Raw genomic sequence first — 52,562 nt, 5'->3', positions numbered from 1 at the left:
TTCCTTCCTTCCTTCCTTCCTTCCTTCCTTCCTTCCTTCCTTCCTTCCTCTTTTTCTAATAGGGTCTCATCTGTTTCAGGCTGACACTGAACTTGCTATGTAATCGAGGATGACCCTGAGATCTTCCTGCTTCCATTTTCCACGTAATGGGATTAAATCTGTGTACCACAATGCCTAGTTCATGTGGTGCTGGGAATCAAACCCAGGACTTTGTGCATATGAGGTAAACATTCTGCCAACTGAGCTACAGTCCCAGGCCCCAATGTATTTACTCCCTATTGGACTGGGGAATCTAGTCACTAGTAAAACACATGATTGGTGGAATATATAGCTTCATGTATCTTTACATACATTTAAATGACAGGAAGTTATGGTGTTATTAATACAGTCAGTCAGCACTTGGGATGTCTTGGTCATGGAGAACACTTTGTGGTGCTGAAGACTGGAGCTGACTTGCCCATGCCGGGAAAGTGCTGTATTACTGAGCCACACTGTCAGCCAGGATACTTAGGAGTTCATACCTCGGAAGACTACTGTCTTCAGAAGCAATTCACAGTCCATCCAGGTGACGATCGAAAAATATCAGACGTCAGCATTTAAGAAGATGGGCCATGATAGGACCTGAAACTTGTGTCCCTGGATGAAGCCTGGCACTCCATGACCCTTGAGACTCCTCTCTGGAGGTGTCCAGTGTCTACATCAGCAAGCTTGTTGGCCTCTGGGAATTCTGACCCTCGCAGTAACCAATCCTTTCTAAGCCATTCTCTATTCAGCCTGGTCTCAGCAACAAGCAGCAGGAAAGTTAATCATAGGCAGAGAGACTTCCCAGAGAACTTGGGCTGTCCATGGAGAAGGGATTCTCTCCCTTCTCTCGCTCTATCAGGATCCCAGAGCTGGGCTCAGTTTTGACCTGTGGTCAAGTAGCCTTGGCCTCCTGGGAAGAATTTGACTCCAGTCTTCCAAATAAGGCTATCTAGGAAGTCGAGGCTGTCATCAGTGGTGAATCTGCCATGTTCTTGAGACATATGTCTTTCCTTGTTCTCCTCACGTGGCTTCCTTGATATCTCAGGCCAGAGCTTTTGGACCTGTGCATCTGCCTGGCTAGGCTGCTTCTGTGGTCTCCAGCCCAAGTTCTTCGCTGATAAATTAGACTTCTTGAAACTTAATTAATTAATAATTGATAATAATATCCTTTGAATAAAAGGTGGGGCCTGGCCCCATGACTCTGCTCATGTCATTGCTCAAGCTGCCTGGTTTTTTACATAGTCCCCATCTCTACATCTCCTGCCCTTATAATGGCTGCCAACTCACTGGAGTGCTTCAACATCACACCCAAGGTGCTCCTCTTCTCCTAGTCAGTAGTCCACTACTTCCATTTGAATGTCTGTATCAGCTATTTTCTTGTTGTCTCCAAGGACCAGTATAGTTAGCTCACTAGAGCCTACGAGCATATGGTGACGCTACCTCAGCTTCTGTGTTTCTTGTTGCCATTCAGTGACTATGGCAATGTACTGCCTACTTTGTGCCTCTTTTTTGTCATCTGCAAAATGGACTTGATAATAATACCCCCAGGACCATTAGGAGGTTTTACAGTAAGTTTTGCAAAGTGCATATTAGTACCCTAATCACCGTGTAAAGGTATGATTGTTGTCTGTGTTTTCTCATTAGTGGTGGCAAACTGCTGTCCACTTGTCAGGATCTAGAGTCAGCTAAGGCCTGTCTAAGAAGAAGTTTCTATATTGGGTCAATTAAGGTGGGAAGACACACCCTCGCTGTGGGCCAAGTCCCAGACTGAAAAAGGGGGAAGTGGGTTTAAGCCCTAGCATTCATCTCTCTTAGCTTCCTGACTGTGGGTGTCATGTGACCAGGTGGTTTCCCCTCCTGCCACCATGCCTTTCCTGCCATAATGAATCGTGTCTCAAACTGGGAAGCCAGGATAACCATCCTTCCTTAAATTGCTTTGTCAGGTGTTTTGTCCTAGCCTCAAGGACAATAACTGAGGTACCCCGGGACGATTGTAATAGAGTATTATGGACTGTGGGGTCTAAGAAGCAGGGAGTTATTTCCTCACTATTTGGAGGCCGGAAGTCCAAACTTAACGTGCTAGCGGGGTGGGCTCCTTTTGAGACCCTGCTTCTTGGTCCATAGATGGCCACCTTCCAATGACTCTGTTTGTGTCCTTGCCTCCTCTTCATAAACATACCAGTCAGATTGGATTATGGCCTACCCATTTGATCTCATTAAAACTAATTACTTCTTTAACAGCCCTCATTTATTTATTTATTTGACAGGCTCTCGCTTTGTCTCTCAGGCTTACCTCAAACTTGACATCCTCCTGCCTCAGTGTCCACAGCACTAAGATTACAGCCGTGAGCCATCATGACCAGCTGCTCTACCTGCCCCCCTTGCCGCTCTCTCTCCTTCACTCCCTCTTTCCATCCCTCCCCCATATTTTTCTTATTTTCTTCTTCCTCCTTCCATTCCTTCTTTTCTATCTCCCCCTTTATTCCTTCCATTTGGAAGCTGAGAAAGAAACACAGGGCTTTATGTATGCTGACCCACAGCATGAGGTCCAAGGATGAGACCACCAACATGCAGGTTTGTGATGGGGCCACAATTTCACACACAACAATATCTAAATAAATAATCTGTGTCTAGACCGCATCAAGTTCCTGAAGCCACAGTTACGGAGTGGGAGGTCCCCAGTTTCACTTTGCGACCTCCCACTCACTGTGACAGCATTAACAGGGAAGATATCTGGGTGGCCCCTGGGATTAGATGGCTTTAGACGGGTCCTGAGAACATGTGCCCCTCTCTGGTCTTTACAGTGTGAAAAGATCGTGACAAGGACAGAGCCTCACTGTGCTATCTGCTCCCCAACTTCCAGCCTCCAGAATTGTGTGTGTGTGTGTGTGTGTGTGTGTGTGTGTGTGTTGTATGCGTGCGCGTATATAGAGCCCAAAGGATCATTCTTCAGGTGCCTAGCTGCTTCTTCTCTTCCTCCTCCTCCTCCTTCTCTTCCTCCTTCTTTCCCCCAGGTGTCTCAATGGCTTAGAGCTAGCTGCCCACCTAGATTCAGGATCCCCCGCCCCCAGATCCCCAGTGCTGGGATTACACGTGCCTGGGATTACAATGCCTGGCTCTGTTGTACATGATTTCTTCGAATTAAATTCAGGTCAACTGAGCTGTCTTCCCAGCCCCCTGTTACTTTTCTACAGCACCTGGAACTGGCTAGAGCAACTATACCAATGCCTCCCGACTGGCTGGACCCACAAATGATGTCTAAACTATCCTCACCTTTAATATTAGGCTGGTCCTGCAGCTGGACATCCCTAGCCTGGCCGGAAGCCCAGTGTGTGCCCCTCTGCCCTTTGCGGGCCCTGTATGATCTGGCACTGCAGAGAACAGTTTCCTCTGAACTCTTGTGTAGTGGTGCAAACTGTCGTGAACCCAGAAGGTACAAGGTAGAGAAGACAGCCTCACACAGCACTGCTGGTTGGTGGCTAGAAAGAGAGTAAAGTCCCAGTCCCTACAGAGACTTGCAGTGACTTGTCCCCAGAGGTGGACACTGGGGTCTCTTGATAGCCCTTGACCAACACTTTAATCCTTCCAATATCTTTGTCCATAGCACTTCTGCACTTAGCAATTGTGGATTCTGCAATCATAACCACAGGCTTGACTACCTCCTTCTCTGCTAATCATGGCAAAGTCTTGTCTTGCAGGTAGACGTGAGGTCAGTGCCTGCAGAATGGGCACTCTCATAGTCTGCCTAGTTTACGGTTTCCGTGTACCAAGGTGCTGAGTGAGATGGTGCCAGCTACTGTCTGACCTGTGTTGCCTTCTTTCTTTGGTACATCTTTACCAGTGGTGCAGTTTTGTTCCAAATCCTGAGCCTCCGTAGGGTTCTGTTTCCACAGTTATTGCTACAGAGGCAAATCTAATCACTAATCAATGCTTGCTTATTGAGCGAGTTACATCAGACAATCCTATCCACCTGTGTTATTTTCTGGACATTCAAGAGCTCTTTGTCCTTGAATGACCATGGTGGCAGTGGGGTGGTGGTGGCAGCCCAGATCCCTGCCTCTATTTTGTTGTTGTTTTTTTCAGTCTTCTAAATGGCCAAGGCATTACTTGCCTCCCACACAGATACTGCCTGTCCTTTTGTCTTATATTTGATGGCACAGCGGTTGAAACCAGGACCTCACCTTGCCAAGCAGGTGCCCTGCCACAGAGCCACGCCCCCAGTTCCTTCCTGTCCTTTGTCATTGCCTTGTTCCCCTGTAATCCAGAGGGAAGTGGGGTGTTCCCAGGTGCATCTGCCTACCCAACTGCCAGAGGCTGGCCAGGGCCAACACAAAGTCACAATTATTGCATCCAGAAGCAGGCATTGAGACAGTGGCCTCAAGGCATCCAGGACAAAGGGGTTGGATTATATTTAAAGCAGAACTGAACTGAGGCTAATTTAACGTAAAAGCCAAAAAACAAAACCAAATAAGACCAAAACCCAAACAGAATGTGCACGAGTGTGCATACACATACACACACACACACACACACACACACACACACACACACACACACACACACAAATACATCACGTTTCAAGTAAGTGGGGATTTTACCAAAAGATTTGGAAAGAAAAGTCAGAGAGTGAGCGCTCGCCAGCCCCCAGCTGTGGTAATGACAGGCCCGGTTCTTCGGTTCTTCGGTTCTTCGCAGAAACACTTCTAAGCCCAAATGCATGCTGCCCCGACCGATGCTGCTGCTTTTGTGGCTCACTGGGGGATGTTGCTTTCCTGCTCCAGCTATTCCTCCTTTTTTCACCCAGAGGCAGCCTTCCTCTAGCCTTAATTACCACCATTAGGCCAGCGTACACAGTGTGAAGTGGAGTTTGTAGCGAGCGAGTGATTTAAGACTTGTAAGTGGCAAAAAAGCATGACAAGGCCGGGAAGCCGGTAGTGGGCTCCCGTGGTTTCCTGGCAGCTTAGGAGATGAAGGGAAGCGTGCAGGTGTGAGGAAGCCTATAGGGGTAAGTGCGCATGCGTGTGGAGGCCAGAGAGCACCCTGGGGTGTTGGTCCTCAGAAGCCATGCACCTTATTTTTTGAGACAGAGTCTCTTGTTATCTTAGGGCTTGCCAGGACAGCCACCCCAGGGATCTGCCTGTCTCCACTTCCTCCGTGTCGGGTTTGTAAGTACAGCACAGCACCCGGCTTTCTTACATGCGTTTTGGGATCTAACTCAAGTCCTTGTGCCTATGTGGCAGGCGCTAAACAGATGGGCCCCATTGGTTCAGTCCTTAAACTCCCTGGTGTAACAACAGGCAGTGGTGTTGCATTTAAACACATTCAGTTAATAGCAAAAAACGGGACTATTTTTTTGCAAGTAGCCAATAGCCATCTGGTACCACTTAATGCCTGCTCAAGAGGAGGGGATTCGTGCCTAGTGCTGTAAACCTAGTTAACCTGTGTAAACCTGTGGCTAGAGAGGTCACTGACGCTAGAGGAGAACCTACTGCACCAATCTTCCAAACCAGTATAGTAACTAACAGGGTTCTAAACAGCTGCCCTTATATTCACGGTAAGTGCAGTTCTCACTGCTCATGAAGAAGCTTCTTTTCGCAGCAGACAGGAACCACCACAGAAAGCCACAAAATGCAGAGAACAACTGACCGTGGGGTGCGCAGCCCCAGTTGACACGTCTAGAACACAACCCTTCGACTACTGTTCAGGAAACATCGTCGAAATGGGGACGGGAGGATTGTAAGAGACAGAGGAACGGGGAAGCTGCCGTGAGGTAGAATCTTCTATAGATGGCGAGAAAGCTACATCCACGAAATCTCAAGAGTACGGTTGCATAACTAAGACCAGCACAATGGCAACAGCAGTTGATGTGCCAGTCAGGATGGGAGAACTCTGACAAGGCCCCAGGCCTAGATGAAGAGCTTCAGGCAATTAATGGCTGCACAGTGAGGGAGAATCAGTCTTCCCCAGGGATGAGACCCTGATAGGTTATCTTGTCCCAAGTGGTCAGCCCTAAACGCATAGACATGAGTAACAGTAAATGGACTTACAGGCTGAACTGCAACCATCCATCTATCTGCCTGCTTATCTATCTATCTATCTATCTATCTATCTATCTATCTATCTGAGATTTGAAAGGCAGTGTGGGAAGAGCTGGAGGAGGGAGAGGGAGGGGGAGACATGATGTGACTATATGACTCATTTATTCCCCATAAAATTTAAGTTATAAGAAGAAAACACTATTGGAAAAGGAAGAAAAAAAATTCAAAAAGATTAAAAAAAAAAAAAAAAAGGAAATAGGAACTTGAAGTCTGGCGCTGAGCCAGGAGTGACAGTCACACATTTCCTCCTTTTGGGGGTGGGGCAGTGCTACAGATCAGACCTATGATCTTGTTGTACATGCTAGGCCGGCACTGTCACCGATACTGCCCCATCCTGGTGACACTTACTGAGGGGTTCTTACCTGCCAGGTGACACACCCAGTGCTGGAGAAACCATGGTGAGTGAAACCTGAACCTCCAACCTCCTGGGATTTACAAAAGAGGGTGGGACAAATACTCCTTGGCAGTCTCGAGCTTAGATGAGATGTGAGCTGGTCGGAGAGGCCGTAGGATGGTGAGTAGTCCTTACTGATCTGTGAGCTGGCAGAGGGAGGCAGAGGACACACGCCACAGGTGCAAGGGCCCTGTGGCAGCGAGGAACACGGCCAGTGAGGTAGCCTTGAGTCATGGCAGTGTGGAGGAACACAGGGTTTAGAGGAGATTGGTGACAGGGCGATGGAGAGTAAGTCTAGGTCAGAGCAAGCAGGCTATTGGAGGTCGCACCACGGCTCGGAGAAATCTTTGAAGCCGTGGAGTTAGGACAGTAGCCTACGATTAATTACCACAAATGGGTCTGAAAACGTCACAAGTTAGCAAAACATAACTAAGGCAGAATCAAGGACAGGGATTTGATCACAGACCAAGTGGAGGGGCCGGAGGAGCTGGCTCAGTGAGTAAAATACTTGTTCACAAGCATAAGGAACGGTGTGTGGACCCTCAGCATCAACAGTATCGACTAACCCAGGCTCCCAGGGGCTCACAGAGACTGAGGCACCAACCAAAGACGCAGGTCCATGACACGTATCTAACTAACTGATGGGGAGCTTGGTCCTCAAGTGGGTCCCCTAGCAATGAGGGGAACCTGGGTCAACAGCGGCTTATCTGCTACCAATGCTGCACCAAAGAAACAGCAGGTGCTCAGGCCAGGAAATAGGACTGGAAGTTGGGGTGCCCATGGTCATGGGGCTGGCCCACCATGCGGAGACTGACCATTGCCACAGCCCTGTTCTCTGGCCACAGTGTCAGCTCTCATTATTTCAATTCAGGTCCCAGCAGTCACCACACAGAACCCCTTCTGGCTGTCAGTGTTCTCTCCTATGGCTCCTCAGGTGGGGGTAGGGGTACAGACAACTCCTGTCTTCCTCAGGCACAAACAGGAGCTCAGCATCAAAGACAAAATCTCCGGACTGCCCTGAGGGGAACGACTGGATGCAGCTCTCTGATCATCCTGGGACTCTAGTGACAGAGCTGTGACAGGGGACAAAAGGCCCTGTGGAGCTCAGAGAAAGGAGTGAACGCTGGGACAGGCATTCTGGGTTGGAGGCAGGGGAGCCCTCAGGTGGGAGCAGAGTTAAGGAGAAGCACACAGCACCCACTCTTCCTGTCTGTCTGTCAGCGCCTTGTCACCACAGAGCCTTATGGGACCTTGGTCCCTTGCTCCAGAGGCTGCCTCTAATTATGGGATTTCCTGGAAGGCCATCCTGTCCCTTTATTCCTGAGGGTGAGAAGGCAAGAAAGGCTGAGGTTGTTGCCTCAGCCACTCGGTGGAAGTCATGTGGTGTGCCTTGCTGTTTGCCCACAAACCCCAGAGCATAGTGTTCACGTGGGGAAGCACCTGTGCAGTGCCAGAAACCTGTTCTCCAGCTGGCGAGTGCAAGTACTTTGTTGTCAAACATACTCTTAGAGTGTCCCACTAAAGATGGGGATTATTAATACCACGCTGAGGACATCTAAGGAGGCGTCGAACACCGAACAAAGTGCAAAGAAGAAAAAATAGCAGAGCAATCCACAGTTGGTAGTCACCAAACCCAACTTTTTATTGGAGTATAACACATACAGAAAAGCACCCAAAAGTGGACACCTGGGAGAGCTTTCAGAAACTAAACATACCAGGGTGACCCGCAGCTAGATCCAGATCCAGAGCATTCCAGAAGCCTTTTGTATCCCCTCTCTGTTGCCCCTTTAAGAACAGCTACTGTTCCTTCTTGAATCAGCATGGGTTGGCCTGCCAGGCCTGCACTGTATGAAAATGGAACTGTAGGCCTGGACTTGCCTGCTCCCAGTCCTCAAGACCAGCAAGATTCACATCACGCTGTGGGTGGAGCTGAGACAGTCCCTTCTGCAATAGCCCTACAGGAGCCCACTATGCAAATGACCCTCATCTGTTTACCTTTTCAGCAAGGGCAGAAGGGGCTCCTTCTGGTTAGGGGTTACTCTCAACAGTGTTTCTGTGGACACTCCAATACATTCCTTCTGATGATATATATAGGTACACATTTCTGTATAGACTCAGGAGTGGAGTTGTCACCTCACATGATATTTACATCCAAATGAGGGAATTTTGTGGAATGATGAATTTACTGGATGGATCGAAAGACTCCAAGGATTAATAAAAATCTAGGGATAAGCAGAAAGATGCTGAGGGTCAGAAAGCTCAGTGGGTCCAGGGAGTGGAGTGGGAGTGTCTTCCCAGGACTGTTATAAGTGGGCACAGCATCCACAGGAGAACATAAGAAAGATGGCTGGGAACAGGAGATGGTAAAGTAGAGACGGTTTGGTAGGAGGTTAAAGCACGCTGTTTCCTTGACCTGGTTTTGCCACTGTACCACATCCTTGGCTTTTGTAAACTATGGTCTAATCTGCTGGGTTAATGATGCCAACGTGGGCCACAGAATAAAGAGATCTTGTTGCAAACAAGATTTGTGGGCAAACAGCAAGGCCCAACAAAAACACCGCACGGTGTCAGCCTCTCATCTCATGTCCAGTGGTGACACTGAGAGCAGTTTCTACAAACGCTGCAAGACAGGGTAGCATGGCACTGACCCACCTAAAAATGAAAGCTGCCTCCTTGGAGGCCATTTTACAGTCCTCATTTCAGAACCATTGGTCACATATGCTTCCCAACGTTATAGGTTGTCATCCAGCACATATTGGTTTTCAAGGATAATCAGGGCCTTACTTGGTGTCTGCCCTGGCAGAAGAGCAAAAGGGGTAATTAACGACGTCCGCAATTTGCTGGTTTGAACAGCTTAGCACACAATGGCTCGCCCAGCAGCACACATCAAGCCTCTCTGAGATCCAGGGGAGAGGCAATTTCCAAATATCCACAAAACAAATGTCCCCACTGAGCCCTCAGCAACTGTGGTTACCTCCTCTCTCATCAGGAGGGAATGGGGGTGCTCTAGAAGGGGCCCACAGCCTTGCCTTGGAAAATCTCAGGGCTTCCAGCTATCTGGTCTTGGGGCACCCATATGTCATCTGTCACAGACTGCCTGAATCTAGGCTTGTGACACTTCTCCCCAGCAAGGTAGGAGAGAAGCGGGCGGCCACTTGGCATGAGGAATGTATTTCCTTCCTTTCTACTGTGCAGTTAGGACTGTATGTGGATCTGCAGGCCTGTAACAGGCAGCCACAGTTCAGGGGTTCAGAGAGAGCTTTAGGGATGGGCTACCCACACATAGAAGCTCTGGTTTGCCTACTTTCTGTCTGTAGTCTCTGTGCCTGGGAGAGTCCCTCTCTGTAAGAGACCTACACTCAGAGTGCTCACTGTTAGGTTAAATATGGTAACGCCCATAAATTCTCCCATCAGTGAGTGGCGGTGACTCGCTCTGGTCCATCCTTCCAGGGAAGACTCTGCTGAGACTCCAGCGAGCCCAGTACTGTGCTCCTGGCCTTACTAGAAACTCCAAGTAGGAGAGAACAAGCAGGAAGAGTGGCGTCTGGACTGAGGACCTGGGGCTGTCTGGAAATACCAACAGACGAGGCTGCACCAACGTCTCCGTCACCAATACATATTCCGAAGCATCAGCTCTGGGACGGTCGGTGAGAACCAAGTGGAGACATTAGTCATCCACGCGGCCCCTGAGGACATCCAGGATACAGGTGCCAGAGGAGAAACAGACCTCACCCTCCCATCAAGTTCTCGTCTGCTACTGTGCATGGGGAACACCTGGGCATTTCAGTGAATAACCTGCTAAGATTTATTAACTGGATATATTTACAGTTGGGAATTAATGTTTAAAAATTGTAGATCGTTAAACCTACACTTTCATATGGCACATCTGCTATTTGGCTATAAAAATGTCTGTTTTCTTCACTAGGGATGGAACTAACAAAAACGAGACCAAAAAATAAAAATAAAAAAGGAAGAGGAAACAATGTCATGAAGAAAATATAATAAAACAAGATGAGCCCAGATCATGATTGGTTGGGAGAGCTATGGTGCACGCAGGAAGCATGCCTCTACACGGGAGCATGCGCGGTCTCTACTTGGGACGTTTACCACAGGAAAGGGCCCGTTTCATCACCACGGGTGTTAGAGAATGGTGCAGAAGAACTTCTTCTCCCGGAAGGGGTTTTCTGAGGCAGGCACCGGGATGATGAGAGGGTCCTCCCGCACGTGGGCTTCACAGTAGGCCAGGAGGTCCGAGGCGGCCTGGGAGACCTGCAGGGACACAGCACAGGAGCTTGGTTAAAGGCGTTCACAGAATGGGTCGAGGGAGGGCAAGGCCCACAAGAAGAGTGGACACAGCGAAAGTCAGGCTGAATGGAATGCACGATCAAACGAGGCCAGGACCAGGCAGGTTTGGGTAGAACTGAAGTGTTTGGCTTGGAAGGTGCTCCAAGGACCTGCTGCCCTAGAGCGCTAGATCAGGATCCAGAGAGCTGAGAATATGCTGAGGGTGTGGCTCATTAGTAGCTCTGCGCTTGCCTAGCATGGATTCAACCCTGGCACCTCCAATAAGTAAACAGGGAGAATGGAGCAGAGTAACCTCGCAGTGACTCCGCGAAGCCATTTCTATAAGAATAACACAGAAGCGTATTCCTGGCCAAGCCCAGTTGATTTCCACCTTTACATGGACTCCAGGGATCAAAATCAGGTCACCGGGTTTTCGGAGAATGCATCTTCACCTTCTGTGAGCTCAAGCTCACATCTTTTAATGACAGGTAGGTGCTTGCTATAGACAGGCGGCCGCTAGCCAGGAAGCCCTCTCTTCTGTTTTCCTTTTCTTAATTAACTTTTCTTAATTAACACGTGGAAACTGTGTAGCAAATTTCCCCAGCCTGAGTCCAGAGAAAGAGCTAGGTGTTCACAGAGAGGGAGATGGTGAGCCCCTTTCAGGTGGTCCGCCACCTCGCAGTGTGACGCAGATAATAGGTGGGGATTCTAACCTTAAGTGATCCAGATTTGGGGTAAGTCTTCCTGCCTCAGATGATCTATGCGAGAAAATCCCCCCCCCCCCCCCGCCGGGGTGTACCCAGCTGCCTGGTTTTTAGCTGCTTCCAGGTGAGGTCAAGTTGACAAAGGAAGACTAGCAGTCCTAACAGGTGAGGGGAGACTATTCCAGAGCCCCTGTCCCAGGAAGCCACAAACACTAGCTTTGCAGTTTCCCTGCCCTGAATTATAGATTCTTGCTTTCGATTTCCACCTCGGTCCTGTATTGGTGGTAGCTGGACTCCCAGAGATGATGCAAGTTGATAGTTGACACAGTTGAGAGTTTTTTTTTTTTTCTCAGATAAAATAACTATACATCGAGTGGATGAGTCAGGCCGAGTCCTGACAAATGCTACATTTGTTGGGAGTGTGGAATGAAGAAAGGATCCATTTGTACTACCTTTCTTCCTGGAAATAAACTCTTCCTTCATTAGTGTTTTGCAGTATGCTGTCATAGCATCAAGAAGAATAGTTAATACAGAAGGAGAAATGAAAACTGGACTGTTGTTGATGGCATGATGGCCAGGTGAAACAGGCCTACGTGGACTCCTACAGGGGCCTCCCTGTGGTGAAGGACAGAGGTATGGATCCTCAGATAAAAAAGGGTGCTTCTGATGGTCCGGGCTTGGAGCCTACTTCCAGGGGTTGCCAGAAGGCTGCTGCGTGGACTTACTGTCTCCCCACGTTGGTGGTTGTAGGGAGACAGAGGCAGCTCTTGCATCTTGGTGAAGGTGAGCTACCGACAGTCAGGAAGCTCTTAGCATTTACTTGGAAAGTTAGAGCAGGTATGGGCATGCAGGTCCTCTCTCCCTGTGCCCACATCCATGCCCCATGGCCCTCACTGTGTGACTCCTGATCTATGTGTCCATCAGGGTCCTCTCTGTGGCATCCCACTCCCATCTCTTGTCATGGCGAAACAGATGCCCTGTCATCTTAGTCTTCCCCTGGGAAAATCCCATCCTGATGTACTGTTAGGTTTTTAAAAGCTGACTATGCGATTAAAGGTAGACCACAGCCCAAATGAGCAAAACAAGCTTACGGACATATAAAAACACCAGAACGTCACTAATCCGGAAGGTAAAGGTCAGAGAAGGTGAGTTCCCTGCCAAAGATCACATGCAAGTTTAAGAGTGGAGGTAGGCGGCTGGAGAGATGGCTCAGTGGTTAAGAGCACTGTCTGCTCTTCCAAAGAACCCGGGTTCAATTCCCAGCACCCACATGGCAGCTCACAACTGTCTGTAACTCCAATTCCAAGGAATCTGACACCTTCACACTAACACACATAAAATAAAATTAAATAAATTAAAAAAAATTAAAAAAAAAAAAAAGAGTGGAGGTAGGACAAAAAAGCCAGAAATCCCAGGAGGAAAGAGTTCAAATCAGCCCTTTTAGTCAGTTCTACACTTCTCCAAAACGATCCTAGCTCATTTTTCTTGACCATGCTCTATAATTCTGAGTGAGTGGGACTTACCTTTTATCTCATCTGGGAAGGGTTTACTGGCCATCCTTCTGCCTTGCTGAGCTAATCGAGAAGATGCCAGGGTTTTAAACCAAGACCATAGAGCCAGCCAAGAAGACTCTGAAATAACAGAGCCACCGCAAACAGCAGCATGCCTTGAAGAGTCACAGATGTGAAGGCAGGGGACCAGCTATAGACTGCTGGGCTGGTTCGGGATCCAGAAGCTGGTTTGGGAATAATCCGAGCAGCTCTGCTTTCCCTTGACCAATGTGCCTTTATACACGGCCAGCAGAGTACACTGTGTGTGTGTGTCATACTAGCTTAACTCTGAAAACAACCCCAAATTCAATTTTATCACAACAGGCATTGGAGGAGGAGGTTTAGAAAATGCTGGGACTTTGGGGGGGGGCACCCAGTGGAAGATCTACAAGGTCCGAGCCCCTCTCTCACACCAGCGATTGCAGCACCTGGCAATTATGCTGGGCGTCTGGCTCGTCCAGTTCTGAGCAGGTTCTACATAGAAATTTTCTCTGCCACGTCACAAAGGTGAGACTGTATTTATGCCATCGTGCTCCTTATAAGAGGACAGGTTGTTCTTAGATCGCCTCTTTTTCAGCTCCATCTACATGGCCGTATCTACACTCCCGGGTAGAGTCCCGGCTGCACACCCAGATGGCCCAACGGAATCTGCACAAAGGCAGACTCAGTACCAGGTAGAGGCAGTTGGGGGAAGAGCAGGGGCAAGTGTGTGGACCGGGGTTGGGTCAGAACACATTCAGAAACACGCACACGTGATTGTCGTAGTTTGAAAGTCCCTTCAAAACTCAAACTGAACGTTAAGGGCAAGCACAAGTGGGTCATGTGACCCCCTCCCCCAATAGGTTCCAGAGTCACTGCAGGACGGGGCTGTGACAAGAAGAGTTTGTGAGTTTACCCCTGCCTTGCCTTCAATGGCTCGCCCTTGCACCGTGTCGTGACACAGCGTGGGGGTTCAGCCAGGTACAATACTTTCTCTGAGACTTCAGCTCCAGAAACACCTTCCTTCCCTCCCTTCCTCCCTGCTTCCCTTCTGATCTTTCCTTCCTCCCTTCCTTCCTTCTTCCAATCTTCCTTTCTTCCTTTTTAAATAAAATAATATTTTTAATAAAATGAGATGATTAAGCCACTGTGAGGTTAAATACTTTCTTGGGTCCCACAGACTCATACTTAATCAAGCTGATACAAGCTGAATCTAGTGACTGCCTCCTGACTGATCTTCCCAATTCTACAGTTATCAGGAGCTTTTTTTTTTTAATTTTCATTTTTATTAAAATTTTCATTTTTATTAATTACAATTTATCCACTTTGTATGCCCCCTGTAACTCCCTCCCTCCTCTTCTCCCAATCCCATCCTCCCTCCCTCTCTCCTCCCACGCCCCTCACCCTGTCTACTGATAGGGGAGGTCTTCCTCCCCTTCCCTCTGATCCTAGTCTATCAGGTCTCATCAGGAGTGTCTGCATTGTCTTCCTCTGTGGCCTGGTAAGGCTGCTTCCCCCTCAGGGAGAGGTGATCAAAGAGCAGGCCAATCTTCTTTTCTTTTCTCCTTCCTTCTCCCCCATCTTCTTTTCTATTTTCTAACCACAAAATTCTGTTACAGTTGCAGAAAATGGACTGAAACAAAAAAGCCTAAGGTCAGAGACAGAGATCTAACAATCCCAGGAGAAAAGAATATTTCAAACATGGTCCCTTCAGTCATTCTATACTTCCAACATATGATCTTTTCTCATTTTTCTATGTTCTGCCAATTCTGGATTCTTTATAGAATTTACTGTTTACTCAAACCATTACACAATAAAGAATGGCCTACTTCTGCCTAGCTGCAACTAATGGAGTGTAAATCATTTTACATCAAGGTAATCCAAGGGATCTCTGCCCCCAACCAGACCCCCTCTGTCCACATAATAGTGTCCAAAGTCCATTTACTTCAGTGTAAGCCAATCACCTTGAATATTTGCTGCTGTTCACCACACTGTGATCAGAGAGGATAAACACAGGCTAATGACTATTTTTAGGCACAGAACACTACAAGTGAGAGATGCCATCATAGCTGTGTGGCTATAATTTACAATCACAGGGGAGACACAGCTTTGGGTGTGTCTCTGAGGGTGTTTCCAGAGAGGTTTAATTAGGAGGACCCAGGCTGAATGTGGGAGCAATCCTTCCAGGAACTGGACTCCTGCACTGAAGGAGAAGAAGAACATGAGCTGAGACCAGAATTCACCTCTCTGCTTCCCGACTGTGATGTGACCAGCTGCCCCATGCTGCTGTCATGCCTTCTCATCACAATGGGCCGTGGCTTCACCCCACGAGCCCTTCCTTACGCTGCTTCATCGGGTATTTTTGTCGGAACAATGAGAAAAGTAACACTGGCTCTCAGTGTTCCATCCCTGCATTAATTAACCTAACTGCTGCCAGGGCTGAATGAGTTTTTTCTTAATCAGATTAGATTGATTTTTGTGGCTTGAGATTTCCTTCCAGCAAGATACGGGTGGCAAACAGTGCCAGATGCCAAAACATCTGCTGCTTCTCAAACGAAGTAGATAATCTCAAACACAAAAATTTATTATGGTGAAACGTGACAACTGCCTCCTTGCCGATGCTTTCTTATAAAGCACTGATAGCACTGTGATAATCTGTCCTGAGCATCCCTGCCTCCTTCCTCAGCACCCAGTTGTTACGGTTGGTTATAAGGCAGCAGATGCTGAGAGAAATGGGTAGCCTGGGAACAACTGTGGAATTTTCCCATTGCATTTCAGAGTAAAAGAGGTGATTAAAACAGCCCAAGTTAGCACATAATGCTGTTGGTTTCACTATAATTACCAGCTTCAATGATGGGAGAAAATGTTGCAATTACTATAGTCACATTCCATGACAAGACAGATGACATAATTACTACTCTCGCTGTGACACTCACTGCACTTATGCTGTGCATCTGAAGTTAAGAGGGCACCTACTTCTCAGCAGTCCTGGTCTATTGAACAATATAGGATCGATGAACAGTATCCTGGTTGGCTTTGCCTGTTCCTCTCTCCACCCCCAGAAAACAAAGCCATGACAGGGTCAAGAGTGCAGCCAGCATGCAGCAATGGTATCTCCTCTAAGGCCAGGCCTGGTGTACACCCCAACAGAGGTTACCATATGCTCGTAGCCCCACAGGGATCCTCAGGACATCACCAGTATATGTCTCGCCTCTGAATTCTGAGTGAGTTCCTGTGCGCTCTTCCTTCTAAATGTGAACACAGTCAAGCCCAACACAGGAGCTCCTAAGGCCAATCTCCAGGCACTGAGCAGAAAGCTCAGGCACTGGCCTTCAGTAGATTCCCAGAGCAGCGTAGGAAACTCCTCGCTGTTGGGGAACAGTCTGAATGGGGAGGCGGCTTCTGCTTCCTCCCAGAGTGCAGGGATCACAGGCACACATCACCAGGCCTGGCTTATGCTTAGATGTGTTAATTAGCTTCAGAAATGAAGTTGTATCTCCTACTTCAGTACTAATTAGGAAGCTAGCTGCAGAGGACAGTTGCTACATGCTCTGTTCCTCAGCCCAGTTAAACCCTTTTTCTGATCCTTTTCCTTGATGAGTTCCAGTGTGGAAAACTCATGCCTTCTCTAAACATTCTCTAAGAATGTTCTCCGTTTCCCAGGATCCCTTGCAACTTGGACACAAGCACATGCCCTTGGTTCTGCCTGTCACACACACAGGTTCTGAATAGTGACCCAAAGAGGAAGGCATGGGGATCTCTATCTGGGTCATTTCAGCAGCCCTGGCTGAAGGAGGGAGTCCTCAGCTCAGCAGGGCGCACTCCCTCGGCTGACTATTCAGAGCAGTAGTGACCAGTCTTCCCAGCAGTCACCAGGCTCAGTCACCGAGCAGCATCTCAGGCTTAGGCTCTCTAGAAGTCAGTGATTCTATGACCTCTCTCAAGTTTAAGTATCTGCGTAACTGAGAATATGCTTATGTCAGCTTGGATGTGGCAAGGGGATGCATTTAGCCGGAAGCCTTCTTACCATGTGGTCAGGGATAGTGCTTGGGTTCTGGGCTTATGTCTTTTAGCTCTTGTCTGTGAGCTGAGACACTGGGGTACCGAGGTCTCAGAGCTGCTGTGAACATTCAAGTACTTTATGCCATGTATAAAGGCTGTGATCAAAATCAGGTTCACTGTCCCAAGTGGCTACTTCTGCCTGTAAGATTAATGGATTTTCTTCTTTATTTTTATTCTTTAAAAGTGCTTTAATGGTTTTTGTTTGTTTTTAAGGTCTTTATGGAGCCTACATTGGCCTTGAGGCCTTGAACTCTTGATCCTCCTGCTACTACTTTCAAAAGTGCCACCACACTCGACTTGTTTTTGTTCTGTTTGGATGATGTTAGGAAAGGGTTCTCTACTTCTGAAAGAGCAGAGACCTCCCCACTCCCCCATGCTTGTGTCTCAGCGTCTGTCATTTCCACTAACTACCAGCTGGATGCGGCAAGGTGCTGGGACAGCCAATTCTTCCTTTACTTAATGGAAACTCGTTATGCTTTGCCCTTAGGAGTCTTTCTCTCTGCCAGGAATATCTCCACGCAAATGGTGGGATGTGCACAGTCTGGAATTTATGATGTCCGAGCTGCTTTGATCTGTTGCTTTAGCTCTTCTCTTTGCTGTGACTTCATCCTAATCTCTCTGTCATTAATTTGGTTTCTACGGTTGTATTATAGTCATAGTTCCTTCTAATGGCTTCTGCCATCCTTCTCTGTCTCTTCAGTCTTAGGTTTTTTTGTTTTTTGTTTTTTTTATTCATTAGCAAAGATTGAACTTAGAGCTTCAAACTGGGAAGTACTCTGCCACTGAGCTAGCTCCCAGCTTTCTTTCTTCTTTTCCTTCCTTCCTTCCTTTTCTTTTCTTTTCTTTTTTTTTTGAGACAGGGTTTCACAAAGCTGAGGTTTCACAGGATTCACAGGATAGTGTTGCCTCTCTCTCACATCCTTCCTCCTTCCCTCTTTCTTTCATTCATTCTTTTCTTCCTCCCTTTTTTTTTTTTTTTTTTTTTTTTTGAGACAAGGTCTCATATAGCTGAAGCTGTTCTTAAACTTCTATGCATCCCAGGCTGGCTTTGAGCTCACAATCTTGTTGTCTCAGCCTGAGGAGCTGGGATTACAGGTCTGTGGTGCCAAGCCTGGCTTTAGCTTTCCTGCCACCCTTTCAGCTCACGTATTCTCTCTTCCTCGAGCTCCTTCTCTAGATTTGCTTGCTTTAGTCTTCTTGAGAGTCTGATGCACTTAAAGCCTCCTTTGATTTTCTAGAAAAAGTCTCAAATGAGTGCTCTGTTAGTCTTCTCTGTGCTACAGCCTGGTCCCTTGTTGTCTTGGCAGAATGTTTGCACAAGTCCATTTTTTTCTTTTACTCTTTAAAGGAGCAGTTCCAACTCAAATCTGCCATATACTTGAGGACAGTTTAAGCAGACTCCTAAGCCTCTGTCTACAGGAGCAATGCAGATCCTTTTCTGTGCAGCTGGGCTGGTGGGCTGCTCTCTCATTTAGCCTTTGGAGGAGGTGCTGGCAACCCATGGTTAGATATATTGCTTAGTATACATTCTTTGTAGGTACATAATACTTTCTTCAAGCAGCATATCCTCTCCATGGAGGAGGGTCTTGAGGTTTTGGTCATGCCACATTTTTTAAAAAAAATTTTAAATTATTTTATTAATTACAGTTTATTCACTTTGTATCCCAGCTGTAGCCCTCTCTCTCATTCCCTCCCAATCCCACTCTCCCTTCCTCATCTCTTCCCATGCCCCTCTCCAAGTCCACTGAAAGGGGAGGTCCTCCTCCCTTTCCCACTGACCATAGCCTATCAGGTCTCATCAGTACTAGCTGCACTGTCTTCCTCTGTGGCCTGGTAAGGCTGCTCCCCCCACCCCTTCAGGGGGAGGTGATCAAAGAGCCAGCCATGAGTTCATGTCAGAGACAGTCCCTGTTCCCCTTACTAGGGAACCCCCCTGGAGACTGAGATGCCATGGGCTACATCTGTGCAGGGGTTCTAGGTTATCTCCATGCATGGTCCTTGGTTGGAGTGTCAAGTCTCAGAAAAGACTTGAGCCCAGATATTTTGGTTTTATTGCTCTCCTTGTGGAGCTCCTGTCCCCTCCAGGTCTTTCTATCTTCCCCTTCTTTCATAAGATTCCCTGCACTCTGTCCAAAGTTTGGCTATGAGTCTCAGCATCTGCTTTGATACCATGCTGGGTAGAGTTTTTCAGAGTTCCTCCGTGGTAGGCTCCTGTCCTGTTCCCTGTTTTCTCCCTCTTCGATGTCCATCCAGTTTGCCTATCTGAGTGAGGATTGATGATCTTACCCAGGCTCCTCCTTCTTGCCCAGCTTCCTTAGGTGTACAGATTTTAGTATGTTTGTCCTATATTATAGGTCTAATATCCACTTAAAAGTGAATATATACCATGTGTGTCTTTCTGCTTCTGGGATACCTCAGCCATGCCACATTTTGAAGTAGCCACATGCCTCTGTGGTAGGCCAGACAAATGGCATGCTGAGGCCTGCTGTCAGAGTCAGCGCCACTCTCTGAACACAATGGCGACAGGTGTTCTCTGGGTAGGGGAGCACACTCTTCAGACGGCACATTCACAAGGCTGACGATGGAGATGGGTGTACAGACACAGAGACGGGAGTGCTAAAGATGAGCCATAGAGAGAACTGGTCATTCCTAAATATGATGGTGGGGTAGGTGGCTCGGTGGTCATGCGCACAACGCTGAGGAATGCATACTTCACATACCACAGAGTTTTCGGTCACAGGAGCAGTCAGCCTTTTATATTAGGTTGAGGATGGGGCCTTTGTCCCTTGTTCCTGGCACAGAGCTCCTAAACTCTAGGATTCTCTTGAGTTGTAAGAGTCTCTTATGGCACGCTAATGAGATGGTTGGTGGCTGGGGACTCTTAAGAGAGCTTCAGGAAGGGGGGCCTGTCACCAGAAAGATAGCTATGGTTGAAGTAAAGCTTCCAGCCCGCCCCTGACCTGCTGGGATGGAGGAAGAGCTGAAGACTGAGTGGCCAATGCATTTTCAGTCATGGTAATATAATGAAACCATCTAATGCCCTAAGCCACCTAAATCACGGGTTTGGAGGGCATGTAGGTGGTAAGCACACTTGTGGGCTGGAAGCTGCCTCTCTTATGTGTATCCTGGAAGCTGAGCACTGCAACCCACAATTTCTTGTCCCGGGCATCTTGTCAGGAGGTTCCTGACTTATCAGCTTTATAAACTGGTAGGTATACGTGAGACATCTCCTGAGTTTTATAAACTATTTTATGAGTAATAGAGTCCAGGGGTGGGGTGTCTCTGGGAGCCCTTGAATTTGCAGGCCAGCCTGACAGAACACAGGTAGACATGACACCCGGAGCTTGTGACAAGTGTGCGCGAGGGGGGGGGCCTTGTTGGCCTGAGCCCTTAACACGTGGGGTTTGTGTTTGTGTTGCCCCACACAAATGTAAAACAACAGGTTCATCTCATATATATGACTTTTCATACATAGCTTTAAGGCACTGCTCTCACCGAGAGTTTGACTTCTTCCTGACCGATTAGAGAGAGAATGACGAGCTTGATTCACAAGATCAGGCCCGGAAAGAGTTCTCAATGTTTTACGCCCGGCAGTGGATCACTCTGCCACGTTCTTGGAAACTGAGGCTGGCGGTAGCCCGTGACACTGCAAACGTCACTGAGCCTGAAAACTGCCATTTATTTAAAAATGGTTCAATGGGAAATGACGTGCCCATGTAGTTTACCACAAGGCACCGCGCGAGGTTATGCATGCCTGTCACCGTGGCATTTGGGAGGCCGAGGCAGGGAGGTCAAGTGATTGAGGTCATCCTTGTTCACAGACCCAGTCTGAGGCCAGCCTGGGCCACACGGTTTCCAAAACAACAAGTCCGAGGCGAAAGGTCTTGAGAAAGCAGACGTGCCACAGTGGGGCTGGTGGTACGGCTCCTTCTCCTCAGACAGCGGGGGACTGTCTCCTCCCTCGCTCTGCCTCTCAACCTCACAGGCCAGTTGCCGGCCCACCCCACAATGTGCTGGCATCACTGGGCTAGAATTAGCTACTTCCCCCATGGGGCCCCTGTTGCAGCAGCACAGCGCTGCCTCTCCAGCACCTCTGGCATGATTTATGATTCTCCTTTGTACGTGTGCCTAAAAGGCTCCATGGGGACACACAGTCTCCGGGACTCTGTCTATGGCTGGAGATGATCTGTTGCCACAGACTCTGTCTTCCCCTGGCCTGGCAACCATCCTATGGCCCTAACCTGGACTCCCTGTCCCCCCTCCCTCCCGCTCAGTGCATAGCTGGCCTCCTGCCTCCCTCTGCCTGGTGTTCCATGCTTCCTTTCCACACCCCATTTGCTTTCTTGCTGTGTTCACCTCTCACGCCACCTCACCTCTCTGCCCAGCTCACGGCTGCAGCAGCCTCCCTGTCCCTAACAACCAGATTGACAGCCACAGGCCATTCACCTCAAATACCTGTCATTCACTGATGCTCTGTGATCTGTGCTTGTGAGCACAGCACCCTCGCCCCAGCAGCTCAGCAGGTGGCTTTCCCAAATCCAGCTGCTGGCCCCAGGCCAGCTCACATCTCTGCTCACTCTGGTGGAGGCATCTGCTCACACTGAAGCCACAGCCCTGTTGTGCAGAGCCTTGCTTAGTGGCGATGTTCTCACCATGTCCTCCCCCAACCCCTGGCAGAAGTTTCCTGTCTCTGCACAGCTAGGCACTGCCTGCCTGCAGCACACCTCTGAAATCTCATTCAGTCTCTGGAACCCCTGCTTCCACTGTTCTCTGGGTGCTGACTTCACTTCCCTTCTCTGGCCTGCGTCCCAAGGACTGATACCTGAATGGTTATTTGTGGTTGGCAGCAAACAGCTCAGTTTCCAGGGGACAGCACACATGGTGGCAGCACCTGGCAGAGCAAAGCCATTCTCCTCGTAGCCACGACCCAGGAGAGAAGAGATGAAGGCGGGCATGGTGGCGTATGCTCCTAAAGCCAGCACTTGGTCTGGGTGAGGCAGGAAGCTCACTGTGAGCTCAAGGTCAAACTGGGCTGTAGAGTGAATTCAAAGCCAGTGTAGGCTACAGAGCGAGGCCATGTCTGAAAACACTAGAACAAACCAGCCAGGAAAAGAAGAGACCAGTGGGCCATCAAGGTGGACCAGCAGGTAAAGATGCTTGAGGTGCGAGCCTGACCCTAGGTTAGAGCCTTCGAATCCGTGTAAAGGGCAGGAGAGAACTGACCACACAGAGTTGTCTCCTGACTTACACACACATACATACACTGTGGCATGTCACCCATACACGTCACACGTACACACTAATAATAATAATAGTAATGATAATAACAGTAATTAAAATTCGAAAAAAGAATAGGCCAGAGTCTCCTAAGCCCCAGTGACCTAAAATGTCCCAGCATGCCCTGCCTCTTCAAGCTATTAGCCCTTTCCAGCAGCGCTACACTGGGGTCCAAACCATTAACACTGGGGCCTTTGGGAGACGTAAGAGCCAGATGACAGCATAGCCGCTGTCAGCGAATACAAGATGCTGGCGCTCACATGACAGGCCTGTTTACACCAATGTGCACAGCCCCATACTCCTTCCTTGTCCCATATGCTTCTATGTCAAGTCCTGTGTACATTTCCTGTCCCCCAGGATAACGCAAGCCTGAGCTGAAGGGAAAGAGTCAGTCTGCTTGCAAAGGGGAGAGCTGGGGCTGCTGAGCCACAGTCTAGGGTAGTGGTTCTCAACCTTGCTAACGCTGCCACCCTTTGATCAGTTCATATTGTGGTGACACCCCCCCCACGCCGTAATATTATTGTCATTGCGACTTCAAAACTGTAACGTTGCTATTGTTGTGTATTGTACTGTAAACGTCTTCAGAGAAAGAGGGTTGCCCGAGGGGTCTCGACCCACAGGTTGAGAACTACCGCTCTACAGGGAAGGGATGCCTTGAAGGGTTTAGGAATCTGTACCCCAATGTAATGATGGCTAAAGCCATTGTGACTTGACTGGGTTTGGGATCATCTAGGAGACACACCTCTGGGTTTCCAGGGAGGTTTAACTGAGGAGACACTGTACCAGCCCACAGACTGGGATCCTGGGCTAAACAAAAAGGAGGGACTAGGCCGAGCACCAGTGTTCACCGCTCTGCTTCCTGACCAGATGCCTCGTGACCTCATCCCCAGCCCAACCGGAGCCGCTCTCACACCACACCTTCCCACTGACATGGACTGTTCCCTCAAACCATGGGCCGGAATAAACCCTCCTTCCCTTAAGCTGCTTTCCTCAGGCATGCTGTCATGGCCAGGAGACCAGTAGTTCATATACCGGATGCTTGAGCAAGACCACAGGCGTGGCTGGCTCCGCTTCCCTGGCCTCCAACTTGTTTCTACATGCCCAGGCTACATGATACCTATGGAAACCAAGGGCTTCATCCCCCTGCAGTCACTCCAGCAGGAAAGAACCCTCAAACCCCTCAGTGATCAGTGTCAGGCGCTTCCCTTCACCTCCCCACAGGGAGCAGTAAACACACACAGGCTTGACACGGTGTGTCAGCCCGTCCAGAAGCGGGCTCTATCGATGCACCAGGGAGTGCAATGTGACTGATGTCACCATCCGACTCTTCCCTTCTGCCCCTATTGTGTGGCAACAGTTAAATACAGCTGGTGGGAAGGACAGTCTGCTTTTGGTGCCTTCTTATGGAAAGCATGAACACTGTGTATTGAACCCCCTCTGAGACTGTTCCTCTGCCAGGGACCGGGTCTCACCAGGCCACTCTAGAAGCGGGAGGAACATGATGGGCGGGTTTACCTTCACTCTGTCCATGCAGGCTTCCATCTTGAGCTGCTCCACAGCTTTCCTGGCCTGGGAGATGCTGGTGGTGCTGCTGTTAGACATGCCTTCTTTCATTCTTCGCTCCCTGCAAGTGACAACAGCGGGAGGGTGGGGGCGCTGCTGTCCCCGGGAAGGGGGGCCACTTCCTACCCCTCCTACCTCCCATCACCCGCAGCTTCTCCATCCCAGCCGGATTTGTTCTTTTAGAAAGAGGAAGAGGCAGGGCACAGTGGTGCACGGCCTGTACTCCCAGCACTTGGGGAGGCTGAGGCAGGTGGATCTCTGTGAGTTCAAGGCCAGCCTGGTCTCCAAAGCAAGTCCAGGACAGCCAAGGCTACACAGAGAAACCCTGTCTTAAAAAACAAAACAAAACAAAACAAAACAAAACAAAACAAAAAACCAGAGCAAAAAAAGAAAAGAAAGAGGAAGAAATTCTCCCTGCCCTGACACACATCTATACCACATGGCTAAGTCATTACAGGGCTAACTGTCCCCTGAGGAAGACTCTCTCATCATCCATGCATGGAGAAACTGCTCGAGGGAGACCAGTGATCACAGCGTGGGGCTGAAGTCAGGCAAACACAAGTGACAGTGGCTCCGGGTGCAGAGTGAGGCAGAGGCCAAGGTTGGGATCACTGAGCGCACACTCCCCTTGGGGAGAGAGAACGGGGCCAAGCGAGGGTCTGCAGCAGAATGCAATGGCATTTGCTCACATGTACTTTTTTTTTTTTTTTTCCAGACAAGGCTTTCTTGTATTAGCTAGATTAGCTGCTCAAATCAGAGTTCTGCAGGTGTGGGTTCCTGTCTTGCTTGGAAACCTTTGCCCAGCAAAAAAGAGGAGAGCCGCAAGTAACCGGGAGTTTGAATTCCAGGGACCTCCCAGCCAGCCCCAGCCTTGGTTTCCTCTGCTCCTCCAGGGCCAATGCACCCTTGGGGTTGGGGGGAGAGCCAGACTTTGCCTATCCTGAGAGAGGCCAGAGAGGAGCTGACCCAGTGGTGGCCACTGGGATGGCTCAAAGTGTGGGAGGAAACGGCTTTTGCCAACTGGAGCTGGAGACGGAACAGCATTTAAAGGCAGACCAAGAGGGAGGCTTCGGAGTTGCCCCCTCCCGGGCTCAGCCAGGCGTCTTTTAGGCTCCACTTGGCTGACTCTTCTGCTTTTCTGAGCCTACTAGATGCCTCCACAAGACCTGTGTGAGTATCCAAGAGGAAACGTACTAGAGAAAAACAGGGTCGAAACATGAACTTTTCCTTGAGAGATGGTGTTTCCAACACAGGACAGAGACTCCCACTACAGTCTAGCTTGGTGAACCAATTAGTTACAAAGCCTGCGTGAGGGGCTGCTTACCAGATCCCTGGTGGACTCAGCTGTATCTCAACAATCCCATCCCAACATGGATGACAACTCCCCCGTAGATGCAGAAAGAGTTCCTCTTCAGCTAACCTTTCCCCCACATCTTACTCAGAGCACCTCAGAGACCAGACAGCTGGGGCAGAATTACATTAAGCACCGGGAAGGAGTGGCTGAAACTCAGGTGTGGTCTGATGACCATCACCCCTTTTCCCCCTCCCCCTCCCTTTCCTCCTCCTCCTCTTATGAGGGCTTTACCATCCTCTGAGTAGTTGCAGCTGCTCTGATGAAGAAGGTGATGGTTGTACGGGGGTGGTGAAAAAAGCTAGGCATCCGTGCTGGCTCCAGTGGACACTGAGTGGGTGCTTGGCCTCCAGGAAGGTGAGGCAAAAGGAAAAATGAGCCAACTGTTCAGTTCCACCCTGAGGCCCTGAGGTCAGTCTCCTTGGGCACACGGCACATTTATACTGACAACTTATCTGTCAGGCTGCGTCAGTGGCTCCCAACTCAGCGAGCAGCCACTTAGCTCGGGAGCCAGGATGAGGCAGTTTCATCCCAGGGCTGTTGATGCAACCTGACTCAGGACAGGGGAATGGATTTTCAGAATGGTGGGTGTCATCACACCTTCCATTTCCCTTGGCTAATAGTGTTCCCGGGTCTGCCCTGGGGAGAGGGAGTCTAGGACTGACGGTGGTGGTGTGAGGAACATCGGCTACCATGAGGACCCTGCTTTCGGGGTCTCACCCTCCTGCTCTGTAGAGAGCCACTCTTACCTGCTGAGAGGTGGTACTGAGACAGGTCCAGGCAGGGGACACTGGGGCAGGAGCAGTTGGCTGTCAGAAGAGAGGCTGGCTCGGGTCCTGTTGCGGAGCTCTCCTGAAAACACAAACAGGTGTATGTTGTTTTCGGGGTCTTCACAGCCTCCCTCAGTTGTCCTGCCCGAGCTTGGTGGCTTTGCCTGTAAGTCTAGGGACTCTCATACCAGCCTCGGGAAGACAGTGAGCTGAAGGATGAAGAGAAATTCCAAGACGACATGCTGCAGACTGGGACACAACCTCAAGGCAGGGAGGGCCCCCCTGAGCCTTGCCAGAGAGCTTCACTTGGGGCACATCCTGTGTGCCCAGCGGCCCTACTCTTTTCTCTTGTCATTCTAGAGTACCAAAATAAAAAAAGTTGGTAGAAAATGTTTTTAAATTATAACAACCGACAGCTACCAGTTGTACGGATGAAGAGGTTTTTACTGCGGTATCTCCATACATAACGTACTTTTTCTTACCATAAAAATATATGTGAGATTCAGAGGTTGAGAGCCCTGGCTGCTCTTACAGAGGACCTGGGTTTGGTTGCCTGCAACCCACACTGCTCATGACAGTCCGAAAGTCCAGTTCTAGGGGACCTGGTGTTCTTCTCTGGCCTCTGCAGGCACCAAGCATGCACACGACGCATATACATGTATGCAGGCAAACACACACGTAAAGTAAAAATAAACGAATCTTTTTTTTTTTTTTTTTAAGTGTAAGCTAGTCATGCTTGCCTGTAATCTCAGAACTTGAGAGACTGAGGCAGAGGGATTACAACCTACAGGCTACTGAGGGGGGGAAGGAGAGAGAGAGAGAGAGAGAGAGAGAGAGAGAGAAAGAGAGCAGACCCTGGGTGAAAAAAGCCCAAGGGAAGAATGGAAAAACGTGTGTGCACATATGTACAGGGCCTACCTAAAATCATAGGCCACAATGAACGCTACGCATGCTGGGGGTTCCCTATGCACATATACCAGTGAAAAACATTAGCTTCTTCTTGAACACAAACAGTGAAGCACTGTGACAGTTTGGAGCAGAGATGGCTATCAGGCGAGCCGGTTGTGTCCCAGAAGACACTGAGATAATGTAGAGAAGTATCATTGTCCTTGTGGCTATCGCTGTCACGGTAACACTGGCTTTTGGGGCACATTTCCAGCTATTTTGATGGTTTCTGGTCACTCTCTGAGAGACAACACCTCAGGAAAAAAAAAAAAAGGCTAGATATTTGCTCCTCACTCATTTGGTGTTTGCATTTCACCTTCCACCCAACACTTAGTGTTTCTGGGATTGCATGGTTTCACACATGGCCATGTTGGTGTGCCCAGTGACCTGTCTTTGTGCCTTACCATTTCTTTTAAAATATTTTTATGCGTGTATGCCTGAGTGAGTTCATGTGTGCTACATGTGTGCAGGAACTGGAGGAGGCTAGCAGAGAGCATGGAGTCTCTTGGAACTGGAGTTGCAAATGGTTCAGAGTGGCTGTGTGTGGGCTGGGAACCAAACGGGTCCTCTGCAAGAACAGTAAGTAAGTGCTGTTAAGCCTCTTAACTGTGGCGCGTCTCTCCAGGCCCTCATCACTCTTTCTTAAATTGTGACAAGTATTCGGCCTCCTTTGATCTCTAGCTGTGTTGGAGAAAGTTACTTTTTTAATGGCATTAAGGTTTGCTATGAGTTTTTTAAAATTGGTGTCCCCAGCCTCAAGGGAAGAAAATACGTTCATTTCTAAACAAGGTGTTGTCATTACATTGTGAGGCCTTTGAATATCTACCACTTGGCCATCACCGGACAAGTCAAAAGCTTTGCTTTGTTTATTTTTAAGTGTAGAGCTGATGTGCCCACATTTGTGCCTGTGTACCACTCGTGTGCCTGGTATTCATGGTGGCCCTAAGAAAGCATCAGATCTACCCGGAACTGGAGTTACAGATGGTTATGAGATGGGTACAGGGAACTTAGCCTATCTCCTTTGGACAAGCATCTGGTGCTCTTAACTGCTGAGTCACTCTCCTGCCGCAGGGGCCCTCTTTTATTGTCTTCTGTGTCCCTAGTTCCCCATGTGAAACAAGTGCATAGTAGCCAGTCCCTGGGCCAGCGACAGAGGTGTCCCTGGAGGTACGGCGGGAAAGCAGATGGCCAGCATGCCGGTCCATGGCGTGCAGTCTGCCACGCTCTCTCACAGCCGTGAACTGAGCTATTCCGCCATGCTTTCCCGACCACTGGGCTGAAACCTCCGAAACCATGATCCAAAACACACCTTTCCTCACTTAGAAATGCAGATTCCCGCACTCAGCTCTGACTTACTGAACAGGTACAGTAACCTAGAAGAAGGAAGCAGCTTAGCAATCTTTCCAGAGAGCCCAGGGACATGATGGGGAAGAGTGGGAGGAAGGAGCTGTGTTGATGAAAACAATCATCTGCCTTTCTGTCAGCCTGGCTCCTCACCACCAGACTCAGAGAGGAAGACACTTCCACCTGCCTCAAGTCACACACTGAGTCTCTTGTGTCACAGCAGCGCTGTCCCTCACTAGCCAATGCGGTATTTCAGAAGACGTCAGTGTACAGAGATATGGAAACCCTGCAATCTTACAAAGGCGTTGCCTGATTCAAAAGGGTTGAAGGTTAGGGTTTACTTCAGAGATCAAATATAACAAGGCATGTGCCTGAAGCCAGGATGCTCCTGTATGGGCAGACCTAACATCTAGGGCCCTGAGAGGTCAGCCATCATGCTCTGGGATTGCATGGTGTCTATTGCACAGATTCAAACTCCTGTTGGATGTTAGGGGAAGGAGCTGCAAAGAGCCATGTAAAGAAGGCGTCATCTTCCCCAAAAGGTTCTGTTGTAGCCAAGCCACAGGGAGTCCTCATGGACAAAAGCTGGACAGAGGTTCTTCCTGCATTCAGAGACGTCACCTACTGAGCCCCGGATTCCCACAGTCTCAAGCAGCACACAGCTAGACAAACCTCTTTTGAAGTGGAATCTTTTATCCAGCCAGTGATAAACATAAGACATGAACCTTGGCTCAGGGTGTATCTCAGAGGGAGAGTCCTTGTCTGGCCATATTCAAGACCAGGTGAAATTCCCCAGTACTGAAACAGAACAAAACAACACACACACACACACACACACACACACACACACACACACACACAACCACGGGCAGCACTGTGAGTGCAGCCCCACAGCAGGGAGGCGTCCTGGGCAGTGATGTCCCATGCTATGCTGCTGGGCAATGTCTGAGGGGCGCGTGCCAAGCGCATGTTCCTCTCAGCCACAGCTGGGAAGCAGCCCACCACAAGGAGAGGATGTCTGCACTTATGGTTCTTTCAACACAGCTTTTGGATAAACTGGACTTGAGTTTCTCAAGAATGTCACACGGTGAATAAGTACCTTAGAGCAGTCAGTGTCCCATTAGCCGTGACACGGAGCTGAAAGGGAAGGGAGCTGTGAACTCACCAGCAGTTATAACCCCTGCAGAAAGAAAGGGTATGGCCACGAGCCGCCAAGAATGGAGGCACACACTCGTCATCTTAGCAGCTGGGGAGGCTGGAGACAGGAGGATGCTGAATTTGAGGCCCTGGGCTACTTAGTAGTACCTTGTCTCAAAAAGAGGGAGGGAGGGAGAGTGGGAAGAAGGGAAGAAGTGAGTGAGGCAGCAAATGAGAGTGAGTGAGCAGTTTTTAACACCTAAGGATTCATGTTCTTAGTTTTCAGCATGATATGTTTCAAATATAGCATAGTAGAAAGAACAGGAGATCAAACAAATTTATCTCTATCAGCTAGTTTGAACAATTGTTTATCTTTTACTGTGTTTAATCTCTACATTGCTTTAAAAATGTTTTTAGTCTTTATTTCATACATGTGTACAATTATTTTGACGATCTTTGCTCTCACTCCTCTGCCTAACTCTTCTCACGTCTACCTCCCCTCACCTATTCCCTCCCAACCTCATGCCTCCTTTTTTTTTTTTTTTTTTTAAGTAGTCCACCAAATCTGTCTGTGCTGCCCACACACTCCTGGGTGTGGGGCTAGCCATTGCCTACCCGGCACATACCCTTAAAAACAAAACAAAACAAAACAAAACAACAACAACAAAACCCTGACTTTCCTACCCCCGTAAGCCATCAACTGCCAACAGCTCCTCAGTGAGGAGTAGAAGCTGTTGAGCCCCTCGCCACTCTGTGGAACATAGCTTGCTTGTTCTCAAGAACATCTACAGGGGTATTTTGGTATCACATGACTGATGTTACCATTTCTCAGTCATCTTGAGATGCAGTTGACTATCCTCACCCCCGAAGGGAACTCGAGGAAAACAGGTGTCACCTTACCGAGGCAACCAGGACCTGCCTCTGAGTGGGCACACTGTCCCCACCACCTCCTCACAGGGCTATGATTCCTCACCCACTCCAGTGTGGACCATGGTGCAAGTTAAAAACCGTGACCGGGAACTTTGATATATTTTATATTGTGGGTCTCAGTCATTCAGTTTACATCCTGGCATCTCCTGATCCAATTATGGCGACTCACACACAGATGCTACACAAACACAGGACAGAGAAGCCCAAAGTGATATCCACTTCCAGTATTTGAGGCTCATTCCCAGCAGCTTCAGGGCCGAGTGTTATTTACCAACCAGGGCCCATTTTACTGTAGGTAGGTTGCCTGGCAACCTAGCTGACATATAATATCTTATCTGGTTTCCGGCTATGGTAACAGCATAATGGCTTTCCCCAGGGTCCTAATCCCCGGACTCTATGAACAAGTTGTTACTTGACACGGAAGAATTAAAGTAGCAGTGCTGTTGACCAGTTGATATTAAGATAGGCAGGTTGTCATAGATTATCCACTGGGCCACAGGGTGTTTATAAGTGAGAGAGGGAGGCGTGGGACTTGGTGAGATAGATGTGGAAATGCTATGCCCACGGCCTTGGAGGGGAATCAGGGCCAAGTTTGCGTTCAGCCTCCGCAAGCTGGTTAAAGAAAGATAAAAGACTTCCCTCAGAGCCTCTCAAGATAACATGGCCTTGCTAGGCCTTGGCTTCAGCCGCTGAGGACATGTTTTGGGTTTCTGACCTCTGGAAATGTAATGCAATCTGTCTGTGATGGTTTTGTCACGTTTGCCGTCATTTGCTCCGGTGTGTTTGTCGGTTGGGATGCCTCTGAAAGCAAGACAGCGTAGTGGAGGGAGGTGGCTAGTGAGGCAGGGCTCCCAGGCAGCATCCCCACTTCTGGCCCCCCACTCCTTCCTTCTACCAATACATCTCTGTCTTTTCCCATCTCTCACCCTGCTTCAGACACACTAAATTACTGTGCATACCCTATTCCTGCCCATTCACATCTAAGATACGTATATTCCATGTGGTCATGCTTTGTAGTATACTTTGGATTTGAGTATTTCCTAGTGGCTCATGGGTCAAAAGCTTGCTCTACCGATTCTCACTTTTACAAGGTATGTTCTTGAAAGGGTTATGAGACCCTGATCTCTTCCTATTTTTTTTTTTTTCTCTCTGGCTACCATGTGAGTAGTTTTGTTCTGCCACACTGGGGCCAATTGATCATGGACTAGTACCTCATAAACTGAGAATGGGATTTCATGTAGCTCAGGCTGGCCTCAAACTGGCTACGTAGCTGAGACTGGCCATGTCCTCCTGGTCTTCTTGCCTCTATGTCCTGAGTGACAGGATTCCAAGGAAGTGCTACTAGCTCATGCCAGATACTGATCTGCTATTTTCATACAACATTTTTGTCAGGTTTTGGTATGAAAAAACATCCTTCCTTCCAAAGCTATCCTCATCTTCAAATTATCTCAGTAAGTTTGGATATAATTAGCATACGTTCGCCCTTAAATGTCTGGTTGCATTTCCCCACAAATACATGTTTTTTTTAAGAAATTTTCTTTGATGAAAGGTCTTTGACTCCAAATCTACATTTGTTAGTAGAATTAGGACTATTCAGGTTTTCTACCTCTTCTTGTATGAGCTTTGAGTTTATCTTACATGGGATTCATCAAAACTGATGAGTTTATTTTTTTAACTTATTAATTTTCATTTTTTAATGTGAATTAATATTTTAGCTGCATGAATATCTGTGTGAGGGTGTCAGATACTGGAGTTACAGATAGTTGTAAGCTGCCATGTGGGTGCTGAGAACTGAACCCTGGTCCTCTAGAAGAACAGCCAGAGCTCTTAACCACTGAGCCATCTTTCCAGCCCCCAGCCGTTGAGTTTATGAACATAAAATTCTCCCTTTAAAAAATTTACTGGGAGTGGAGCAAGAATATGTATGTGTACATCAGAAGACAGTCTGTGGGCATTGGTTCTTTCTTTCCACCATGTTGAATCCAGGAACTGAACTCAGATCATCGAACTTGACAGCAAGTGCCTTTACTGGATGAGCCATCTTGTCTGTACCCCATCAGGTTCTTTCCAACATTTACCTTTTAGTATTTGTAGGAACTGTAGTGATGTCTTCTTTTTCATGCCTGACATTGGTGGTGCGTATTTTCTTTGAGTCTGCCTAGAGAGTTAATATTACAGATGTTGTCAAATAATTTGATTTCTTTTATTTGTTTTTCTTTTTTTAGTATTGCTTTCGTGTCCTAAATTTCAGTGTTGTTTTTTTTTTTCCTGTTTATTGTTTCCTTCCTCAGCTAGCTTTGGGTTTAATTTTTCTCCACCTGTGTCTCTATAATTTATTAAGATGAGGGCTGTCAGTGATTTGGGTTTTTTTTTTTTTTTTTTTTTTTTCAAAAATAAGCTCTAAATGTACAAGCTTCCCTGTAAGCACTGCTTTCTCTGAACACCACAAAAATTTATATGAATTCAAAGTATTTTCTAATTTCCTTTGACTTTTGGGATATGTAGAGATGTGTGTGCTGAGTCAGGTTAGATTTTGAGTCCAGTTTAATTTTTAAAGCCTTTGCCATTGCATGCACATGATGTTCAGAGGTTCACTGAGTTTTCAGTAGCAATATTAATCTTTAGTTCTCAAGGTATCTTTGGGCCTGTCCTGAACACATGCAAAGAGGAAGCTGCAATTCTGTGGTTGACAGAATCTGATGATCCTCTTCTCCCACATCCCCCTCTCCAGGATTTCTCCCACATATTCCCGTTTCCTTGTTGGGAATGAGAGGGCTCATCTTAGACCTACAGACTAAGTGCTGCCACCGCACCCCACTTCTAAGCCGAAGCCAGGTTGTGAGAGAAGGAGAAGGAAAGAAGTACAGCTCTCCAGCCCTCCATCCAGAAAGGTGGGGCTCACTCACAGCGCTACACCGGCTTCCCACACTGTGGCTAGCCTTCCAGCCAACTTGGGGCAATGCATGAGAGCTAGGATAAAACAGACAGGAGACTCCTCTGTTTGGGTGGCTTCTCTTGTGACGCACCTCTTCCACAATCCGCATACTTTCTGGTGTTTTCAGAGCCCTCAGACCATTGATTTCTGTTTTGCTGGAGTGTTGGTTGCGGTCAGCTGAGGGAGGGGTGTCTGTGGGTGTCTCCATCCTAGATACTCTATAAGTCACTCAGTCTGTTGACACCTGTCCATTCTTATCTAATTCACACCTACTCAACTCCCATGATCTCCAGGACATCTTTCCTGATCATTCCCACCTCCGCCTGGCCATAGCACACTCGCTCTGTCTCCCTACCAAGCAGCATCTCAACAAGGGGGAAGGCCTCATGTGCCTTATTGTTTCTGCATGCTTGGCTCTCCAAGGTGACACGGAAGAGGTGGGATGATTGTTTCTATTCTGTGCCTGAGTCCACAGCAAAGGGACAGAACGGACATCTGAAAACTGTAGTCACAAAACCACAGAGGCTCCCTGAATGTTGGAGGAGGTGGAGATCCTTAGGTCTTTTGGGCAGACACAGCTGGGAGAACACAAGCCTTGGCTATGGCAGACCAGGAAAGACAGTCTGGTACTTCAGATTATGTCAAGTCCTGTCTCATAGAACATCATGTCCACAGAAAAGCCATTTTTACAATGGGAAGTGACATTTGGAGAAAAAAAAAAAAAAAGATAAGTTTTCCATTTTCCATGCAATTTTAATTAAAGAAAGAACAATGCTTTTGTAGTCCAGCTCTTGGTATAACTGAAGAAGGATGAATTTCCTATCAACATTCTTAGGGCAAACCATTAATTTTCCCATCCATGGAGAATCCATCTTTTTTCTTTTAATAGGTTGACTTTGTTCCGAAGTTTGAGGACTGCACGCTTTATGAATTTACTCCCTGTTTCTTTTGCTTCCAGTGAGATTTCCCTGGACTGCACTAAGACAGCTCAAAGCTTTGTTTGCTGGCTGTGCCACACCTCTGCAGGTTCCTTTGTCAGCTGCCAATGTGCCTTGGCCTGTGGTGCCACTGAGAATGGGCTCCTGAGGAGCATAAAAGGACTGCTGGTGAGAAAATCTGTAACGCGAGGCTGAATGTCTGCAGCATGGAGACAGCTGGCTTCTGGGGGGATCCATGGAGAAGCAAAAGTCTGCTGAGGACCCATCAAGAGAGGAACTGGTTGGAGGTTCCAGGCTGTAGAGGCAGTGCTACCAGATGGCAGTCTTGGGTTTCAGAAGAGGGACTAAGGAGGCATATCCTTTGGAAACAGGCCATGTCACCTACATGAGGACCCACCAGTGGCATCCCTTCCCTGCACTCTGTCTTGCCCTAGAGCAATGTTCTTCCATCTCACTTTCCCAAACTTCTGTTGCTACTTCCCTAGCTCTTTTAAAACACAGACAATTTTTGAGAGAGAGAGAGAGACATCATAGATTTTAGGCTGGCCTCAAACTCACAGTGTAGGCAGGGACAAGCTTGAACTTCCAGTCCTCCGGTTTTTAGCTCCTAAGTGTTTAGATTACAGGTATGTGTTACTGTGTCTGGTCTGTGTAGGGCAGGTGTGGAACCCTAGGGCTCTCTCTGCACATTCCACCAACCTAGCTACACCCCCAACTGTCTCCTCCTCCTTTTTTTTTTTTTTTTCAGGGGTGGGCTATGTCCCGTCAGCCAAGTTGCATCAAACTCGCTCCGTAGCTGAGGCCGGCCTTGAATTGATTCTCTTGCCTTCACTTCCCAAGGGCCGGGATTACATAAACGTATCATCATGCTCCACTTAGTTTTACAGCAGTTTTGGGTAAAACGGAGCGGAAAGCACAGAGATCCTGTATGCCCTTGAACCCCCCCTCCCACACTCTCTCCCACAATCAGCCCTCCACACCAGAGCCAAGTGTTTGTGGCACACACCCAACCCCGACAAGTTTACAGCAGGGCTCACTCGTGGAGTGAGTATTCTGTAGGCATGTCTGCACAGATGTGTAACAGGTGCCCTGGAGAGCAGCCCACAGAATAGACGCCTTCCAAGTTCTCTTACACTCTCCACCTACCCCTCCCCATGGTAATTATTCATCTTGAAAAGCATTTTTTTTTAAATTTGTTACTGTGTGTGCAAGATGTGTAAATTTGGGCATGCCTGTGCCAAGGCACATGGAGAGGTCAGAGGACAACTGTGAAGTTGGTTCTCTCCTTTCACCTTTACATGTGTCCTGGGGATAGAACTCAGGCCACCAGGCTTAGTGGCAAGTGCCTCTACCCTTTGAGTTATCTGCTGGGTACTTCTTACTGTCTCTGTAGTTCTGTCTTTTCTAAAACGTCATGCAGCTGGGATCACAGTCCACAGCTTTGTCAGGATGGCTTCTCTTGCTTAGCAATGTGCACTTCCGCCTCCTCCTCATCCTTACAGGCCTTGGGCATGCAAAGCAGGCATCCCTCAGCAGCCCCAGCCCTGGCAGCTCTGGCACCTATGGTTCCCATCTAAGCGAATTCAACTCAACATCGGCAGTAAGGAATATTTAGCTTAACGAATCAGAAACCAACATCTAACCTTTCTAACTAAGGACTTTCCACATTAGCCAACCAAATATGGTTCAGCTTGCATCTGTACACATCTTATTCAGGTCTCCTATTTGCACCTCTCTTCTGCCAGTGAAGGCCTGACCTTCATTGTTTATGGTCGATTGTTACTTCTAAGTGTGTCTCTGCCCAAACCCAGTCATCCTCCTTATCTGCAGGAAGCACATTTCAAGACCCCTGGTGAATGCCTGAGCCTATCGATCGTCTATGCTATGGGCTTTCCTATGCATATATACCCATGAAAAAGGTTAGTCTTTCCTGAACACAAATACTGTGACAATTTGGCGACTGAGGTGGGTACTACATGGCTGTCAGTCAGTACCGCATACAGCATGGATACACGGGACAAAGATGATTCGTGTCAGAGGTGGGATAGACAAGGCAGAGATAAGGTTTAGTCCACATGCACTCCTTCCAGGGCACACCCTGCCTGCTGTGGCTGCAGAACGGCCTGCAGACCGTGCTAAGAAATGGAATGGGCAGGTTGTTGGCCTAGAGAGAGAGCCTGGACATTTGGAAAAGGTATTTTTCAGATGGGAAAATACATGAAGATCTGTACTTGCTGCAAATTCTGTTTCCATTTTCAATTACTCGTGTGACTCAACCAAGATTCCATCTTTCTGCATTTTCTTTGTCATCCTCTTGCCCCAAGATGATGATAATCAAACAAAATGCCGCCAGTGGGAACAAAACCAATGACACAAACTGGCAGATTCATGGTCTGGCAGACGCGGTCACGTGCCTTCCTCCTCTTGGGAGCACAGATCAAGTTAATAGCTTGATCCCGGAAGAAAGGACCTATGAGCGTACTTTTCATTCTGGACTCAAAGAACGTATCACAGCGAACGACTACCAGAAGACATCTGCCTCAAGACAGTGTGGAAACACAGGTTCCGACGGCTGCCACCGCCGACGCAGCGCTGAGTCACCTGTTACACACAGCACAAAAGAGCTCTCCGCAGTGGCTTTCTTTGCAGACAAGACTCATTTATGTTTCTCCAGCACTCTATGCATGGGAGAGAATATTTTAGCAGTAGCGGAGCATAAATGGGACACACAAAACAAGCCTGGAAGTGACCTAGATATTTTCCAGGAAAGAAGGTGCGCAAGCTGACCCGGCTCTTTCTTCAAGGTGCCGACAGCCCGATGAAGATCTGAAACAATGCAGATCTGCTCTCCGTGATCTGTCCCTGAGTGCAGGAGCACGGACAATGTCAGGCAGGGCCAGAGGCAAGCAGCGACAAATTCCAGTCCCTCCCAGATGACCGCGTCTGACCTCTGTGCCAGGGCCCCACCGTTGGGTGTCTCTCTGAAAGGGTGCCATCCTACTTTCCCAGACGGGCAGCCTGCCTTCCTTTCCACCAGGATGTGACAGCTTATCGTTTCTGTGACTCCATCCTAGACAGAATATTTTAGAACTAGGACTCCTCCTAGCTCGCAGTTTCTTAGGGCAGGGGGCAGAGAGAGGTGACATAGGGAAGGGCCAGGGTGAGACAGAGGCTGTGAGCGACACACTCCAAGTGGCCCTGCCCTCTCTGATAATGCTGTTACTGTGAACCCGTGCAGGGACATTGATGACAAAGGAGGCCCCGTGGAATAACTGCCTCCGGAAAGCCCCTCACAGACACGGGGTGTATTCACTAAACTCGACATTGATCCACCAGGTTGACAATGGGCATTTACCACCCCACGGTCATGTTTTGGTCAAATGTCTGGTAGTGACCCAGGTCTGTGTCTCTCCACTCCGAACCTCAGAGCTGCTGCTGTGGCTGCCACAGGAAGAAGCCATGGCGGGAAAGTCTGCACCGGGGGTCCCTGAGTTCCAAGGAAGGGTGGTTCTTGGGTGGGGGGGTGAGTGGTTGGACCTCCTGGAGAGAAGGCCTGCTCTTCTCAGGGCGGGAGAAAGAAGATGTGTATTTGGGCCCGGAGAGGAGAACTGGGCTCCTATGGGTGTGCTCACTGTGAACATGCTGTGTTCTCTGGCACTGTCCGTCATGGCTATACAGGGAGAGGTGGAAGCCCAGAGGGATACAGGCAAGACAGGAGATATAAGACCTAGGAGAGAGGGCCTAAGGCTCAGTTTCCCCAACCTGGTGACATACCCAGATTCCTAATCTACAAGCAGTTGTACCTCAAAATGTGGCCCAATGTTTACACAGCTAGACACGGGAGCTGCTGCTGGATCAATGATGGACTCTGCAGGCAAACTGAGCTGCAAGGAAATGGCTCTTAAAGTTGGTGTACGGAGGTGAAGGGAATGACCAGTGCATTGTGAAACTGAATCTACATGAGAAATGTGTTGGTGGCATCTTCCATCCTGGCTGACCTCCTAGGATGCTCACCCTGCCACCATGACCCTGAGTTTCTTTTGCCCCTACCTGGTACCTGGCTGTCTGGAGTCACTGGACCCTACATCCTAGTCTGGACCAGGGTTAGCATCTGACTAGGAAGCCGTCCCCACAGACTCCTGTGCTGACGTCTGTCTTGGTGACCCTCTTTTGGGAAGTAGGGTCTAGTTGCAGGTAGTGGATCTCTGAGAACATGCCTCACTCTTAGTCCCTTTCTGGTCTTCCTTTCTGATCCCTTTCTCTATGAGGTCAGTGGCTCTGCCCCACCACGCCCTCCTGCTGTGGTACCTCACTACAGGCCAGTGACAACTGAGCCACCACAGACTAAAACCTCTGAAACCCAGAGCCAAGCAAATCCTTCCTCCTGCTCATGCCAGGTATTTGTCTCAGAGACAGAACACAGCATAGTAGTGCTTCCTCGGATCCCCAGTGAAGGGTTTATTTCAGGGTAAGAAAAAGCTACCTCCTGCATGTTCTGTGGCTCTTCCTCACCCTGTGATGCTCTCTCTGGCAACCCACTCCTCATTTCATTTTTCTTGTATGCACCTATTGTATCTCCAGAGACTCATTTATCATTTAAATGACTTTTGAGTTTATTTTTATTTTTTAATTACATTTTTATTTTTTTACATTAATTACATTTTATTAGCTTTGTATCCCAGCTGTAGCCCCCCTTTGAGTTTATTTTCTTAATGCTTTATTTTTATTTTATGTGCGTTGCCTGCCTGTGGTTTGCCTGCCAGTGTGTCTGTTGGAGCCCCTGAAACTGGAGTTACAGTTGTGAGCTGCTGTGTGTGTGTGTGTGTGTGTGTGTGTGTGTGTGTGTGTGTGTGTGTATGTGTGTTGGAAATTGAACTGGATCCTCTGGGAAGAGTAGCCAGTGCTCTTAATGGCCGAGACATTTCTCCAGCCCCAACTCTTGAGTTTCTTGCTTCTTATTGGTGATGATAAGAGTAGGCAAACAGGGAGTTAGGGGTGAGGGACCCAAGGACACAGCAGCTGTATCTTAGCAGGTAGCTGTGTCTTCAGATGGTTAGAGCAGCGGTCTTTGGTTAACCATCCTGGAGGCTGAAGGTAGGTTCTTTCCCTCTGTGCCAGAAACTAAGGCATCAGGGCACTTTCCCAATTCCCACATGAATACTAACAAAAGTTCCATATTCCCAAGAGACCTTGGCTTCATTATAATATCATTTGCATAGTGGCTTTGACCCCCTTTGAGAGCTTGTTTGGAGGTTCTATCAGGGAGTATAGCTACCTTTGGCCTAAGACTGGTCCTCCTCTATGGTGGGAGGGCATCTTCTTATATCCTGGAAGGCCATCTTCTTCAGCCTACTAAGGCACAGCTTCAGGAGGGATGGATGCAGAGCAATGAGGGAGGTAGGGAACACTTAGCCAGCCAGGTCAGCAAAAAAAAAAAAAATAATAATAATAATAACCTGGTGATTAAGATAGTGACAGACATCACAGCCAGATCACCCTCACGCCCCTGATACCCCTTGTGGGCTTTTCAAGAAGATCATGGGAAGAAGTACCTGACGAGATCATCACTCCGCCATGATTAGGGAATGTGGATGTGTACGAAAACCTCTTTAAAAGTCTATAACACAGGACTCAGAGGGCCGTTTTCACCCATCTGGGTAAGCCTCTACCCATCTGGGTTAGCCTGCTCTACTCTTTCTCTGCAGCGTACTATCATTTTGCTTTGATAAAATACATTTCTGCTTAAGCTGTCTGTTGTTTTCTCAGCTGAATACTTTCCACTGGGAGCTCTTTACCCTGTTATATCAGAATAATCCCCCTCTGAGATGCGCTTTGAGAGGGCAAGAGGCTCTGTGCTGCCCTCACTGCCTACGCCCTGTTCCCTGCTGTACCGTCCCTGGCGCTGAGAAAGCACAATGAGAAAACCCAACTGAGCTGTACAGACCGAGGAGCTAAGGAGGGAGGGGAGCAGACCTAGTCGCAGCACGCAGAAACCACATGTGTACCCCCCAAGGGCAGGAGAAAGGGAACCCCAGAAACCTGGGATGTCAGAGTAGAGACTGGAGCAGGCTTACTGGGGTGTGCAGTGCGTGTGTGCAGAGAGGACTGTTGGAAAAGAGACACGAAAGACGCAGGGCAGGAAGAGAGGCAAGGAGTGACACGCTGGGCTGCTTGCCTACTGGGGCGGATATGGCGGCGGCGGGGGTGGGATGGGCCTCCAAAAGATGCCAGCACCTTCCCTTCAGGTAAAACGCAACCGAAGAGGAAGCGTGTGACCCTGAGTGAGTTCTATTCATAAATCAACACCTTCCCCCCGCGCCAGGAAGTGTTCAGAGGACATGATCTTTCCTTTGTTTCTTCTCTTGAGGTCAGTTAAGACATTGGGATTCTCCAGTCACAACTCACCATCACCCATCTCAGCCACACTCTGCCCCCCTCATTGCTCTGGAGGGTTAGAGAGACAGTCACTCTATGTACGGGACACGCTTGCCCTCTGGACCCCAAACATGTCTACCGTACCTGGTTCTGTTTGCTCGGCTGCAGGCTGTCCCTTCTGGACAGACTACCATGGGTGGAGCAGTGGATAAGTACCCACGGGTATGTGCAGCCTGGGGCTGAGAGCCAAGTTGGCTGGGTACAGTGAGGACAGAATCTCCCCGATAGCCTAATAGAACAGAACACGATCGAGTCCCTTCCCCTTGGCATGCCACAGTCCAGGGGCTGCAGAAACAGCCTGCTGGAAGTTTCCACCCAGCATACCACCTTCGGGTGGTCCAAAACGGTACAAACAGCTTCTCAGTCGGGTTGGAAAGACCCTATCGTGGACACAAACACGGGGCATGCCCAACTGTCTACACAGATAAGAAAGATGTGTAGGCCCCAGATGCCCTGTGTGTGAGTCTTGGGCTACCAGAGGTCCCCAACAACAGTGGGTTAAAGGGAATGCACAACTCTTTCTTAGGGGTGTAACAATCACTTTGGGGGCATACAGCCCCATGCAGAGTGATCTGTGCAGGGACTGGCCAAGCCTGTGCCCACACTGTGCCCTGCCTCCCAGAGCCTGACCCTCGTAAAGACAGTGCCCACCCCACACAGGGCACAGTCTCCCCTCTGTGGGGGGGGGGCAGAAGAGGGACACAGAAGCTCAGTCAGGGTCAGCTAACAGCTCACGGGCGCTGTACACACATAGCCCTGAGGAGAAGCGCTCCCTCAGGCCTCAAAGGACAATGAAAGCGGTTCTCCTACCACATGGAGCTCTTCACACCTCAGCACACGCCCTAAGAGGGAGAGCTGACCCAGCCCCTTAGAGAGAACTCTGAGGAGAAAGGAGGACAGAGCCCCACCTTTGGGAAGAGCTACCTCCAGCCTTAGCTGCTCACTCTTTTCTTCCATGCTGCTCAGCTGGTTTGCCTTGCCATCTCTACCCACCTTCCTTGCTTGAGGTTCCCACCACCAGGACACTTCCCAACTACCATGCTTTGCAAAACCCCAACCCGGCAAGCGTCACGTGGGTCCACTGAGGCCATTCTCATCATGTACCCAGCCCGTGACCCTCAAGAACTGCCCCTCAGCCCTGGGCCTGCTCACCTGGGCTCCCGCCCTTTCTACCTCTCATAGGCTCAGCCTTTGTAGATCTGCCTCTGGGCAGCCCAAGACCTCAAGGCCACGTGATTGATGTACGGTGTCCCCACTCCTCATCAGGGGCAGCGGGGGCCCACCCACAGCAAGGAGCACCACTTCCACATAATCCCATCTGCCAGCGGCTGCAGCAGCTGCCGCCACAGCGGCCCCACAGCTCAGGGCACCCATCTCGTTCCGTGTGTTCCGGTTTCTCTGTATGAATCTTTCAGCAGCTTCTCTCATCTGTTTTGTTTCCTGTGTGAAGTTTTGTTTGTGCTTCCCCTCTGGTTTCTTGAAAGGCTTTGGCTTATTCTTAGTCTTTGGGGGTGGGGTCCTCCGCTTGCTCTCCTGTCTCCCTACTTTGACACTTGCGTGGTCTCAGTGAAAAATCTCTTCCCTATCCAGTGTTGATGTTTTTGTAGAATTTAAGATGTTTCGGTGTTTGGTTTAAGAAAACTGAATGAACACCTGTGACCTGATACTAAAAGTCTCAATGCCTGAATTTGTCTAAAGGCGAGAAAGACGCTGTAAAGGAAAGAAGGGAATCATCAAGGTTGGATAGCAGAACATAGGTGAAAAATTAGACAATTGCTTCAGTTAAACTTCAGTATAAACTATCCACCCTCCCCTTGTCAAACAGAATAAAGGGAGACAAACTAAGAGGAATATGGCAGTGAGCAGAAGCAAGATGCTGGCCAACCGCTTGGCTGCATTCCAAAAGGTGCTGGGTGTGGGTGGGCGGTGGATGAGGCGGACTCGGCCACGCCCAGTCTCAGGTGTCCAGTGATCCCGAGGCAGGACAATGGAATGGCCCTGTGCCCATCTGATGTGGGGCCCAGCTGATGTTCACAATTTTGAAGAGTGTTTGAGATTTTGGGGCTTTTGCAACAGCCATTCTTTAAACACGATGAAATGGACAGGCGAAACCTGTCTTCTGGGTCCTTCCTTACAGAAAAGGGGGAAGGCAGCTGGTCAGACAGGCATGTCTGTAAGGACAGCCCTTCCTTCTCTGTGTAGTGTCCTCCTGCCCAAGTCCCTCCATGGCTTCCTCCCTGGGTTTTATTATAAGGGACAAGGACTGGGGCCTGAGGGTTGCATGGTCACACAGTTCTCTCAGCCCAAGTGTCCCTTGGCTAAGAAATGCACCCCAGCAGGCTCCGAATTCTCATCAACACCTTTCGGCAAGCTGGAAAAATCCACCAACCCCAAGCGCAGCTTACAAGCCTCTAGTCTTGTTTCTCTGGACTGAAAGCTCCAGGAAACTCCCCACAGCGTTCCTCCCAGGTTACAGGACCAGATGAGGAGGTGGCTACCGTCCTCCTTGCCAGCCAACATGAGGAAAAGGGCGGTGGTGCCCTAGGAATGAAGAGCCACCCGCCTGCACACAGCAGGACCTGCAGCTGCGGGGCCATCGCCTCGCTCTGGAGCAGACCGCAGGAAGGACGCTTTTTTTCCCCCCACGGGAACCCAGGCACAGCCTCGCAGGCTTTTGCTCTGGCTGAAACGCCAGCCTGCCTGCTGCCAGCCTTTGACAAACCCGGGAGGCCTGGGTGCCAAGGACAGGATTTATCTATCTCCAGATCCAACTTTCACCTTTGGAAGTATCCCCACTCACATCTTAGCCCAAAATACACGACAAGAAGCAGATTCGTCTAAATGAAGGCGCCTTTTGCAGCCATAGCTGGCATCTCGCCTCGTTATTTCCCAGGAGACTAAAAAAATTAAAGCAAAGCTTGCTCCCAAGCCTGTGCCCCGCGAGCTCAGCAGCCGCGTTTCAGCACCAGCTTCGGGGACAGTCTCCATCAGGAGGGAAGGCACAAATTTACCCCTGACACCAGGCGCCCCCCTACACCCGAGGTAGGTGATCCCAGGCGTCGGGAAAGCAGAGGGCGTCTGCGAACCACCGCCAAACACTGCTCACAACAAAAACGATCAGCGGCCAAGCTATGTGTCTCCTACAGTCCTCGGCACTGGGGGCGACCCTGGTCCAGAAGACAGCAATCACTCGAGGCCCCACGGACGCAGAAGGGTCCCCTAGGAGCCTCGGCGTTCCTGGACCCGGGGTGACTCGGCTGTGTCCCGCCCCCCCCCCCCCCCCCCCCAGCCTGCCTGTGGGCGCAAGGGAGGCTGTAGGCGCCCCGCGGCCGTGCGCCGTGCGGCCCCACCACGAGGAACCACAGGTCTTTGTGTCTCGCGCCGCGGCCCCTCCAGGGAAGACCCAGGAGGCAGATCGCTCTTTCCAGTTCCAAGACTTTTGATTTCGGTCGGGGTCTCCCGGGGCCGGCGGAGCCGGGGTAGAGGTTCCCCCCGACGAGGCGCCGCGCCCTCCCGGGGGCTCGAACGCCACTTACCGCAGCCGCCGCGGCGCTCAGACGCGGGCTGGGTCCCCCGCGCGGCGCTCGACGGGAGCGGCCAGGCCGAGCGGCATCGCGCGCCCCGGACTCGGTGAAGGTGCGCCCCGCCGCGGGGTCCCGGGCCGCGGAAGGCTGCGCGCGTCTGGGGAGGAAGGGGGCGCGGCGCCGAGCCCAAGTCACAGCAAAGCCACCGCGTAGAGCGGGGGGCTCCGGGTCTGCGCAGCCGGCCCAAGGGGTGCAGGGCGGTGACCCCCCCCAAAGCCTCTCCTGCTGCGCCACGCCGGCCGCACCCACTCCCGCGCACCCACTCCGCAGCAGGTCTCCTCCCGCGCCGGGAGGGGCCGGGAAATCCCGCCCGCCGCCGCCGACGTCACTGGTGCGTCACCGGGGCTCCCGCGCCGGGCTCCGCGCGCCCCTCGCCCCGCGCCTCGCCCGGACTCGCCCTCCCGGGGAGCGCGCAGCCTGCGGGGCTCGTGGCCGTGGGGCAGGTCCCCAGGCGCACGGCGGGGACGGCCAGCCCGGGATACTTCACCTGGGAACGCCTAAGGTGCCTCTCGCCGGGGAAGGTGGGCGCGGCGAGCGCGGGTGCCCAACAGCTGGAAAGGCTCAGCGACCTTACGCCCACGTCGCTAAGCAACGCGGGCAAGACCGCCACGCGGCCTGGCTTGGCCGAGCAGCCGCCTCCCAGCCAGCCGCCGCCGGAGTGCGAGTGGACAGCGGGGCGCTGCCGCCGCGGGGAAGCCTGGCGACTCCCGGCGGTGAGATGGTCACGGCCCGCCAGGCCTCGCCCTAACGGAACTGTGTTTTGCGAGTCTCACTGTAAACCGATGAATCGCCATGCCCCTCCTCCTTGAGGGAGAAGCAGCTTCAGCCACGTCTGGTTTTCCAACTCATAAAATAACACGGAGCCCTCTGAAGACAGAAGCAGGGAAGACATTCCGAACGGCGAGATTCGTAAAGACCACTGAGCGGGAGATTGCCTGAAAACCTTCCTTCCTCCCGTCCACCTTGAGCAATCATCCCTGCTCCCAACAAAAAATGACAGCGGCGCCCCCAGCAGTGACTCTGGACAGGGTGCCTCAGATTTCCCCAGATGCATCTGACATGCCTCGCTGTACCCTGGGCAAAGGTGCGCCTTGAAGGGGTGGAGCTGCCCCGAGAGGCCGAAAGGCCCAGTGGGGCGGAACATCACACCGCTTGTCTTCCAAGCTCTCAGGAGCCCCTTTGGGCCTCAGATAGAGATCGTTTAAGTGAGAAAGACCTAGAGAAGCTACAGTTGAAAATTCAAGCAGCATAGAACTGTGTTCACTGTTTTCACTCTTGGGTCCATCGCCTCTCTGCAATCCCTGGCTCAGCCGTACACTCTTCCCCCAAACCAGCTGCATGAAAGTTGACCTTAGGGTTTCCTTTTACCAAAATTCTAATGGGTTTGGTGCCAACTGTTCAGCTGTATGGGATGTCACTGGATAAACTCTCTGGTAGACTGGGAGGCCGCTGTCTCTCCCAGATCCTGCTTTGTCTTCTACACACAAACATTCAGCCTCCAGGGCTCCGGAGGGGAGAGTTTTGGGTAACCTCCTACACAAAGACTCCTCCCTCTTCCCGTAGCCACCGTTTTGGGGGACCGAACCTGTAACACGCCGGCCTCCAGGAGACATTAAACATCTTAACTCTAGGATGATCAAGGATAAAAAAAGACGACAGAGTACTGACTGATAGTGTTGAGTGCACAGGGTGGAAGGGTAGCCGACTCTAAAATTCAGAGATCAGTTGCTTCTGGTACAGCAGACAACAACTGAAATTTTAGTCTCAAAAAGGGCCTTTAGCAAAAATTTATCAGTAGACCTGGCTGTGGCTGTGAAATCCTCTGATAGAACCATGTGTTTAAGTGCCATTCTCAATTTTAACAACTGGCTTTCATCAAGATATTTTAATTTTTTAAATTAAATTTGTATTTTTTGTATTAATTACAGTTTATTCACTTAGTATCCCAGCTGTAGCCCCCTCCTTCTTCCCCTCCCAATCCCACCCTCCCTCTCTCATTTCCTCCTATGCCCCTTTTAAATTTTTTTTTTAAGTCACAGCAACAGGAAAAGAATCTAAATTATTCAACCACTATGAAAACTATAGTGTAGGTTTTACTAAAACCTCAGAAAATAACATTTAAAAAAAAACAACTTTGAATTGGATTTAAAAAAACTATTTGGACAAGATCAAAATTTGAGACTGAAAAGAAGGCTTCTTGTAATCAGCCAGCAGGGGCTGGTGTGACACCGGCTTCATGTTGGGAATGAACCAAACTTGCCACAGGCTCATCTTTTTAAGACCTAACTCTCAACGGCTCTGCTCATGAGGAGAGAAACTTTCACTGCTGCAGCCTGAACACGGACGCCAGCCTCAGTGTTCGGAGGACTGTGTTGTGGAGTTTCCCTCCAACCGCTGCAGGATATGCCTTTCTGTCTGTCTCAGGTAACGTGCAGTGCATTTAAGCGAGGTTTTTCATGTTAGCAGCCATAGCTGCATGGATGGTGGTTTTATCCTGGAGAATCTGGGATGTCTGATAGGCCTTGCAGTGGTTTTCCCAGCTGCCACCGTGTGCGGCTGAGCTCCTTCCGCCTTCATGTGGAGCTGCCCTGTCACATGGTAAGTCTCCAGGCCCACCTGCGGGATTTTGAAGTGTCTTGGTTTCATAACGCATAAAGTGTTGCCAGGTGTAAAACAGTTAACAGGTAAAACTGTCTAAAACATGAGATGCATTTGGGAACAAATAAAAACATTTTGTTGCTTATGTGGGGACCAAGGGGTAATAAGCATTGAAAGGGGGGTCCTGAGAAAGACAGCCCAACATAAAGAAAAACCATGGTGTTTCTTTCTTGGATTTACCATTCTGTGCTTTACTTACCCACGCTGTAGCTCTTCTTTGTCAACCTGGGGCATTAGCAAGTTTTCCGAAACAGTGGGAACCAGATAGTCGGGAAAGAGCTCTACAGGGCTGGGAGCATCCTGGCCTCTCTTCCGCATCTTAGACATCCCTCAGGCAGGCACGGGAGGACATGGGGTTGGCAGGCTTACACTGACAGAGCACTGCCGCGAGCTCCTGGGGACGGAAAACCACTAAACCAGATTGGGAAATTGTAAAGCACCGCAGATGCAGGCAGAGGAGCAGCAGTCCCCACGCTGTGCCTTCTGGCGCTGCAGGCACCTGCTACTCTGCAGCCATCCCCACTGCCAAGGCTGGGGTAAGGGGAGGTGCTCCTTCCCATTCCTGGCCTGGACCTGCCGCTGGCATTCCCGTCAAGGTCTTGGAATGCGCACTAGGCCACACTTCGATCGCTGTCTTCACTTATGTTGCAACAACACTTCAGTCACTAAAGAGGCTTTCTACCTGGGCTCAAGAGGACTGGAAGTTTCGGGCTAGCCTTGAATACTCAAAAACCCTGTCTTAGAAAACAAGAGCTGGGAATGTAGCTAAATGGTAGGAGGCTCTATGATCACCTCACCTAACATAAGCACTTACTGTGGACTCTAACTTGCACACAGGCTGAGCATTTATAGTGTAAATGTCTGCATCATTCCCGGTGGCTTCTCAGCAGCCTGTAATGCCCAGGAGGCAGAGCAGCTGGACTGTGTGAGATCACTTCCTCAGCTCTATTCTCAATGCAGGTATGCCACAGGGAGAGGGGCAGACACTTGTCTACACAAGACGAGGAGGCTGATTTTGGAACTGATGTGCTAAGTCACTTAAGGATAGGGGAGGTTGAAATACAGCATCTCGGAACAAAAACTAAAATTAAGGAATTAACCTATTCCTAGTGGAAGAAATTTATAGGGCAACTAAAGAGAAAAGACAGGGCTTCAAAAAGCCACTGTTGTGTGAATTTTCCTGAGGAGACAAGAGCAAACATCTCACCTCAGATAGGACCCCAGAGACAGAAACAAATTATTTTATTCAGGTGTAGAATGGTGAACCAATGTGTTTAATTGGGGTTACTTACAGAAGCATAAGCACCTCTGGAGGAAAAAAAAAATCCTCCTGTAACTCTTCAGTGTCATTAGGAAGGGGCATGGCTTTGCGAGCCTCTCCTCAGAGCAACCAATTAACTGTAGGGGTAGGACCTTGTGGGACGCTCCCCTAGCAACTGTTAACTGTCAGTACACCTTTAGGGGGCCCGTGGCTCTAGGGAACCTGAGCCTGTTAACTGCCAACAAATCCTCAGGGCAGTGTGGCTTTGTGAGCACCTCACCCATAGCAACTATCTGCCTGTAAATGTTCAGGTTGGGGGAGAGGAACAGACACTCCCCCACTATGGATTTATAGCAACCATCTATAAATCCTTGGGGAGGGGGATGCCTTGTGGGCCTCTCCCCACAATGACAGAAAGTTATCCAGTCCAGTCTCCTGAAGGCAGTAACGATGACGACGGCTTAGAGTTCCAAAGGACAACGGACAAGACGGGCAGAGGACAGTGTCTCACTACAGCCTACCCTGTCCCCCTGTCCTCCAGTCTCTGCATTATTTTCACCCCCCACCCCCGCAATGTCCCCTGAGATCTATGCACGATGCAGATGTTTCATTTGGAGCCGAGCATTCAAGAGTCACTTATACTCAGGACTCTGACCAGTAATGAGTCTCTGCCCACTGTGGAAAATTCCTCCGACCGAAGCTGACAAGTCCACTGATCTATGCACATAAAAACACATATTTATAAGGCAATGTGAAAGGCACATCATGTCCAATTAGCAAAAACCACAGGCAGTAGCTTCCCCACCAGGCCTGAGAGCTTCCCAGCCACAGGTGTTTGGCCAGGCGTGAACTCCCGCCGGTGAAGCTGGCCTCAAATTCAACTGGAAGGTATTTGGTTGAATATGTCACAGTCATGCTGCTATGGCACCAGTGACCACAACCTGCCTGGCATGTTGATAGTGTAGCATGTACAGTTCACCACTAAGCAGGACCGTTGGTGACAATACCCCCTCCCCCCCCCCCCCCGCCCCGCATAGCATCTTCTGGCACCATAAGAACGAATTGGTAGGGAGAAAGTTTCCAGCTCAGCCCCAGCTTGGTTTTTCTCCATTCTGCAAAGCATGAAGTGTCTTCAGCAGTGGGCCTTACCACCCAGTTTTGGTGGACAACCGTGGCTGTACTATTTAGGGGATCATAGGTCTCCTTGGCCAATAACCTAACGGGGTAAGCTATTCCTACCACTGGGATTTTTGTTCAATGACTCTACAACTTCTCAGAATGTCCTTTTCTGCCCTTGTGGGGTGTGTGTGTGTGTGTGTGTGTGTGTGTGTGTGTGTGTGTGTGTGTCCCTGTGGCAGCTTCCACATACGAGATGGCTTATTGGCATTTCTTGCTGATAGGTTTTGGCCTATTAATGTCTTTTGGCTATTTTCCAGCCTACATTGAGGCCCTGTGGCCAGACTTTAAATGAAGTGAGCGGTGTAGGGGTGCCTGAGGGCAGATAGCCTATGCTTTAGTAAGGGCAGCTGCTTCTTGGCTTCTGGGAAGACTCAATGGGCTGTGGACTCTTGGAAAGAGAACTACTGAATCCTGTCGAACTCTGCTGTTCCTCTCACATCTGCTGTCCCCATAAAACTAGTACCTACCAGTTCTCCTTTTCCTGCTAAGCCGTCCATAAAGCCCAACTGTAAGTACAGATTGTCACAGGTCATGTCCCATGGGTACTGCTAGCCACAGCATTCTTAATCCAGTCTGCTGGCCGTTCCTTCCTTCTCTCTGGCCGCATGGAGTCTGCATGGCTGCAGACACACAATTGCACCTAGAGTCCTTACCTGTACCAACATTCTGCCAGGCATCTATAGGGCTGTACTCCTTCTAGGAGCTCTGGCTTGTTTGTTGCTTTTGTTCCTTCAGGAGAATCAGTGGCTTTAAGGACATTAGTCCTAGCACAGACAGTGATTAGTAACAGGACTTTCGGAAACACCTTGTTCTACAACAGCTATGGACTGGGACCTGGTCATGATTCACAAGTCATACAGGAGACATGGTTTAAGTCTATTTTTAGCAAGTTTATTTCCAAACTTAAGTGGCAGTGTGTAAAAGGTAACGGCATGTGATGACTCCCAGGAATGTGTGCTATAACATGCATGTTATAAAGCGTTGCCAACATATACATACTAGGTTTCATGCTCAATAAATAATCCCCCCCAATAAATTTTTATTTTTACATAAAAATAGAATATTGCACTTTTAACAAGACCAGATATTTTGCATATTTTCTCTTTAGATAAGTGATGAAACTTGGCCCTTAAAAAAAAAGCCAAGACTGCATAGCATCCCTATTCTAATAGGAGACTAACTTGAAGTTCTCAGTAAAAAAATGAAAGCTAGACAATAGCTGAATTTTTAAAAACAAATCAATCACTTTAACGTGAGTAGGAGTAATGTTATCTCTGCTGTTGAGTGGACCTCAGGAGTAACATGTGGCCCATGTCCATGTGACCTAAAGTCCCATGAGGCCCTGTTCTCCCTGTGCCTGTCTCCACAGCAGAGACTCTGGAATTGCATCTTAAAGATATAAGCAGAATGTTTTACAAAGTCTGGAAGTTACAAAAGTAGTTCTGTAAACATTATATGAATTAAATTTCCATAACAAATGCACAAGTCATTCATAGGTAACACATGCTTCTATTCCATGGTGACATATTTCTGAGCATACACAACAGTCTTCAAAGCCATTAAAGCACCTCAAGTGAAAATCCAGCAGTCTCAGTGTGGCAGGCATGCATTACAGACCAGAGCTGTCTGCATATGCCACAGTGCACACACAGGGCTTGCCGCCTCCCCTAGGATTCTCTGACAGCTGCTTAGTAGGAACAGGGAAAATTGGTTTCCTAAAAAGAGAGACTTATCCTGCCTTCTGCTTGCACACTCAGCTGTCTTCTTTTCCTTCATAGTTCTGTCTCTCAATAGATCACTCTGCTTGTGGACTGGACTAGGTGCTATGCCTCCATTGTACTGTTAACACTGTAGACTGCTGGGTGGAACTTTCCAGTGCAGATGGTAAGTGTTCAGTGCTCTGTCAAATGGCATATGCTAAAAGATTTACCATTATATTTAAAATTAGTCACTGAATCAGGGTATTGATACCTAGTGTTATGGATTTTAAGTAGAAGCTTATGAGGACTAGGATGTGTATGAAATCAAAAGTACCTGCATTCCCGCCCAGGAAGATCCAGCTCTTCTGTGGGCAGAGAAGACAATGGCAAAAACAGCCTAATGTGATGCAGCAGCAGGCCACTCCTGTTCAGAGACTCTGGAATGTATTTGGTGCAGAGGCACCTACTGACTAATCGGCTTCTCAAAGAAAGCACTTGTGACCTAAAAATCCCTAATTGTTTTACCTTTTTTCTGGGGGATGGGTATATGTTTGTAGGGGATCTACCAGAAACTTTTAAAATATAATGTTTAGTATTTTAGATAAATAATTAGCCAATTTAAGTCTGGCCATTTGTTTTTGAAAGAGGGGCAAACAAAGGCCCTAATCTTTGATGCAGCGTACCTTTCTGGGAAAAAGTATCAAGATTCCAACTTTAATCCGCCTCGACAGACTGAAGTGTGCTGGCCACTGTGTGCAGACCCAGCCTTCACACATGACTGATGAGGGCAGGGCTTTCCTCCCAGGACCATGGAGACGGGGGAAGTGTGCACAGTGGGACAGGTGTTGCCATTACTGGATATCTGCTTGGTCATCTGGCGCCAGGCTCCACACTATGGTGCTCCTGTCCTATGGGGACAGTCCTTCTCTTCATCCGGCTGCATAGTTGCTGAGGAAAGAGTAGAACATGGGTAGCTTCATGCGCTGCTGGTCCTTCCGACACCACGCAATCACTGTCCCGTCACTGTTGGCTGTGTACAAATGGTGGCCATCGCAAGAAAATGTCAGGCTGTAAAAAAAAAAAAAACAAAAAAACAAAACCCATTTGGACATTTCATATGTATGTTCTTTCTTAATGCATAGATTGTCATGCTGAAACTAGGTATCTCCACTCCAGAGAATCATAAATGAAAGACTGCCAACGAACTCTCTGCAGTGACCGACTCTATCATATGGTCACCCTCCTGAAAAGGCTCTGGCTCAGTTTAGTTAGAATAAAACTGGAGCCCTGGAGCTCAGGCCCTGGGTGGGAGAAACATCACAAAGATATTGAAGTATTATATTTTACCCTTAAAATATAATGACCCTTTATTCCTTCCTTTTTTATTTCCTTTTTTCCTTCCTTCCTTCCTTCCTTCCTTCCTTCCTTCCTTCCTTCCTTCCTTCCTTCCTTCCTTCCTT

The 52,562-nt window shown here is 49.1% G+C and overlaps 2 protein-coding genes across 3 annotated transcripts in view; both read right to left on the bottom strand.

The window, feature by feature from the left end:
- Nucleotides 1-8,133: 8,133 nt before the first annotated feature.
- On the bottom strand, nucleotides 8,134-44,857 carry Gng4 (G protein subunit gamma 4). 2 transcript variants are annotated; one of them, XM_055603968.1, is made up of 4 exons: nucleotides 44,792-44,857; nucleotides 26,036-26,138; nucleotides 23,888-23,996; nucleotides 8,134-10,785 (listed from the first exon to the last, which is right to left on the bottom strand). In XM_055603968.1, exons 3-4 carry the CDS (start codon nucleotides 23,984-23,986, stop codon nucleotides 10,657-10,659), a joined length of 228 nt encoding a protein of 75 aa, XP_055459943.1. In that variant the 5' UTR covers nucleotides 23,987-23,996; nucleotides 26,036-26,138; nucleotides 44,792-44,857; the 3' UTR covers nucleotides 8,134-10,656. The 2 variants fall into 2 exon arrangements, with proteins under 2 accessions (XP_055459943.1, XP_055459944.1); XM_055603969.1 differs by lacking the exon at nucleotides 44,792-44,857 and adding an exon at nucleotides 44,257-44,598.
- A 5,420-nt stretch (nucleotides 44,858-50,277) lies between these two features.
- Lyst (lysosomal trafficking regulator) overlaps nucleotides 50,278-52,562 on the bottom strand; it is a 166,680-nt gene continuing 164,395 nt past the window's right edge. The window contains exon 53 of the mRNA XM_055603918.1: nucleotides 50,278-52,170. Coding sequence (XP_055459893.1) covers nucleotides 52,032-52,170 — 139 coding nt within the window. The 3' untranslated portion in view covers nucleotides 50,278-52,031. The remainder of the gene's footprint in view (nucleotides 52,171-52,562) is intronic.

The sequence above is a fragment of the Psammomys obesus genome, unplaced genomic scaffold, assembly GCF_907164565.1.
Source record: "Psammomys obesus unplaced genomic scaffold, mPsaObe1.curated_primary_1811, whole genome shotgun sequence".
Classification (NCBI taxonomy): Eukaryota; Metazoa; Chordata; class Mammalia; order Rodentia; family Muridae; genus Psammomys; species Psammomys obesus.
The sequence above is the reverse complement of the archived record's forward strand: the minus strand, read 5'-3'. Positions and strand labels throughout refer to the sequence as shown.

Bases quoted from the DNA above. Each gene is read 5' to 3' on its own strand.
- Gng4 (XM_055603968.1), bottom strand. From the start codon at position 23,986: ATGAAAGAAGGCATGTCTAACAGCAGCACCACCAGCATCTCCCAGGCC. The intron at 10,786-23,887 runs GTAAACCCGCCC...GTGTCCCTGCAG, and splicing joins CCTGCATGGACAGAGTGAAG to GTCTCCCAGGCCGCCTCGGA.